General features: G+C 36.2%; 3 protein-coding genes and 1 long non-coding RNA gene across 5 annotated transcripts; 1 reads left to right on the top strand and 3 right to left on the bottom strand.

The window, feature by feature from the left end:
• Nucleotides 1–12669: 12669 nt before the first annotated feature.
• Nucleotides 12670–13563, bottom strand: LOC113294085. The gene has a single exon (XM_026542508.1). The coding sequence runs from the start codon at nt 13561–13563 to the stop codon at nt 12670–12672; it is 894 nt and encodes a 297-aa protein (XP_026398293.1).
• A 19369-nt stretch (nt 13564–32932) lies between these two features.
• On the bottom strand, nt 32933–36687 carry LOC113295476 (basic-leucine zipper transcription factor A-like). Of its 2 annotated transcripts, none has more exons than XM_026543809.1 (4): nt 36264–36687; nt 35788–36043; nt 34139–35019; nt 32933–33848 (listed from the first exon to the last, which is right to left on the bottom strand). In XM_026543809.1, exons 3-4 carry the CDS (start codon nt 35003–35005, stop codon nt 33066–33068), a joined length of 1650 nt encoding a protein of 549 aa, XP_026399594.1. In that variant the 5' UTR covers nt 35006–35019; nt 35788–36043; nt 36264–36687; the 3' UTR covers nt 32933–33065. The 2 variants fall into 2 exon arrangements, with proteins under 2 accessions (XP_026399594.1, XP_026399595.1); XM_026543810.1 differs by having other exon boundaries at nt 35788–36012.
• An 11901-nt stretch (nt 36688–48588) lies between these two features.
• On the top strand, nt 48589–49740 carry LOC113294084 (F-box protein At3g07870-like). The gene has a single exon (XM_026542507.1). It carries the CDS (start codon nt 48589–48591, stop codon nt 49738–49740), a length of 1152 nt encoding a protein of 383 aa, XP_026398292.1.
• Nucleotides 49741–52788: 3048 nt separating this feature from the next.
• On the bottom strand, nt 52789–54564 carry LOC113293824. Its single transcript, XR_003332594.1, has 3 exons — nt 54341–54564; nt 54050–54206; nt 52789–53243 (listed from the first exon to the last, which is right to left on the bottom strand). It is a non-coding gene; the product is annotated as an uncharacterized LOC113293824 (long non-coding RNA).
• Between the last annotated feature and the right edge of the window lie 17525 nt (nt 54565–72089).

Below are 72089 nucleotides of genomic sequence, written 5' to 3'. Positions count from 1 at the left end.
TTATTCTTGGTAGTGGATCTCTTTTTATGTTTGTTGCCAAGTTCTAGAGGGTGAGTATGAATCATGTGCCATTCAAAATGTGCAACAAACAGATACCCTGGATACACTTGCTCTGTGGGATCATTAGCAGCGTTATTTTGAGATGTCGCTGAGCAATATTGTACAATTTGTCGAACAAGTGACTCTGTAAAACGAATTGCATTACAGGAGAATTACCCTGCAATATAAACAACTAGGATAAACTTCAGTTACGCGGATACCTTATAAACAATAGTGGCAGTACCCAACACGTTGCTCCAACAATTTGGCTGATTTGGTGACTCTTTAATACCCGCCCTGCACCTTCATATAAGAGATCTTTTGAGTCTGCCAAGTTGTTGGAGCGGAGTGAAGGGACCACGGGTACTGCTACTACTTCTGATGACATAGTCGCAGTAGCTGCTGAATTTGATTTGTACTGCAGGTTATTTCTCCTGCGATGTAGTCTGTTTCCTATTAAGCCAAAAGAAGTTCAGATCCAAGATACTCTAACCGGCGAGAGAGGTTATGCACTATTCCTGTTTGCAGTTGCATGCACTGACAATTCGAGAAACAGCCTCAACATCTTCCCTTTTGTTTGGACGAGATTATGGTGCCAGAGGACATTGTGGTGAACGTCGTCTATTTTGATAAGTGCAGGATGCACAAGGTGTGTGGTTCTTTCCCATTTCCGATACAAATGCTACAAAACAAAAATAAGCGGTGAAAAATATTTTTTGATATTGTTTTCTTTGGCAACCGAAAAAAATTCCAACGAGGATACAAAATTAAAGGAGAGATTTATACAAAAGAAAAAGAAAAAGAAAAATGAGGAAATGAATATCATACATCAAAACAAAGAGAATCAATCTAAAATATAATGGGAAATTATTAAATGTAAAGATTCCGTGTAATCTTAATTTCTACCATTATAATAAACATCTTAACCAATTACGCTCACCTTAATTTCTACCATTATAATAAACATCTTAACCAATTACGCTCACCAGATAACTCCGCTATAATGATACATTAGTATTCCTAGACACCAACGTGGCAATGACAAAATTCTCTAAATTAAATTACTTTTCATATTTGAGAGGAATACAATACAATGTAATTGTTTATCGCATTTATGTTATTTCAACCAAAAATGACTAGATAACGCCGTCATCAGATAATCGACACCAAACTACTGCCGCCACTTGTCTCACCGTCATCAGATAATCGACACCAAACTTGCCAAAGTGGAGGGGTCGCCATGGATACACTAGCGCCGTTATTTAGGTTGGATATCTATCGGCACATAGATAGACTTCACTAGCGCTGTTATTTAGGTTCGATACCTATCAATACATAGATAGACTTTGAGTGCAAGTGAGGCGAGTGGCGGCAGTAGTTTGGTGTTGATTGTTTGATAACGGTGTTGCCTAACCATTTTTGGTTGAAATAACATAAATGTGATTAACAAAAGGTTCTGCATTGTTTTTTTTTCCCTCTCAAATAGAAATTTAATCCTCTTTTTGAGAGTTTAGAGACTTTTGTCATTACCACGTTGGTGTCAAGGAGTACCAATGCACCATTATAGTGGAGTTATCTAGTGAATGTTACTAGTTAAGATTTTTACTAAAATATTAAAATTTAGGATTACACAAAAATTTTACATTTAATAATTTCCCATTATATTCTAGATTCTATTTGTTTTGATGTACGATCATTCATTTCCTCTTCTTTTTTTTTTTATAAAAATCTCTACTTTAGTTTTGTATCCTCATTCGAATTTCTTTCGACTGCCAAAGAAAACGATATCAAAAAAAGATTTTTCTACCGCATATTTTTCGTAGCATTTGTATTGAAAATGGGAAAGAACCACACAACTTGTGCATGCGTGCACTAATGAAAAGAGACGATACTTGTCAGAATGTCCTCTGGCACCATTTATTCCTCCCGGAAGAATGGAAGATTTCGAGGCTGTTTCTAGAGTTTTCAGTGCATTTAACTTCAGAAGGTTAATCAAATAAACCTCATTAACAAGTTTTAGCGGCCAAGTCATTGATAACAGAAGCTAAGGCAAGAATAGCTGATCCTATTTTTGGCATTTCAGGAAACTGTTTGTAACCTTTCTTGCAGTGACCGAGGGAGGGGGTGGCTTACCCCGGCTGTAGCCCCCCTCCCTCCAAACCCCAGTAAAAGATTTATTGCTCCCTTGTAATTGATCCAGAAAAAAAGAAAAGCCCAGGTAGTATTTTGGATTAGCCTGTTAGTCATTAAAAGCCAAGCCAACTAGATGTAATCTTGAAAATGATCCAACGGCATATAATGGTTTATAAGGGATTGTATATGTGATACAAGTCAATGAAAAAGAGAATGGAGCGCGGAAAGTCAGGACACGTTATTCGATCAAACACGTTCGGGCAGGTTGAAATTACAACTTTTAGTACATGCACGCCCCAATGTCCTCAAGTTTGATTTTTGAATAATGAGCTAGCCCTTGAGTATATAACAACAACTTATTTTAAGCCATTGATGTGAAATGTCAATTCAATAGTATCAACTTTCTCCATCATTTTCGCGGGTAAAGTCGGAGGACTTTGGCAGCCTTATGAAAGCTTGACAATATATCCTTGCTGAAGCTAAAAAATTCTGGATATTATATCCAAACCTATATTTTTTCTAATGTAAGACCATATAAGTCCTAAAAAATTCTGGATATTATATCCATGGCTGGGCCTTCTGAAACTTTGAGATTGCCTTATATTTTATTGCATTTTTCTGTATGGCTTTTGAGGTGAATGAAATTGATAGTTCATAAAAAAAAAAATTAGCCCACCCAAGCTTAAACTCCTGGTCCCGTCGCTGCTTTCTTGCCACTTACAGAATCTTCATTCTGAACTGGTTTTGATGAAACAGCAAGAGGAATTGCCTTGGAGGAAAAATACATTGCAGTATAAAAAAGTAGGATCAAGTTCATCATCTAATGCAGATACCTTACCAGTTGCAGTGGTCGTACCTTCTTCCACCTAGCTCCAACAACTTTGGCGAATTGGCGATACTCTTGTTGGGTGAAATAATCAAAAACAAGGAAAAATCAAATAAGCAAAAGTTATTGATAGTTAGCTCCTTTATAATGGAAGTGATCGATTTGATGAAACGGACGAGCTTCCCAGATCTCCGCAACAGCAACAAGGCAAAACTTTGGAAAAACAGAGTGAGTCGCGTGTTCAACACGCTGTCCTTAAGACATTAGCGCCCGGATACACTCATGAGTGATGCTATAGCCCTCACAGGATGGATATCTCCAGGATAAAACACCCTACTACTAGCATATGTAGTAGATGCTCAACTTGAGCTTGGAAACTCCGAAAAAACCCTTAAGGAAAATCGTGAACGCATAAGAAAACAATATAAAATATTTTCCCTTGGGGGTCCCTCTAAAATATAGAGAAACTGCTTTCATATAGGTTTTACAAAAGTAGTGAATTTGTTTATATAATTGACAAATACAACTTAAGAAGAGGAACTCCCCGATGAGGGACTAAAAGGTTTATATAGTCTCTTAAAATTACTAAAAAATGGAAAATCCACAATGTGGGACTAAAAAGTTTCATTCACAAAGAAAACAATAAATTTAGTTAAAACCCTTAAAAAATAATTAATAAATATTGTTTCCAACAATCCCCCACATGAATGAAAACCTCGATAAAACATGAAAAACACAGATATATCTTGGTAAATCAATATCCCATTCTCATGACCCGAACTGACTGAACAGACAAACAAATTGTGCATTTTGAAGTCATACTAGTCATTCCAACGTCATCTCCCTCACACAACAGTGTGTTGACCCCAAGGTCATACTATGGATTCCAAAAATCATATAGTATAGAGAGCTTTCATCTTTAGTTCCTCACAAGTGAGACTAAAGGTTCCTTTCACCAAAGTGAAAAAACATGAACTAGTGAACCCTTAGTTACCCTTAGGTCCTAAGTTCCAGTAATACCAAAACCATCAAAACGAAAATCACATAAAAAGTGCAGAAAATACCATTTTAGGCATAGGTGTCCATGAGGTCTTGAACCTTTGCTTAGTGTGATATTACCGTAATTACTTGCTAGAGATAGTGAACTATGTCTTGAACTGCTAGCGTTTGATGTAATTCGCGATAACGAAGCGGCACCACTTCGTGCTTAGTGGGATATTACCGGAATTACTTGCTCGTGCCGTTTTGTCCAATCTGTCCCTAGACATATCTTGTTTCTCATAATGCTCTAGAGAATCAAAGATCATATTCTCATAGGAAGCGACCCCACTTCCTCATTCAGATAGGTGAGTTTCCATAAAGAGTGTTATTGCTACACCCCAATTCAATCTTAAACTGAAACTATAAAACTCATTAAGACTTCTTAAAAGTCATCGTTCACATGCAGTCACACTATCACGTCTACACCATACGGAAGGGACAGAGAATGAAATTCTCTGATAGTGTTTACCTTTACCCACCACAAATTAGTTGTCTCATTCGACACCTTGATATTGGGATCTCCAGTCAGCAAGGTTGAGTATCCTTCATGGCGAGTTTAATTTATGAGCTTAAGCCCCATCCCCCTCGATGCATTTTTAACCATCTCTTTGTATAAACCCTTTCGTCAAAGGTTGCGCGATATTCTCCTTGGACTTTATCCAATCAATGAAAATAACACCGATTTAGATTAGTTATTTTTAGCTTTAGTTATTATAGCTTAGCTAACAAAATGTGTAGATATAGTTGGCACAGGCCTATGCCAGAGAGGAATGTCTTCTAAAAAGCAGCTTGGGCACTCGGCCCCCTCTCTTTCTTTATCTAACGCAATACTCTCAGATTCCATAATGAATTGAGCAATATAAGTATCATTGGAAATCTTCCAAAAATAAACCCTCTTGTTAGAGTGAAAACATATCCACTCGTAGACTTAGACTCCTCTGAGTCAATTATCCAGTTTGCATCACAAAGTCCCTCAAGGACAACAAGATACCTTTCATAAATCAAACAAAAGGTAATACAGTATTTTAGGTACCATAATACTTTACTTAGTGCATACAAATGCTCTTTCTCTGGACTAAAAGTATATTTACTTGACTTACTCACAATATAGGCAATGTCTAGACTCTTACAATTCATTAATTTCATCATACATCCTATAACTCTTGAGTAATCAAGTTAAGATACTCCATTACCCTTATTTTTCTCGAGTCTACAAGAAGAATCGTATGAAGTACACGCAGGCTTACAATCAGACTGATTGTATCTCATAAGCACAAATTCAACATAATGAGAATGACTAAGACTATAAATGTTTGATTATCTTCTAATCCTCATCCCTAAAATTACATCAAAAGGGCCTAAGTCTTTCATGTCAACGTCCTTATTCAGTGCATGCTTTTAGTGAAATTAATCACATCAATGTTTGTATTAAGTATAAGCATATCATCAACATACAATCATACAATCACACACGCATCCTTAACAAGTTACTTGTAAATATACTTGCCAGATTCATTAACTTAAATCCACTAAACATTATCACATGATCAAATTTTTCATATCACTGTTTACGTGCTTATTTTAAAATCCATATAAAGATTTGTTCAACTTACAAACTTTGTCTTCATAACCTTTCACTACAAAGTCCTCATCAGGTTGGTTTATGTAAATTTCTTTATCTAATTCACGGTTTTAGAAAAGTTGTCTTAGCATCCATCTGATGTATCTCCAAATTTTCTTATGGCAGCAATATCAATTAGTATCTTGACAGAAGTAATTCTCTTCACAAGTGAATACAAATCAATAAAATCTACACTTTCTTTTAGTTTATAGCCTTTAGCTACCAACTTAGCCTAATATTTTTACACAGTTCCATCTACCTAACGCTTCCTCTTAGAAACTCATTTACATCCCATGGTCAAGTCTGGTTCCAATGGACTGAGTCTATTTCACTAAATGGAGCTTCTTACCATAATGGAGTTTCAGTAGATGTCAAGGATTCTTTACAAGTCTGGGCTCAGACTAAGCTACGTATATTATGAAGTCCGCTTCATAAGACGTCTCAAGTCTAATTGTTTTACTTCTCTTAGGATCAACCTCAGCTTCATCTTTCTTTAAGATAAGTTCTAACTATTTGAAAATAAATCTAGGGGGGTCAACATCACATCTCTAATGAGGTACATGATTAAGAATAAACATATTCAAAGAACTCAGCATCCCTAGATTCCGTAATAATATTCACATCAAAGTCAGAAAAAATCAGAACACACAACCAAAAATCTATATGTGTAAGTATACTCAACATACCCTATATGAAGACACAATCAACATTCTTGGTTTCTATCTAGTTCTTTTAGGAAGAGAAATGACAATCTTAGTTAAACACCGTGACACTTTAACACATTCATAAGAAGGTCATCTACCTTTCCATAAATTATATGGAGTTTCATCTAATCCATAATAGGGTACTCTATTCAAGATATACTAGTCAAGAGGACTGTCTCCCCCCACAAGGCCGCAGGTAATCCTGAACTAATCAACATGGAAAAAATCATCTCCTTAATAGTTTTGTTCTTACGTTCAACTATATCATTAGACTATGGTGAATAAGGGGGAGCGATCTCATGAATAATGTCATTTAACAAGTAAAGTTCTCCTATATTATTTTCATACTTGCCATCACGTTCAGACCTAACCCTTTTAGTGGTAACATATACTTCTCTTTCAATTTCAAGATTATACTCTTAAGGCTTCTAAGGCATCATCCTTACCCCTGAGTAAGTATACAAGATAATACCTCATACAATCATCTATGAAAGTTACAAACCACCTTTTACCACCTTAGTTTGGGTTGATTTCATGTCAACTAGGTCTAACTGAATTAATTATAAGGTCTTAGAATTACTATGAACAATTTTGCTAAAAGGTGTTGTAGCATATTTCGATTCTACGGAGATTGAACTTTTGTGTTTTCAATATCCAAACTAAATTTGGGTATGCAGCTAATGTAGTTTTGAAAGTGATAAGAAGAAGTTTGTTCAAAGACTTGTAAAGATTTGATTTCAGACTTAATTTTGGTATCACTTAATGTTACAAGAGACTGGGACTCAGGATTCCACCAATAAATCCATTCATGCGATTCATATAGTTATTCTAGACAATTATAACTCATATAGAATATAGTCTCTGTTTTTTTGCCAAGGTAGATTTTTGAAAAGCAACGACTGTAAACCTAAAGCATGGGATATCAAACGACTTAACCTAAGTATAACCCATCAATTGAAATCACAACCGTTCAATAAAAACCATAAAATAATTAATAATCCTTGCAAAAAGTCATGAAAGAATTAAATATAATTACCACACGCATGAAATATGGCTTCCTCCATCATCCCAGTGTTGGGGTTTAGCTCCTCATATTAATCATGGCCTCAAAATATGTGTTTATTGCTCAAAAGTTGATTAAAAGAGTGAAAGGTGTAAAGCAGCTGATTTGCAACACCGTAAAAATGTTACAGATCTCTGGTACAAAGAGGAACAATGATTACTGTTGTATATAAACGTTACTTATCTTCTGCCAACGACAGTTTTCTGCGACAGTTGCTTGTGCGTCAATGTTCTTCGTGTTCTTCCTCTTTAGCAGCAGCAGCAGCAGAAACAGAGTTTGATAAAACTCTGATTTCTTCTTCTCTGGGTCTCCTCAGGTCCCCAAAATCTCGACACCCCTTCTACATGACCCAAGCAATCTATTTATATCAAAAATACCGATTAAATCTCTCCCAAATCTTCCAAAATCTTTTTCCTTCTCTTCACGACAAAGTTGTGGCAATTTCTTGTTTTAGAATTTCTACGCGTTTCCGAGCTTTCCTTTTTGTTCTAAACTCTTCCTTAGATAGATACAAATCTTTGGGAAGGCTTACAACACTTTAATCTCTCTAAAATTCCCTAAAACAGGTCACACACGTGACTTTCCATATTTTCTGTTGTGATAAAAATCCGTCGATTGAGCCCAGTCTAATCGACTTCAACACCCATATCAGATTCCTAGACCCGTAAGGAGTCTATCCTATGAAAATCAGAGGTTTAATCGATCTCAAACTCCTCCAAATCAAGAACCCTAAATCTGCTAGACTGCACCTACTTTCCCGCCATTTTGAATTTCAAATGTAGAAGATGGTCGCTCCCTATCCAGCGTAGGGGTGCGATTAGCAGCTGCCTGTCAATGGGATGCCCCTTAGTAATTTGGTTACCCCTTATCCAAAGTGAGGGTCCGAATAACAAATGTCCTCCCATGAACGCAAAAAACACTTTTCGAGCCAATTTCGCCGCAAAATCTTATTTTTCCAAAAACACCTACAAAGACATAAAAAGCCAAAATAAATACAAAATCGAGCACTAACAATATATACAATTGAGATTATATCAGACACAAAAATGTGTCTATCAGCAGCCTACGCTGGCCAGTTGAAGCATTGACTTATAAGTTTACGGTTCCAAGTCTACCACGCAAAACATTCAATCATACACCACAAGAATCAATTATGTTCACTTCATCAGTTTCTCCGTTAAGCTTATATAGACCCAAAGTCCTATAACTCTTGCTTAAAAAATCACTGCCTAGTTACAACAAGTTTTCCACATTCAATTAAGATCTTAAATCTTTTACCATCTACAACAGAACAAGATGCAAGATTCTTGCATATGCTCGGAACATGAAAACTTCATTCAATGTGAGAATATTACAAATATGAGCTTCTGCTCGACCTTTTCCTTTTATGCAACCTCTGTCCCAGATGAGTTACTCATAAAGAGTTTTTCAACATCCCCTATCCTCTGATAGGAGGTAAACAGGTCTCTGTTTCAACAAACATTCTTGGTGGCTCCAAAGTCCATCTACTGGTCTCTCACATTGGTTATTAAAATAACTTCCGACATCATGCCACTGAACTCGATTTAGTTTGTTTCAACTAAATTAGCATTAACTTTCTACTTATTAAGTTTTTTACGTTGTCAACAATTTACTGTCATATGGCCAGGAATTTACAAACATAAAAAAATCACCCTTAATTAAAGTAATGCTAAATTCACGTTTACGAAACATACCTTTCTTATGAAGACTACGATTAGAGTTTCTTCCTATTTTCTCACCTTTGCCATCTTTGGAAGATTATTTTCAGCCATACGCGCCTATCAGCCATGTCCCTTACAGATGAAACCTTTATTCACAAACCACAATTCTGAATCGGAATGTAAAATATGAGTTTTGAAGAAAACAACAAGATATACAAACTTCGTTTGAATCACCATTTCAAAAAACTCATGGTTACCCCATAAAAGCTAATTTAGTCAACACAAATTTCTGCTCGTCAGAATTTTTTCAGAAACGTTTCTTTGTTTTGTAAAATATCAAAATACTTTTACAACTCCAAAAATTCCTAAATTTTATGTGAGTAACTATCAGGATATCTACTACATTAGGTTAAAAAGGTTCACCGAAATTCCTTCTAGGTTAAGAGATAAACTCGAAACTCTACAACTGACCAAAAATTCGTTTTTTGTTTTTCACTCCACAATTTTTCACTCATGATTATTACAAATTATAATGTCTTAAGATTATTGGGTGCAATAATCAAAAACAAGGAAAAATCAAATAAACAAAACTTATTGATACTTAGCTCCTTTATAATGGAAGTGATCGATTTGATGAAACGGATGAGCTTCCCAGATCTCCGCAACAGCAACAAGGCAAAACTTTGGAAAAACAGAGTGAGTCACGTGTTCAACACGCTTCCTGTAAGACATTAGCGCCCGGCTACCCTCATGAGTGATGCTATAGTCCTCACAGGACGGATATCTCCAGGATAAAACACCCTACTACATCTACTACTACCATATGTAGTAGATGCTCAACTTGAGCTTGGCAACTGTGAAAAAACCCTTAAGGAAAATCGTGAACGCATAAGAAAACAATATAAAATATTTTTCCTTGGGGGTCCCTCTAAAATATAGAGAAACCCCTTTCCCATAGGTTTTACAAAAATAGTGAATTTGTTTATATAATTGACAAATACAACTTAAGAAGACGAACTCCCCGATATGGGACTAAAAGGTTTATATCGTGTCTTAAAATTAATAAAAAGTGGAAAAATGGAAACTCCACGATGTGGGACTAAAAAGTTTCATTCACAAAGAAAACAATAAATTAATTATATTTAGTTAAAACCCCATAAAATAATAATTAATAAATATTGTTTCCAACAACTCTTGTACCAACACCATCGGTTAACAAATCTTGTGGAGCCTGCTGGTACAGAAAGAAAAAATGTCTACCGCAGTGTCCGTTTGCTCCATTTTTTCCTTTAAATACCATGGAAAATTTCGAGAATGTGGTGAAAGTTTTTAGTGCAGAAAAGTTTATAAAACTGATTAAATTGGCTGGCCCTCTACAACAAATTGCCGCTGACTCCATGATTTTTGAAGCTAATACCAGAATATCTTATCCTGTTCTTGGAGTAGTAGGTATTGTTGAGACCCTTTCTCAACATTTGGATGTCCTTATTTCTGAACTTGCTTCAATTGAACAACAGAACAGATTTCATCTCGAGAGGGGAGCTTCATCACCCGCATCCGCTGTAGTACCATCACCACTGCTACAAGATCTCCACAGTTCTTCTCCATCGCCCTTACCTTTAAACTCTGCAAGTTCATTTTTCTCAAACGTATTTAATTATATCAACAAAATCTTTTTCTCAAATTTTAAAATGTTGGTAAGATTTTTATATATACATATATATCTGTTTTGTTGTAGAAATTTCAAATTTCTCAACCTCCCAAATTGACGTAAAGCCTACTACTGTTACTTCGTTATCTGTTTGTACTGATCAGCCAGGAGAATTTACGGCCTCGCCGAGAAAGAGTAACATGGATGCTAAAGAGTTGATAGTAAGTTCAAATCAATGGAGCAGTGGAGCTATCTTCATGTCCTCCAACAATGCTTCTACTGACTTGATTCAAAGCTCCTTTCAGGAAAACAAGGACATCACTGGAAAACGCAACCCTCGTATTAAAAAAGAACCGAGGTTTATATGAAGTCTAAAGTTGCTGCAAGAGGAAGTACAATGGATGTCGAAAGTTGTTAATTGAGTAAAAGAGTTGAACAAATGTACCAAACAGTAACAGCGTACATAAAGGAGAAAATCATATATTGATATTTTTTGATTCTTCAGTCTAAACCATTGTTGTTTCTGTTTAAAGTGATTATATCACTAGATACAAATTATTAGTTTTGTTTTTTATTTTATTTTTGTAGTTAAATGGTTTATCACTGGTTATTACTTAAAATTATAACGTGAGATTATGAGAAACTTTGAAAGCCTCATTTCTCTGCTCATATTTTACTTTCATTTGCTTGCATAGGTTTTGCGCAATAGAGTTCTTTATTTTCTCAGGGATCCAGCGGATCAAACTATAACCCATTTCGTGATCTTATTGACGACCCTGTGTGCATAAGCACGCTCGTTGTGTTCTATTATCTGTCGCTATTTATTTGAGTTTAGTTGTGTTGCGGGTATTTTTACCAGCCAAACTGGCCACGAGATTGGCACCTTCAGTTTTCCCACTGGATGTTTCCTAAATCAATATGTGACAAGCTTGTATATTCACACTTCCATTTTTTAGTTATCATACGTTTTAATGGATTAATCCTTTTTCTTATTTGCAGTTTGACTGATGCGTCAACCGAGGACATGCTTCTATTCCAGATCTGTACGTATTACATTTGCAATCAAGCATTTCAAACTTAGGAAAATGCATCGCATCTTTCATGTTTAGGTTCATGGTTTACGCGAAAGACCTTATACTCACTGGTTATATTTTGTCGATCCATGAGATATATTCGTGCCCCCAAGTTTTTACCGTCTTCGCAGATTGGAACCTCAAAAAAATATTACACGGAATACAACCGAATGCAGTTAACCGGGAAGCAGTCGATTGCAATCGTTTGACCACAACTATAAAGTTGCCGTCTGAATAGGTTAGGTTCAGAAGATCTTAGCAGTATCATCCCTTGAATCTCTCAACTGATATGTTAGTTTTTCACGTAACTTTATACATCCAAAGTTCTTCTGAATCCTCCTCAGGGTTTTCAAGTGCAAAGAGATCTGATTAGAGAATGGAGAAGCTATTACCACGTGATATTACGTTACAGGTATTTATCCGATTACCTAATCAATCAATCTTAGATTGCAAGCTGGTTTGCAAAGCATGGTTAAATATTCTTAAAGATCCTTGTTTTCCGCTACAACGTGTCCTTTATCGTGTTCATGATGGTGATCATTATGTTCATGACCACGGATTCCTTCTGTCAGTTATGGCCATGTTCGATTATTGTACAGTCAGGAATTCAATTTTCTACCAAGAGTACGATGAAAATCGCACGGGGTTTTACATGCCGCCATTCAAGAGGATCAGTATCCCAACTGTCGACAATAATAACTATTACCATGACTATACCAAAATCATTATTGGTTCTTTTGTTTTTTTGAGAAAAGAAGGATATATTGAAAAGAAAAAGGTAGTTACAAGTTATTTACAAGTTCAAAGAACCAAAAAGAACAAAAAGGATTGAGTTGCTACAGACTCATAATATCCTCCCAATTTGTTATAACCTGATTCGCAGTATAGTTCTTAAAAGTTTCCGTAGAAGAACTCCACAGGAAAATCCATTGTTTAATGGCAATTTCCAATTCATACACTGACTTCGATCTTCCTCCATGCACCCTCCTGTTACGCTCGTTCCAAATCTCCCAACATATAGCAAAAGGAATTAATTGCCGTACCATCTTCACTCTTGCTGTGGTTCTTTCCATTCTCCAGCTCTGAATGCACATCATAAAGTTAAGAGGCATAACCCATTGTACCTTCAGAGAAGCTAAAAAGTATTCCCACAATTGATTAATCTCCCTGCAATGGATGAAGAGATGATCCATCGTCTCCACCGCTGTATTGCAGAATAAACATAAGCTGGATTGAATAGCCACTCCCCTGTATTGCAACATATACCTTGTTGGGATTGAATTGTGCAGCGAAGCCCAGAATAGGAAGATAACTTTCGGTGGAACATATTTGTTTGTTAAGAGACGATGTCCTTCCCAATCTGCGTCAGTCTCAGAGAGCTTCATGTAGATTACTCTAGCTGTCACTTCACCTTCCAAACCGTCTACCTCCCCTTGCGACAAGTTGATCATCCTAATCTCATGCTTTACTTCCAGCAAGTCGATACTTTCAGCTGGATCTAAACATCTGGTAAACTGAAAGTTCCATCTTTGTTCGAATATCGTTGCTACTGAAGCCGTCTTTTGCGTGCTGATTTTATATAGCCTAGGATACTTTTCCCTGAAAGAAACCTTAGCACACCAGCAGTCTTGCCAGAATCTGAGCGTTGTACCATCCTTTACGTGCACCCTTACAGTCTCTGCAAAAATCGAGCTTTCTCTTAAAATTCCAAACCACATGCTACGGCCCATTGGATCCTTAACTTGAAGCGGAAGTAAACAGTTTTCCTCAGCTTGCGTTTTTCACACATAATCCATCTCCAAAGAGCTGCATTTTCCCTGCAATACCTAACATGCCATTTTGCTAACAAGGATTTGTTCACGAGTCTCAGATTTTGAATACCTAGCCCGCCTTTCCTTTTTGGTTTGCAAATTCTTTTAAAAGAAACCCAGCTCATCTTCTTTCTTTCTTCATCTTCTCCCCACAAGAACCTTCTCATTATAGTGTTCAGTCGCTTCTCCACTGATACCGGAATGTGATGTAAAGACATGAAGTAGACAGCCAGACTTTCAAGGGAACTCCTAATCAGAACTCCTGATCAGAACTCCTAATCAGAAGTCAGAACCATTGGTTCTTGCAATGGGTTGATTTGTTGTGGCTTAAGAAATGATGGGAATCCCATTTATATATGTAACCCCATCACAAGAGAATACTTGTGGATTCCAAAATCGATGACAGATTCTTATCTGTGTGCGGATAGGGGATTTGGTTACGTTCATTCGACTAATGAATACAAGGTTGTTAGAATTTTGAGAAAATACGAGGTTGCCACACAGCGGGTCCAAGTATATACTCTTGGTGGTACAAGTGATGAAGGATGGAGAGACAAAGATAATATTAGCTATTAATTTATCTCAAAGGGTATCTTTGCAAAGGGGGAAATTTATTGGATATGTGATGATGACAATTATGGCCTTCAATGTAGCTGACGAAACATTCCGTGAATTTATCAGTTTGCCACCTTCTATCAAGAACGGCCGTATCAGGGTGTACCTGTTCGAGTTGGACGGATGCTTGTGTGCTGTGGAACCGTCATTGTATCGTAAGAAATGACATATGGTTATTAAGAAAGACAAGTGCAGGTAATCGTAGGAGTGAGATATCGCACATGTTAGTAAGTATGCGAAGTGAAGACTATATAACTTAAATGAGGGAGATCGCACACAACAAGGTTGAGATGACGTAATGGATGATGTTAGCAAAGTCACGAGTAAAGTGTGAAGATATGTGTGAAGTATGGTCTGTGCGAGAACGAGCGATTGTACATGAGCGAGTGCATCGCATAGAGATTCCGAAAATAAAGAATCTCTTAGCTGTCTTCCACTATGTAAGATTTTATATAAAGAGGACAAGTTATTACTTAATCAATGAAGAGTTTAATGATGATTACCTAATATTGATTATAGTTATAGTGGAATGTGGTTGTGAGGAAACTTGCAACTACATTTTTGGCGCTAGAAACAGGGAGTGATAAATCCTGTTAGTAAATCCATTGAATCTTGGAAAAAGTAAGATCTGAAAATTTTGGAGAAAACTTTTAATTCTTTGAAATTAAATATGATGACAATCGGATCTACTGTTGAGCAAGGAACAGCGGCTAGAAGGAGCAATAGAATCGCAGAAAGAAGAAGAATTACAAATATTGATCACCAAGAGGAAAGAATAGAAGAAACTAAAGAAAATGAACTCCAACATGAACCTCAGCCAGAACAAGAGCGGAACAACGATACTAATTATGATAGAGTGAGTGTTCATACTTCGCAAACAAGTTCTACTGGAGAAGAAACATAAAGGACTTGAATACCAGGAAGGATTGATGGAAATGAAGAAGATATGACAATTGCAGAACTTAGACAAAGATTGATTGCAGAACGGAGAAGAGATGACGAAGAGCGTGCGAATTTGAGTCGTCAAAATGATGTCTGAGAGAAGAAAATCTTAGGTTACATGAACAGAGATCAAGAAGTGCGACAAGTTCAAGATCAAGGTCAAGCAGAAGTTCATCATAAGAAAGTCAATCTAACCGTGAAAATGATAGGCAAAGACATCGCATGGAAGTTATTGAAGAAAATTCGCAAGAAAATAAAAATTCACAGGATCAACAGGAGAGAAGACGTACAATTCAAGATCGAGGAACTAAACGATTTGAACTTCCATGTGAGCTTCTTCGTCGCACACATCATAATCTTGAAAGTGAGGAAGATGATCCAAGACAAGAGTAGATGATGTTACATGGAAGAGAAATGGTGAGGAATCAGTATGAGTGCGAAGAGGAGATTACATGTGCGAGAGATGAAAGAAATAGACAGAGAAGAAGAGAAGAAATTGAAGAGAGAGAATTGCAGGAAGCGTTACGTCAAAACAATCATGACAATAGATTAAGACGACATGAACTTTATCGCATGGATGATACAGAAAAAAGAAGAGATGAAGAAGAGAGGCATGATAGAGTGCATAATGATATGAACATTGAGAGAGAAAGGCGTAGGCGAAGAAGAGAAGAAGCTGAAGAATGCGAAATACAAGAGGAAGTACGTCAGAATAATCATGAGAATAGACTGAGGAAAGGAAGATTAAAAAGACCAATGCGAGAAGATTTAGATCAAACCTTAAGTGAAGAAATTTTAAGAGAAATGGCAGAATTAAGAGAAATGATGACTACACGAAGAAATGGTGGAAGGAGACAATTAGAAGAAGCATTAGAAGAAGCTGGAAAAACTCCTTTTACAAGACAAATAAAAATGGAAGAAATACTGTCCAAGTGAAGCTTACCAGTGTTTACTAGTATATTTGATGGAAGTGCTTATGCAATACAGCATGTGAAAGCTTACACCTGATCTCTATTGCAATGGGAAAATAATGATGCAGTCATGTGTAAATATTTTGCTACGAGCTTGGCGGGAGAAGCTTTGAAATGGTTTGAAGGGCTACCATTAGAATCCATTGGGTTATTTCACCATTTACAGAACGTCTTTTTAGGACAATACATCAGCAATAATATGTCAAGATCAGGGATTGAGACAGCATTCGGACTTCGCAGAAGAACAAATGAGACTTTGCGTCATCTAACAACACGCTGGAGAACCATGTGTAGCGAAATGGGAAGACGAGTAGATGAGCGACACCTTATTCTTGCATTTATCAATGCTCTCTTTGCTACAGTTTTATTGTATACACAAATCTTTCAGATAAAGGATACGATAACAATGTCAGAATTACACGAATTTCAAGAAGAGTACATAGCACTTGAAGAGAAACAAAGAGATATGGAGTCGTACCCATTTGCATTACCAGATGCGAAGGGTGGAAATGCAAGTTTACTTCCAAGATTGACAAATATTGTTGCGAGTACATCGCAAGGGAATCAAGGAAGGAATGTTGCAGAAATGGAACAAAAACTGGTAGCCATGGGTACTGCAGATCAAGCAGAGTTTGAGAAGCAACATCAAAATCGCGAAGGTACTAATACGATTCAACCAGGAAGTTCTGGAGGTCCACAAACACATTATAATAAAAAAAACTGGAAGAATAGTGTGGGAGCAGATAAATTTTCCAAAGTTGAATACCACTGTGGATAAGATATGGGAAGCTGCCATCCTAATGGAAGATATTCCAGAACCACATAATGCAGGAGACGAACCACCACGGTAACTGCAGAAATGTAAGGAAAATCATATTAAGGATGATTGAACAGGGAAAATTGAACCTTTTCTTAGCACAACCAAAGAATTTGCCACCACCACCACCAAGGGGAAATGAGTATAAAGCGGATAATGGAAATAATGTACATATAATTGAAGTAGGTGCGAAAGCGAAGAACTTGTATTGTAATTCGATTATACATTCATTCAAGAATATAGAAGATTTCCATGATAATATCTTAACTCGGATGTATGCGAGAGATGTTGAAGGCAAAGAGATCCTAAATCTTTTGAAAGTATCACCATTAAAAGAGTGGCAAAAACAAGTTATCTCATTCGGTGCGGAAGAAACACCAGGCGGAGGAGAATCACATGAATGTCCATTGGTGGTAAGATTATGAATTAATCCAAATCCGAAAGTAGAGGATGAAGCAAATACATGGGCTATGAATAGAATACTAATAGATACTGGGAGTTCTATTGATATCCTTTTCTATCACACATACAAAACTATGGGCGGAAGAGATGACGAGTTAATTCCTTCAAAATACAAAATTTATGGATTTAATGGAGCTGCGAACAAGCCAAAAGGAGAAGTGACAATGCGAATTCGCCTACAAAACCTATCAACGGACATTGTTTTCTGTGTAGTGGATGTCGAATCACCTTATAATGCTTTAATTGGTAGACCATACAGTATACTGGGGGTGGCATCGACATTTCATCAATGCATAAAGTTCCCTTTGCCTAATGGCATTGGAATAATCAGAGGAGATACAATTGAAAGTAGGAACTGTCAAGAAATCGACACTGATAAGTGCGAAGAAAGAGAAAGTAAGTGAATGAATTGGAAACAGCGTATCACAGAGAGTCAAAGAGTTGAGAATTTAATTGTAGATGCAGTATATAAAGTTGAGGAATGCACAAACTTTTGCAGAAATTAAAGCTGAGAAGTTAATTGTAAACAAATAAGCAGAATAATGAAGCAGAATCTTCTGCGAATAACAGTGCTAAGCGAATCAGACATATTGCTTCTACAGAAGAAGGAAGCATGCAGAGGCAGAAGTTCTATTTTCAAGACAAAAACAAAGGATACTAAGAATCTCGCATAGAGAACTAATATTCTGCAAAACATTTGCAAGCTTAAGGAGAGAAAAAGAATAGTATGAGGAATGCACATGCTTTTCTTTATGTGAAACAAAAACAATAAAAAATCTTTGTACTAGAGTTGTGAAAACTCAAATATTGGAAATATGAAATGAAAAATTCAAATTTCATATAGTGATATTACGTCAAAGAAAAAAGAAAGAGTTAAATCTTTAAATAAGACCTTAAAATAAGGCAACATAAATGATATTTATTATCAGATAGACTAGGAATCCGAATATGGCGTGCAACCTAGTTCGCATACATGCAAGAGGTAGAAAAGTAAAACCTATCGCACGTTATAGTCGGAGAAACCTACAAAGCATGACTCAATGGAAAGAAACACCGACCCTGGAACTTGAGTTATGGAGATTTGGGGTGAGAATAAACGAAAATGCCCATCCGGGAGAGGTACCTTAAATTTTCAGTCTAAGATAATAATCTTAGATTGAGAGACTAAGGTAAGAAAGTCTCTCCCAAGGAGTGCAGAAACTCGATCAGGGCGCCGAGGTACACGGTTGAGTCAAGAGTGCCCTGGGCGTCTGGAGCGTACCTTGCCACTCTTGACAAGTCCTGACTATGATACACTGGGTCCGAAGATACCCCACCTAGGGTGCAGTCTCGCAACCATAAACCTCATTGGTAGTGTATGCGAGATTGTGAAATCAACTTGTTGTTGAATTACCGGATGGGAAGAGCCATAACCTTAACCCGGTAGAGGTAAGCTTACTTGAAGGGGCAATCAGAGGGGAAGATAAGGACGACACCCTCCATTAGGGAGCTGAATTGTGTCAAAAGACGTAAATGTCATGAGACTTTTTACTCAAGGGAGTATTAAGACTTGTCATATTTATGCGATAAAAACTGAAGAGGTAATAATACAAGAAAAAGGTAAGACGAGATCAATGGTTCGATACACTACGGTGTAAAGACTACCTGCGATCTCGTCGCACAGAAATAAGGAAACATAAGACCTTTACATAGAAAGGAAAAATAAGACCTTAGAAGAAAGATTACACATACTAATGATTATTTTAAATGAGAAAAAGAGAAAAAAATTATTGAAGCTAATGTGATAATGTTTGCACAAGAATAAGTTTATGATAAATGATATAAATCATACTTGGCCTATCAAGATGCGTCCATTGATGAGTGCTAAAAAGTGCATATTTCTATATATTTTTCTTGGCATTTAACTCATCTTTTGTGCATTAATTCTACATTTTATCCCATATTCTGTATTTTCTTTGTTTTCAAGAATAAATATTTTTATTAATAAATTTTGCATTTTTAGGTTGTAAATAAAGTTTGGATGAATTGCGGAGCGAAAAGAGAAGAAAAGTAATGAAAAGTCGGGAGGAGTTACACAAGGAAGCCGCGAAGAATGTCGTGCACAAGACCAAAAGGCTAGAAGTGGGCTTGACGAGGAAGAATTGTTCTTAAAGAAGATATGGGCTTGGCATACCCAAGGCCCAAAACCCTTACCCAAACCCATTTTCTATATCCAAGCCCGTCTCGGATTTCAGCCGTCAGATCGAAGCATTTCAGCATCCTACGGTCGCTCCATCATCGCACATCAAACTCCGAAGCCCCCGCTTTACATCGCAACGCCCATCTCCATCTTGGGTCGTCCGTTTTGCTACATCCCTTCATCTGACGGTCGCTCCACGCTTACCTCCGTATCGTCGTTGGATCCACCTACCATCTTCCCATCCATCGCTCCTTGTCGCAGATCATCAAACCTCGCTGAACCCGCCTAACACCCAAGTATCGAACACCCTATACCCAACCAAACGCACCTTTCTTCCCAAAACCATCGACTCCATCTTCTCCATTCCTCTACAGACGCCATACCACCACCATCTCCACCACCTGCTCCTCCACCTGCTCTCCCAACTGCTCCGCCATCACCACCATAATCACCACAACGTCAAACAATGATAACCCATCATTGTTCCCCTCTCCCTAGTCCCTCTACTTTACTTATTTCACACATTTTCAACCGACACCCTAAAGTGTGAAATAGGTAAATTAGGTCGATCTAGAGGCAAATTGACGGTATGGGAAGCAAGAGAAGACTAATTCTAAGCATGGGTCGAAGTTTGATTGGAGTCAGAGATTAGGTAAATTTCTAATTTTAATTTCTAAAACCCTAATTTTTCTGATTTGGGAACTTTTGGGGGGAAATCAATTGTACGTCTAATTGAAGCATGGGTTGGTTGATTGGGTTGTTATCAGTGTGTTAGGTGAGTGAATTTTGGATTTTTTTGGGAAGAACCCTAACTTGTAATTGGGTATAAATATGACTGTGGGTGTAATGTAAAAGCTTATGCTGGAATAGCCAGTGTCCAGAACTTTGATGTTCTGCATTTGTTCTATGTTTGGTTTTGTGTAATGTTCATGATGTTTTAATTCCATTTGCTAGGGATTTGATGAAACCTTAGTGTACTATTGAATGATGAATTGCTAGGAAGGCCTGTTTTGCTTGAGTAATGGGAAGAGGTTGGTGCTCTGATATGCCTGTGATTGACTGTGCTTTCAAAAGACAGTCAATGCTAGGGGGAAATCAGTGAGCAAGCTGATTTTCTTCCCATTCTAGTTGGATGCTTAAGATTTTAAACCTAGAATTGCATTGTTTAGCTAGGACACAAGGTGGATTCTAAGCCTTAGCTTAGCCACAGCTGCAATCTCCTCCCTGCCCTTGGCTAACAGCCTTGGTTTATTTGGCTTTGTTTCCTGTTAACTGCCACTGTTACCTTTGCTTCATTGTTTTTATTCTACTTCACTGTCACATTTACTTCACTGCCTTCACTAGTTCAGTTACAACCATTGTTCACTCTTACACATTTTGACATCTCACTGACCTCAGCTGAGTTGTGTCTCAACACAGCTCAAAGTTCTCAACTGCCACTGTTTTAGCTTAGGAAATCTTCAAACATACACCCAAGTCCCTGTGGAATGACCCGTATTTGCACACACATACTACAATCGACACCGTGCACTTGCGGTATAACCGCAGGCCCTTCCATATTTATCTTTGCTCTTCATTTTATACACCAATCCGGGCCTGCCAAGTTTTTGGCGCCGCTGCCGGGGACTTGGCTGCCGTGTTTTTGAAGTTTTTCTTGCTGTTCTTTGCATGCTCATACCTGCTGTGTAGTTCTGATAAGCATCTTAGTGTACTCATCTTGCATATTGCATCTGTAGCTGTAACTTAGTACCACCTCTAGTGCATCTGCATCATTTGCATAATCTCTTCTCCTTTGCTTCAACTGCATCATTCTGGGAACTGAACCTCTTCTCTGAGTTTCCAGGTGCTTGTGGTGCTGCTGTTGCAGCCTGTTGCTGCTGAATTGCTCCTGTTGCTGAAGCTGTTGCCCCTGTTGTTGTTGCTGTGACCTTGCTGTGAGGCTGAGAACAAACCTCTGGTGTTGTTGTGCTGCTGTGAAGCCCAAATAGAGCTGCTGCTGCCTCATGCTGGTGCCAGGCCAAGTCTGCTGCAACCCCTGCTGCCTGGTGTTAAATTGAGCCATCAAAGCCCAACTGGGCTGATTCCAAGCAGCTGAAAAAGAACAAAGCCCAACTGGGCTTTGTAACTGAAATACCCAACTGGGCCTCAGAAAAGCCAAAGCTTAGGATGATCCAAAGCCCAACTGGGCTTTTGCAACCTAACTGAGCAGCTGGGCTGTGCTTAAGCAAGTAAGCCTAAACCCATTAAGAGAACCCAACCTGTGGGCTTCCATTTTTAATTGTGGGCTTGTAATATTAAAGCCAATTTTTGGGCTTTTTATTTTTATTGGGTTTGTAATTAATTTTTGTGGGCTTGTTTGTTTAATTTGTGGGCTTGTATTTAATTTTTGTGAGCTTGTTTAATTTGGACTTGTATTCTGGGTTTTTAAACCCAGCTGAGCTTGTAACTGATCACGCTAGGTTAACTCGTTAGTGGGCCGAGTACCCAAATTCTAGGCCGAGATTTTGGACTCAGTTTCACCAAACGTTTTCAAACCAGCTGAGCCAAAGCAAACACAAAACCAACAGTGGGCTTGCTCCCATTCAAAAACCAAATTTTATTTTCTTTAAAAAAAAAAAAAAAAAAAAAAAAAAAAAAAAAATTACTTTTCTCCCATTCAAAAACCAAATTTTACTTGCTCCCATTTTAACAGCCAAATTTTTTCTTCTTTATCCCATTAAAACCAAACTTGCTCCCAAATTTTAAAAAAACCAAAAATTGCTCCCATTTAAACCAAATTCCCAAATAGGCTTTATCCTTAAAGTCTAAAACCAAAATTTTGAAACCCATTACTGAAAATTGTGGGCCTTATTCTCTTTTTAATTGTGTAATTGCTTGATAAACATAATATGTCTGGATTTTGGTCTGCTCCTGGGGATGGAAATAAAACTCTTAGAGAACTTGCTTATGGGCATGTGCCACATTATGAGCCCTCCATAGACCATGATGTCAATAGTTATAGGGATTGTTATGGACAATTTCATAGTCTGGAGCCTCAATACATATACCCTGATAACTATTCACACATGTATCAACCAACACAACCTGAAATCTATGCATGTACCTTATGTGGTGGTTTAGACCATCCTGTTGAGAACTGTTATATGTTGCATGATTTTAGACAATTTAGAGAGTCCCATGAAAATCCAAATTATGAAATGCCCACAAATTGTGAGGCTGGTAGTCATTGGGACCATAATCAATCCTTTGAGGGTTGCGATCAATCTTTTATAAACCCAAATGACCATGCACACATGTACCCATCACCACAATTCGAACATGAAGAATTTTGTTCCCCTATGAAGTACGAATCTATCATGGAAAATCTCAGACTCATTGATCAAAATAATGCTAGATTGGAATTGCGAATGCAGCCATGTTTAGATCGGATGTTGCTTATTAAACAAAATGAAAAAATTCATGATGAAATGTGTGTTGTTCCTAATGAAGTATCTAGTCCCATTCATGTAAATGATGTTGAATATGATCCTAACCTAGAGGAACATGAGTCGACTAAGGATACCACAACTGCTAATAGGGACCAATATGCATGTTACCATGATGATGATTATGATGATGATGTTATGTTAGAAGAACATGAAAACATTATGGAACCTTTTGGTTCAATAACATATGGCTTCTCGCCCTCGACCTTCATGAATGTTGTTTCTTCTAATTCTAATAATCATTGCAACTCATATGATTTTGAGATTGATTTGGGGCTTGTACAATTGTTCATTGAAGATGAGCATGATATAGGAAAAATTGAATCTTCTGTAGACACTAATGTTCCTATTATTGAAAATGAATTAGTTGTGTCTGATTCCATGCCTAAGTCACAAGATGTTGTCCCTTCAGATGTTGATGTGAGTACTTTGGACAATCATGATCCCGATTTAGGTCTTGATGTTTTGTTCCATGAATGTGTGCATGATTTACCTGTTTCTGATTTAGGGAAAGTATGTGCTAGTACTATTGATCGTACAAATGAAAATAACTTAGATGCACCTACTTTCTCGCCTAAATCACAGATTGAGATTTTTCCACCCAAGCTAGATTTGGTTTGTCACAAAAATTTTAAACCAACTATTCTGAGAGTCCCTAATCTAGGATTGGAACTGTGTGCCTCCGAAGTCCTTTTGGACCATTTTGCATCTAAATATAACATCTTTAAAGAAACACAGTTGGAATTAATTTCTCTGACCATCCCAAACACAGTCCATTTTGAGCTAGACCTTGTGCATGATGAACCCCCAAAACTGCGAGATTTTGTTTCCAAAATTTTATCCGTTGAAAAATCCAGGTTTGGGGGTAGCTCATTTTGTTTCACAGCTTCACTTGCATGCCTATCATATTATTATTGTGTGAAGCTGTTGAAACCTCTACACTTTGTCTTTTGGGTTGATCCTCAACTCTTTAGATTGTTAGTGTATGGTGAATTTTAGTATATAATCCAGTAGATAAAATTTCTTAAAACCCTTTTGTTCCTTTTGTATATATTTTGCTAATCCAATATGATCTCGGCTGAAATATGTTGGATTTTTTTTCCTTGAATAACGGAGTTTTAATTTGCTTTCGCCGAAATCGGGTATTCTCTCTCCTTTTACTCTACTCAGCATGTCCTTTCCATATGTTGCATTTTAATTCCTTCCATTTTTAAACATTGAGGACAATGTTTAGTTTAGGTTTGGGGGTATAGAGTAGATACCACGATAATATGCCATAATTGAAAACAAAACTCCATCTTTTTTGAAAAAATTGAAAAATTAAAAAAAAAAAAAAAATTGAAAAATCAAAATAAAAAATTAAAAAATTAAAAAAACATAAAAATGGAGCTCATTTACCTTGAAATGTTGACTCTTGTGCAAATATGTTTTTATTAGGAGTCTTAGTCTAGATATTTAGGCACCCTGATTCTAGCACAATTCACATAGTGATAAGAAATTTGCACGCGCACGATCTACCAATACATGTATGGCCTCGATCTTCAAGGTGTTTGATAGGAAGTCACGATTGCCAATCACTTTAGAATACTGAACGAAACTTGACTAGCTTGTTCTTTGGTTGGTTGGGATAGAAGGTGGAGGTTACATTAAGAAAGACAACCATCGAATTTAACTGGGTGCATCAAAAAGGGCTACCTCTTGCAAAGTGTCATGTAATCTTTTGTTTCCTTTTGTATATGTATCAAAAGTGTTTCCTTTTCAAAAAAAAAAAAAAAAAAAAAAAAAAAAAAAAAAATCAAAAAAAAAAAAAAAAATCAAGTATTTTCAATTCCATCTCTCTTGTTCCAAAATAAAAGAGAGTAGTCAATGTAAATAAGAGTCATTTGTTGTTTCATTGTAATAAGAAAGGAAGGGTGTATGCCATTGATGTACAACGCGAGTAATTGTGAAATACCTCCAACTCATTCACAATTCTCGTAAAGTCCGGACAGCTAGCTAGATTTCGACCTTGGTTCTTAGCCTGAGAAACTATCTCTTGGTGATTAGTAGTCATAACTTCAGATCTTTCTTTACACATGTGTAGATACACTTTACACTCTTATCACATGTCTGTTATCAGTGCTAGGATTGTGCCTTTGATAGCTAGATTGACATCTCCATTTTGCTGTGAGCTTAAACTGACTTGCACATGTCACATTTGATGGAATATGAGCTTATATTTTGACCTAGAACTTTGTAGGTACGTTCTAAGCAAACCTTCACGAGACTTAACTCGTCCACTAGGGACACTTAGTGGTTTAAAAGGCTTAGTGCATACGCTAAATGCATTCGAGAGACCAGCGACAGTGGTATAGTTAGGATTTCCTTAGTTTTGTTTTACTTGAGGACAAGTAAAATTCAGGTTTGGGGGTATTTGATGAGTGCTAAAAAGTGCATATTTCTATATATTTTTCTTGGCATTTAACTCATCTTTTGTGCATTAATTCTACATTTTATCCCATATTCTGTATTTTCTTTGTTTTCAAGAATAAATATTTTATTAATTAATTTTGCATTTTTAGGTTGTAAATAAAGTTTGGATGAATTGCGGAGCGGAAAAGAGAAGAAAAGTAATGAAAAGTCGGGAGGAGTTACACAAGGAAGCCGCGGAAGAATGTCGTGCACAAGACCAAAAGGCTAGAAGTGGGCTTGAGAGGAAGAATTGTTCTTAAAGAAGATATGGGCTGGCATACCCAAGGCCCAAAACCCTTACCCAAACCCATTTTCTATATCCAAGCCCGTCTCGGATTTCAGCCGTCAGATCGAAGCATTTCAGCATCCTACGGTCGCTCCATCATCGCACATCAAACTCCGAAGCCCCCGCTTTACATCGCAACGCCCATCTCCATCTTGGGTCGTCCGTTTTGCTACATCCCTTCATCCGACGGTCGCTCCACGCTTACCTCCGTATCGCCGTTGGATCCACCTACCATCTTCCCATCCATCGCTCCTTGTCGCAGATCATCAAACCTCGCTGAACCCGCCTAACACCCAAGTATCGAACACCCTATACCCAACCAAACGCACCTTTCTTCCCAAAACCATCGACTCCATCTTCTCCATTCCTCTACAGACGCCATACCACCACCATCTCCACCACCTGCTCCTCCACCTGCTCTCCCAACTGCTCCGCCATCACCACCATAATCACCACAGCGTCAAACAATGATAACCCATCATTGTTCCCCTCTCCCTAGTCCCTCTACTTTACTTATTTCACACATTTTCAACCGAAACCCTAAAGTGTGAAATAGGTAAATTAGGTCGATCTAGAGGCAAATTGACGGTATGGGAAGCAAGAGAAGATTAATTCTAAGCATGGGTCGAAGTTTGATTGGAGTCAGAGATTAGGTAAATTTCTAATTTTAATTTCTAAAACCCTAATTTTTCTGATTTGGGAACTTTTGGGGGGAAATCAATTGTACGTCTAATTGAAGCATGGGTTGGTTGATTGGGTTGTATCAGTGTGTTAGGTGAGTGAATTTTGGATTTTTTTGGGAAGAACCCTAACTTGTAATTGGGTATAAATATGACTGTGGGTGTAATGTAAAAGCTTATGCTGGAATAGCCAGTGTCAAGAACTTTGATGTTCTGCATTTGTTCTATGTTTGGTTTTGTGTAATGTTCATGATGTTTTAATTCCATTTGCTAGGGATTTGATGAAACCTTAGTGTACTATTGAATGATGAATTGCTAGGAAGGCCTGTTTTGCTTGAGTAATGGGAAGAGGTTGGTGCTCTGATATGCCTGTGATTGACTGTGCTTTCAAAAGACAGTCAATGCTAGGGGCAAATCAGTGAGCAAGCTGATTTTCTTCCCATTCTAGTTGGATGCTTAAGATTTTAAACCTAGAATTGCATTTTTTAGCTAGGACACAAGGTGGATTCTAAGCCTTAGCTTAGCCACAGCTGCAATCTCCTCCCTGCCCTTGGCTAACAGCCTTGGTTTATTTGGCTTTGTTTCCTGTTAACTGCCACTGTTACCTTTGCTTCATTGTTTTTATTCTACTTCACTGTCACATTTACTTCACTGCCTTCACTAGTTCAGTTACAACCATTGTTCACTCTTACACATTTTGACATCTCACTGACCTCAGCTGAGTTGTGTCTCAACACAGCTCAAAGTTCTCAACTGCCACTGTTTTAGCTTAGGAAATCTTCAAACATACACCCAAGTCCCTGTGGAATGACCCGTATTTGCACACACATACTACAATCGACACCGTGCACTTGCGGTATAACCGCAGGCCCTGCCATCTTTATCTTTGCTCTTCATTTTATACACCAATCCGGGCCTGCCATCCATTAACAAGAGGCAAGAATGGGAATTCAAAGGAAATGTTAATTTCCCCATTTAATAGTCTTATATACATGCGAAAAATAATATTTTCAGCATGAACACGAAGAAAAGAAGATTTACAAAAAGAAAGTTAATATCTTCAAGATATACAAAAAGAAAGAAGAATTTACAACAAAGGAATTTGTAACAAAGAAAAAAAAAATGAAGGATTAATCTTCATTTCCTTCATCTTCTCGCTCAACATCGAAATCACTAACTTCTTCTTTAGAATCTTCATCCTCTCCATCACTGATTATAATATCAGGAATAGGTACATTTTCAGGAATCTATGGAAACTTATACTTCGAGACAGGGATATTATTCTCTAGACAGACTCGTTTAACAGCAGCCATACGAGCGTGATTAGCGTCATTGTTGTTGTTTGAAACCATACGGTCCAATTTTCCTTTAATTGCTGGTACCTGAAGTTGCGATTAGAAGATTCTTCTTCTTTAGCAGTTAAGAGAGTTTCTAAATCTCTAATTCTCTTAAGATAATCATTCTCCTTCACTACGAAATATGAGCAAGCAATTTAAAACGACGTAATATGTTATTTTTGAAGTATGAACAAGCGTTAAAGAACAACAACTGACCTTCATAATTGGAAACAATGTCTGCGACCAATGCGGAATGCTCAGTCTGAAGGCTCACATTTACACCTAAATTATTCCTAGCATCATTCAGAACTCTAGCAGCCCAACTAAATTCAGCTTCACTCTCTATAAGCAGTTTAGATCGAATTGAATTTATTTCTTTAATGAGTGTGTTCCTTTCGCTCAAAGCTGAATCACGTTCTTTCTTAACTTCAATAAGGGATTCTTGGAACTTTTCTAGTGCTTTCGCACCATTAAGAGTGATCTCATCTTTTTCAGCAATAAGTTTATTCCTCTTCGCTTCCAATACTCGAATTGTTTCTCTACTTTCATAAAGACGATGTTTAAAGCTATTGAATGAGGTTAATACATTTCTATGGCTTTGCCTAAGGGTAGTGTATTTCAACCTTAATTCTTTCAAGCTAAGGTTCTCAAATCCTTGAGTGGGATAATTATTTAGGGAAGAATTGAGATGCTCTAAGTAGGCCTGTCAATGGAAGAATATCCGTCGGATATTTAGAAATCCGATATCCGACATGTTAAGCACTACCGGATATTCGATATCCGATAATATCCTACAGGATATCAAAATCAGATATCGATTCCGATAGGCTAAGCTGTCGGATATCCGATAAATATCCGATAGTATCCGGTTATAACAAAAAAGCTTAAAAACCCCTGTAAAACATTTTCATAATTGACACTTATGGGATATTTATCCGACAATATCCGATAATATCCGATACTAGACTCGAAATTAGGATAAATTACAAATAAGTTCCTATACTATCAAATATCGGATATTAACATTTCGGATGGGGTCTAATCCATTTCCGATATGTTAAGGAAGAAATATCCGATAAAATATCCGATATCCGATAAAACGGATAAAATCCTATAGGATCTCGAATACTCGGAAACGGATACCGGATATCGGACAAATATTGACAGGCCTAGCTCTAAGAGAATTTCAGCATCCGGGAGATTAGCTGCTTCATCTGAAAGGTTATACAAGTCTGCGAACATAATAAAGTAAGAAGTGCGAATTATCGCATAAAAGAAGAAGAATGAAGAAAATGATAATTACATACCAATAAGTTCATTATTTATTTCTCGAGCCTGGCGAATCAGTTCAGAATTAGTTGAGTTCTCATCTTTAAGTTTGGCATTCTCATTTTTCAGCTTGAGAAGCTTCCTTTCATAATCCACAGAAATTGCATAAGATAAACGAGCTCCCTGCGAGAGTGTAAAAGAAGCATTATGAGTAAAGGGAGGGGATACTAAAAAAAAGTTAAAAATAAAGTTGCGAATATTACCATAGCGTTAAGTGTAAATTGGATATCTGGGTTTATCACAGAGCCAATTCTACGAAGAGATGGATCCTCCAAGTTAGGACTGATACATACATTTGAGACCATCTTAAAGGCATGATCCAACCCTTCATGATCAACAGTAGTCAGCATATCTCTAGAAAAAAGGTTTGATAATTCTTTCGCATAAGAATCAATTAATGAATCTTCTTCAGGAGCGAGAATGTCATCATTAGTAGATTACGAACTTGAGTAAGAACCATATCTTTTGCGCTTCCTAGAGAGATCATCCATGGACGAAGTCATTTTGGATGAAGACTTAGACTTAGACACGGTTTTCTTCGGAATATTCTTACCTTGCCCGAAGTCTTATCACCCAAAGATTTCACCTTCGCGAATAACCAAGTTAAGAAACAGAGGCAACAATATTGTTAAAATTAAAAAGGATGTTTTTTACTTTCTTATTCTGCGAAGGTGATGCATTGTGTGAAATTTTGGCCTTCTTAGTAGCCTGCAAAGGAAAAATACAGGAAAATAAGAAATTAGAAGAAAGATTATGCGAGATTGAGAATACTTATGCGAAAATTACATACCACTTTCTTTGTCTCACTCTCGGACAATGCGAACTTCCAAGGTTGATAAGAAGAAAGATTATCGGGAAGCCAAAGATCAGAACCATCCTCAGCTTTACCAGAAATGTGGGGACCTTCTAAAATAGTGGAACAATTAAACCAACTTGAATCATTAGATCTGCGAGCACTGTTAATGGATTTAGCATTCCACTCAACGTCTCGCATGATTCTGTTATCTTCAGCAATGTCGTCTTTTCTTCTTAAGCGAACGGCCCATTTGGTTGAATTACTTTTCATAAGCCCAACATAATAATGATTGAAGAAATTATCAAGAGTATATTAAGTGGGATCAATAACTTTATCGCGATACAATTTGTTTCGGACCTCATAAGGGTAAGAGGACTCTAATCCAGCTGCGCGACGAGAATATTCTAATGCTATTCTAATCGCATCACCACTCAGTTGAAATATTCTCCATGCGAATATCTCATCAGCAAGAATTTTATAGAAAAGAGGAATTTCAGAGTTGATCAAATCAAAATTAAGTTTGGAGGAATAATCAGTTGATGGAGGAAGAGAAAGTGTATAACCTTTTGAATGATGTTTGTCCTTTGATTTGGTAAATTCTGTCTCCATCTTTTTACCAGCAGAAGCCATTAAAGAATGGGAATGGAGGTTATTTGATAAAGAACAGTAGCAGAGAAGACGAAGAAGAGTAAAAGAAATAAAAAGAATGAAGAAGAAGATATATAGGGAAAGTGTGTCCCATTTTTCAAAATTTCTTCTCATTAATGCGAGAAAATGAATGGATAGAAACAAGCGATTAAAAAGACGTGTCAAAAAATGAATGGTTAAAAAGATACGCGTAAACAAGGGAAGACGAAATTCCGTAAAATTGTTGGCAAAGGAAAATGTGGAAAGACAAGCATATGCGATAATATAGGGTGGGAGTTTCTCATATCGCTCACCCTGTAGAATAAGCGAAATGAGAAGAGGCAGAATGTAGGAGTGAGAAATCGCACATGTTAGTAAGTATGCGAAGTGAAAACTATATAACTTAAACGAGGGAGATCGCACACAACAAGGTTGAGATGACATAATGGATGATGTCAGCAAAGTCACGAGTAAAGTGTGAAGATCTGTGCGAAGTATGGTCTGTGCGAGAACGAGCGATTGTACATGAGCGAGTGTATCGCATAGAGATTCCGAAAATAAAGGATCTCTTAGCTGTCATCCACTATGTAAGATCTTATATAAAGAGGAGAGGCGGGGGGAGGGGTTCTTTTAGTGAGTATTAGACAAGAAATAAGGAGAGAGAAAGTAAATCTAGGAGCAAGTAAGATCGTTGTAATACTTGTTTCCATCTTGTAAACCGACTTAAATCTTGATAATCAATGAAGAGTTTAATAATGATTACTTAATATTGATTATAGTTATAGTGGTTGTGAGGAAACTTGCAACTACAGTAATGATGTGAACGGGCAGGAATGCCATCAAACTTGGAGTTGGATCAAGGAGTTCAGTGTTCCAATAAATGTTCCCAATCATCCATCCATTCATTACTCCACTCATTATTACAAAGAGTGGTGGACTTTTATTGTGGCATGATAATGAGTATCTTTGTTTTTATGATCCAAAAAATGGAATTATGCAACACAAGGGACACAGTATTAATATTAGATCATGGACAGATCGAGCAATTCCACATGTAAACAGTTTAGTTTCTTTGAAAGCTTTGGTTGGTGAAAGGCCTGATTGGAAAAACAGAAAACTGTTCGTAAGAAAGCCAAATCAAGGATCAAACATAGTTTCTCAGCTCTTACGTGTTGTTATGACCAAGTTGTCCCAGACTATGGATCTACAGATCATATCGGTAAATGATAGAGAAAAGCAGGCTGACCAACTAGCATCCCTCTGCCATGTACTCCAAGAGTTCATCTATACGTTGATTGCTTCAGATGATATCAAAGTTCATATTATTCAGTCTCTGGATGAAATTATGATGTTGTTACTCAGGGTGTTTGGTTACGGAAGCTCTATAGCACGTCAAAAAGTCATGCTCTCTATCAGGGCACTAGTTTATGCCACGGGTCCAATTCGGCAAGTGCATGCCAATATTGGACAAGTATTTGGGGATGGATTTGCACAATGTGAGAGATTACCAGGTTTTAGCCGTATCTGTCGAGGTTGTTGGTGATATTTGCCGTGCATTGGATGAAAAGATCCTACCCTTCTGCGATGGCATCATGTCCCACCTGGTCACTGACTTGTCCAGTGGTGTAATGCATCCATCTGCGACGCCCCTAATATTTTCCTGTTTTGGAGATATTGGGATTGCAATTGGTAAACACTTTGAAAAGTATCTCCCCTATGTAATGCCAATGATTCAGGTGGCTTCTGAGATTTGTGCTGAGATGGACACTGCTAATGATGCGATGATGAATTATAGAAACCAGCTTAGGCGTGGTATTTTTGATGCATACTCCGGTATCCTCCAGGGGTTAAAGAATTCAAGGTCAGAGCTTATGTTGCCCTATGCTGGCCATCTCTTGCAAGTTATTAAATTGGTGGTCGGAGAAAAAACGAGGGAACAAAGTGTTTCAAAAGCTGCAGTAGCCGCAATGGGCGACCTAGCTCATGCATTAGGTCCGAATGTGAAGATATTGTTCAAGGACAGAGCCTTCCATGCTGATTTTTTGCGGGAGTGTCTTGATTCGGATGATTATAAAATGAAGGAAATAGCAACTTGGACACAGAATGATAAATCGAGGCCTGATACTAAAAGAAGGAAAAATGCTGGTAAAGCAATCTAATAACATCTCTCCTGGCAATATCGGCAACAAATTTAGCTAACGGTTTAGCATATGCAACCACATTTAGTTGTCCTTTTTTTTTTTTTTTTTTTTTTTTTTGTAAATTTTCAGTGATAATGAAGTTTTTCTATATTTAGTTGCTTGTCACAAAATATCCCGAAATGAGAAACCTTGAATATTTCTAAGTTTACAACAAGAAATATTCTGTAAGTTTTTTCTATTAGCACGTAAACAACAGCGATATCCGACTGAAATGAGATATTTCTTAACAATTATTCCCAAGGATTACTGCTGTCCCTCATCGGGTGGATCTGGTGGCGCTTGATGCTGTGGGTGTGGCTGTCCCACCAGTGCAGCTGATGAGGAACTGCTGGTACTAACATAATGATGTTGGTGAGACTGCAACTGAGACTGAGATGATGATGCTGATGAGGAGTTGTTACCAGCAAAAACTGGCTGAGATTGAGATGGCACTGCTTGTGGCTGTGATTGAAGCACTGGCCGTATTTGATATCCCTGCCTTTGTATTCGGTACGGTGGGAATCTTTGATGGAGCTGTTCCTGCTCTGTGTCCCAACCAGAGTTCTCTCCATCACCCGTAAATCGTATAGTTGAAAAATCATATGGATCCTGTGGCGCTCGATGTTGTGGGTGTGGCTGTCCCACCAGTGCAGCTGATGAGGAACTGATGGAACTATGATAATGATGTTGGTGAGACTGCAACTGAGAGTGAGATGATGATGCTGATGAGGAGCTGTTCATACCAGCAAAAAGTGGCTGAAATTGAGATGGCACTGCTGATAGCTGTGATCGAGGCGCTGGTCGTGTTTGATGTACCTGCATTCGTACACGGTATGGTGGTTGCTGAAATGCTGCTGGTGGATATGGTTGCTGAAATGGTGCTGGTTTCTGTAATCGAGGCGGTGCTCCATATGTCTGAAGTGGTTGATTTGGTGGTCCTTGCAGTCGTTGCCGTTGTATGCGCATTTGTGATTCACCTTGTTCCAGAGATCTCTTGGCAACACCAAGCTGAAGCTGTCGTTGTTGCTGCTGTTGTGGCTGACCTCCCTGATTCCAACGTGGGGGATAATTGTTATCATTCAGCAACAATACAAAAATATAATTTAGAAATATGTCCAGAAAAAACAAAATCTTCCTTTATTCAGAGAGATCAAGACTTAAAGCTCATAGAGAACTACGACAGCACAGGCAAAGAAATTCAGATTCTCGATGATTCACACAACGGAAATGCTGCTAAATGATATGTGCATGTATCACAGTAAGGCTAAAGAACTAACTTTCAAACACATGATATCAAGTTAAACCTGCAAATCCATGGTAAATGATATATATCTTACCGTATTCAAATTTGCTGGATATTGTGGTTGTCCAACCACTGGTGCTGACGGGTATTGTCGAGGTACTTGTTGATGGTGCTGACCATGTTGTAGTACCAATTGTCTCCAATGATTATCAATGTTACTGTTAACTTCAAGCAAACGTCTGACCAGTGATAGCATAATGCCGGTCGTCCCATACATGAGACATGATTTTAAAATTTCATTATCAAAACGTCTCGTATTGTCCCCTATGTGTTTCACCTCAGAACTTTTTAGTTTCTGCTGACTAGTATTATTATAAACTAGGGATGGTCGTGTAAAAAGAGAACGACACACATTTCTGAAATCTTCCACATTTCTGAGATCTTCCCGAAAAAGTGACTCAAAGTATTGACCTAACTGACAATTCTCTGGGCAAATTCTCGCCAGATAGATGCATGCTGGACATGGTTGACGCTGTGGTTGCTGTGCACTACTTATCGAGACAAATGAATAATTGAAACTTGCATTTTGTTGTGGAGGTCGCACTGGATAATCTGGTCTAATGTGTACTGCTGTTGGAGGATTCGGTCCGTAATTACGTATGAGACTCTCGTAGTGAGCAGTATTTACAGCCAAGATAAACTCGAGTAGTAAAATAATTCCAGCTAACCCATAGATTTCATCTCGGAATCCAACAATATTTTGAAATCTGTTCACGATGACTTGTATTCGGTTTTTGGTCTCCTTGCTGACTGGTAGATTAAAAGGCTGGGCATTATAATACCTAAAAGTAGCACCAACATCGTCCGGTCTAAACAAACGATGATGTCGTTCATCTGAACGTTGCAAACAGGCAGACTCCCCTCTGTACTTGCAAAATACGCATATTTGATGTACATGCATATTGAACCAAATTCCTGCAAACAGGATTAAGAATAAGAAAAATACATAACAACTGTGCATAGTAAGAACAGGTTAAACCACAAGCATATGAACATGTGTACACTAAATTCATTTACTTAAACAAATGTATCTACTTTAACCATACATTTCATAGACACAAAGGCCAATTACCAATCATGCAAATACAGATTCAAATCAAAACACAAGTACATGAACAGAATGCAAAATACCTACTAATGTTGGTAACTGGAAAACCACAGACTCATATATAACATTATAAAGAAACAGAGCTTAACAGAAAATCCAACTTCAACTCTCATTTTACAGAAAGAATCCTATTTGAAGAACCAAGGAAAAGGGAGAAAAGGTTTGAGTTGTAATGAATGTAAAAGGATTTCATAAGATTTTCACGTACAAAGACTCTTGTGATGTCAAACCGCAATCAAATGAATTCAGGACTTAAATCACAGAGATGTTCAAGAAATTTTCACTTAACACAAAGGCATATCTACTACTTAAGAACGATTTGATTCAAGGAAAGAATCCAAAATGTGAGTAAAAGAATCAACTCAGTGATCCATACAATAAACCAAATCAAATTTACTTACTAAACCCAAAACTGTAATAGGGTTTCATGAAATCATCACGTACACAGAATCATGTGATATCAAACAACAATCAAAAGAGAATTCATGAATTAAATAACGGAGGAATCTAACCAATTCTTTGGATTTAAATTCAAGAAAAGAATCCAAAATATAAGCAAGACCAGGAAACCTTACCAATTTCTTGATATTCTGGTTTGAAGAACGGTGGAAGTGACAGAAGCAGAAGATGAATCAACACTCGCAGAAGAAATCTTGAGCAACTCCAACTTGAACACTCCCTTTACTAATGAAATCTTGTGAAATTCCTTCTTCAAATCTCGTTTCCAGTAAGAATCTTACTAAAATCCTACTTCAATTTTCTTTATCCAGTAACAATCTTGAGAAATTCCTTCTTTAAATCTGGTTTCCAGTTAGAATGTTGTTTGAAGAACTAAGTAAGGAAAAGGGAGAAAAGGTTTGAGTGGTAATGAATAAAAGATTGAATTATTTTTGAGTAAGAAGCATTTCTTGATCACAAGGACTAAAAGTTTTCATTAGAATTTGTGAAAAACAACTCAAGAAATTCCCTCTGTTTTAACTAGAACTAGAAGACGAGCTTTAAAACGGTTTAATAGATGGTGATTAACACGTGCGGTTGGCGGATGACATACCTGGTGACTGGATGGAGGACTGGACTGCGCTCCCCATTGAAATGTCCAAATTGCAATTTCCCCCCTCAATAAGGAAACATTGCACTTGAACCCCTAACCCTTGATCGCCACTGTTTCGATCAGATCTGAAATCCGTTTCAAAAACCAAATCTCCTCGTCTATGCAGTTGCATCTACTTATCACTTCTGCAGATAGCACCACCATTTTCACCCGCAATCTCACCACCACCGCCGACATCACCGCCATCTATATTGAGATGTTGAGAACCAAACACCTTGAATTTCTTCTTCGACAATGGAATAATCAGAGACTTCCAATTCTGGAATTGATTATCATCATCATCCTTGACGTTGGTTGGATTGGTGATTTCTGCGATTTGGTGAGAGATGTGTGATTCCATGATGAAATTGAAGCAAAAAGAAGAAAGAAGATTGAGGCAAAAAGAGAATATATTGAGATCAGATTTTAGTGACATTTTGCTTTACATATCTCACAGATACAGACAAATGACACCGCAGATGCAAAGGAGGTACGTGTCGAATAGTAATAGGTTTCAGCTCATTGAGTGTAAATGAGGTGTATGTATAGTTTTGTGTGTGATTACGCTGGTGAGGGAAACAAAGATAAAAAAGTTTTCGTAGGTTTTGAATTATGAGCTAAAATGGTAAATTCCTTTACATTTGAAAAAAATCAAGTCAAACAAAATTCCTACCGGTCAACTATTGGTCTAGGTATGCGGTACCAACTCTTAATATCTGGAATGACAGGATACTAAAATCCGGTGCATGCGTACGAAGATATAAATAGCCTTAACATGAATTCTAGTGAATCCAAATGGAGCTATTTTCAAGTGCAAGATTGTTAATAGGGTACCTGATAGCTTGAGGGTGTACCGATATGTATATAGGACAAAATACATACTGGTAAGAGATTGTCAGACACCAAGCAATTTGATACCCCTATTTTAGGTCTCTTTTCGGTTGTTGTTTATCATTTTTTTATTAATAAAAAATTATTTTAATTCCTTTGAAAGAAAGTGAATGATAAATTGTGACCTAGATTGTAAGAAATAGAGGAAGAAAGAAAAAATGACATAAAGAAAGAAAAAAGAGAGAACGAAGGTTTTAGGTGCATTTTTTGTACAAAAAAGGGAGTGTCAAAGACTACGATGCTCTCTATGTCAGTGTGTATTCCGAAAATAAATCCTCCTTACATTTAATTAACTGTCAGGGCCTTCTTATGAGGTAGGCTGTCGCCCCAAATCTTTGGGGCCCAAAATTCTCGTTTTTTCTTTTCTCAATCAGTAGTCAATTTGTGACGCTCATAACTGTTAGTAAAGAATATTGTTATGATTGTCTATTTTAAAGAAAATTGTGGCTTTTATTATTTTTCCAAATTTATTTTGTGACGGCTGTTATGTCGCTATTTTTTTAAAATTTAAATGTTTTTACCGTATTTTATGCCAAATCACAAGTTTAAAACCAAAAATGTAATATAAAAACTCAAAAATTGAGCGTCGCTATCCAAATACAAGTTGCTGCATTCAAAATATAAATTTATCCCCCTTGAAACTAAAACAATGATTCTGACCCTAACCTAATAGTATAATCCCTTCATGTTTAAAAAAGCGATATTATAACCTTTTCCATTTGATCTATTTTAAAGAGTTACGAGGAACCCTTTACCATCTGGTCCTTTGACATGCAGTTAATTAGTCAACTCGTTTTCATGATTTAAGTTAAATACATGGAAATATAGTGACGTAACAGTGGATTCCTAAGTTTATACTCTCCAAGTCTTCATTAGATATTAGTAAGCTGAAAACTTATCATGAGAAATTGAGCAGATGAAGCCGAAACGCAAACATGTAATCGTAAAGAGGTGCCAACAAAAACTCAAATCATTTTTTTTTCTAACATCTGACTAGTTTTATGCTCAAATTTGAGCAAACGTTCTTCTCTATCTAAGTTTTATTAGGCAGATTTTGAATAAAACTAAATTTTCTATTATTTTTTATGTCTTTCGACATATTTCTTCGCTATTTGATATGATTTTTTTTCCATTTGGGGCGATTTTTTCTTCTCTTTGAGGGCAATTTATTCAAACCTTGATCGTTGGTTCGTGGATTGCTATTCTCGATTCAAAAACATCGATGTTTCAACACGGTATTGCTTTGAATCCATATTCAAACAAAGGGATTTAGGGTATCCAGGTATGTTTTAATCTACGAGATTATGGGAAAATTATTCATTTCTTTTAGGAGCATCTCTTATTGAAGACGAAGAAAATCAGATTAAATGTTCACAATCGATTCTGGGTTATACCATCATTCTTCCCTATTACATATACAGAAATTGGATATCGTTGTGGTTTATAAACTCTTTCTCTTTGCGATTTACTTGTAATTGATATCTTTATTTGTATTAGGGTTTTGGCTGTCTTGTATTTTTATGTTTTTGTTAATCTTGTAAGCGATCATGTAGTCACAATTTTGGTATGAATAAATTGAAATTATTGATTGAAAAAAAAAAACAACAACAACAACTAAGTTTATGCATGTGTGTCATTATATTTGACTCCACGATGGAGCCAATACATCCTCCCTATATGGGGTCAAACTAAATTTTTCCGCGTTCATGGTATTTTTTGTGTTATTATTGAAATTGAAATTGAAGCTGAATTGTAAGGTAATACATAAGCTTTTATGGTATAAATGTTTGTTATTTTCTCCATCTAGAAGTAAATTTGTAGTAATTGAAAAAAAAAATTCATGAACCAATAAAAAAACACTAGTAACAAATTTATTAGAAAAACTATTGCTAAATTTTTTAGATGGAATTTGAAAACTACAGCTAATCAATTAAAATACTAAAGAAAAAAACTTCAATTTTCGTACAAAATTCATAATAACCAACAATCTGTTTAAGTTTAGAATAGGCTAATTATCAAGTAATCTATTATATACTTCGAAAATAAATAAATAATCTATTACATAAAATAACCCAATTCGAGATAATCTTCGCCAAATTGAAAGATCTAACATCGTTATGGATTATTCTTACCTTGTTTAGTTACGTAAATTTTGATTGCCAATTAATGGATCACAGAGAAATTATTTTAAGATTAAATAAAAAACAACCATTTTTTATTTTGATAACATTAGTTTATGATGCAAATTGTAATTACCTATGAAAAACCGGGGGTCTAACAACCACACTCAATATTTTATTTGGCAATCTGTATGCAACAAATTCCAATATAATTTCAAGAGAATCTAATAGACAGTCAAACTCAATCAAGGAAATATATCCAAGAATTTCTTTCTCAAATCAATCAGAAACTCAACAGGATGGAGTCCGTGAACTGATTAATATGAGAATAACTGTACCAACGACCAATGTTCAAGTCCCAATCAATTTATGTCCAACAAACAAGGTTAGATTTCTCAATTTATTGAACTACGCACAACCTGTGATATTTTAATTATATAAACTATAATGCGGAAAAGAAATAACACAGACGGCAAAAATTTTGTTGATGAGGAAACCACAAACGCGAAAAAACCTCGGGACCGAGTCCAGATTGAACACCACATTGTATTAAGATGCTACAGACTCTAGCCTACTACAAATTAACTTCGGACTGAAATGTAGTTGATCCCTAACCAATCTTACACTGATTAAGCTACAATCACGTTCCTTACGCCTCTTGAACCACGCTGGATTCTACGCACTTGATTCTTTTAGCTGATCTCATCCACAACTATGAGTTGCTACGACCCAAAGATGAAAACTTAATAATAAATCGGTCTCCTCCAGAAAAGTATATTCTGATAGATAAATCTGTCTCCCACAGAAATACCGATGAAGTTTTCATTCCTTCTTATGATAAATCAAGGTGCACAGGAACCAACTAATTATCCGGTCTTATACTCCCGAAAAACAACCTAGAAATATTAGTTATCTCACAATAACCCAACTGATTAACAGAAAAAGTTATTGTGGAATCACAAAGTTTGAGACGAAAGACTTTGTGACTACTTTTTATATCTTACCTATCAGAGATAAACTCGAGCAAGTCTTAGAGAAGATAGTACTCAATACGATAGAAGAAGTAAGATCAGAATACGCGATTACAAAGAAAATAGTTGGATCTGGCTTCAGAATCCCAATGAAGTCTTTAATCCGTTAACCTAATGGTTTTGGAAAAACTAGGCTAAAGGAGAATCGACTCTAGTACGTAACTAGGAGCACACAAAAGTGTGGGTATTAGTTTTCCTAAGTGCTAGAGTTCTCCTTATATACTCTTTCAAATTAGATTTGATTTCAATTAAAGCTAAGATAGCTTAGTAACAAAGCAAATAATGTCGACCGTTATGTGAAACCCTAATTCAAGATTCAAGCTAAGTCTACTTAGAAATAAAGCAATTAATCTCCATGTTTGATGGTCTTAGGTTGTTACACACAAATGAAATATACTTATATTTAGATGTTGATGAACCGTACCCAAACGTGTATACTATGTTGTCTCAAAAATAGTTAATCGAAGTTAGCCACATGAACATTTCTTGCTTAGCCATATTCATCTAGCACATTTAGATCAAATATGAAGACCAATCAATCATGAATGGAAATCAAATGAATCTATGTGCTTCAATAGGATTGATCAATTGTTCATCATTTCATAGAAATATTTATGAACCAATTGAATCGGAATCGGTTTGGTTAATGATCCAACAAAGTACTTATACACGATTTAATTCATGAACATTAAGCCAAGGTTTGCAAAGATTTCATTCCTTATATCATAGATGTTTTAGTTCATGAGTATGAAGATCATACATGACCAATTCTAGAACATTACCACTGAGTTCACAAACTGGGTACGTGAACAACAGTTCCAGACTTTGGTCTTGACCAGCCGTGCGCAAACTAGGTACGAACTGTTCCAAACCCAACTCAGGTTAACTCGTTCGCATAATGGGTATGCCTACAAGAGTTCTGAACCTTTCCAAGTAAATCAATTCGCATACTAGGTATGCAAACAAGAGTTCCAGACCTGAATCATGTTGTTAGAGCATTGCTCGGTCGAACTCGCAAGCGTTCCTAGCTATCTCAAGATTGTTTGTCAAATTTAGTTGATAAAAACTATAGTCTTGATTTCTAGTTTACCAATAGGTGTTTCGGACTAGAATAAATTATGTAGTTGAGTTTTAGAATTCACAAGGCTTACAACTGAAGACGAGGATTTAGTGAAGAACTCGGAAGAACTAATATGCATAGAGATCTTTAAGCATCTTACAATTGTGTAAGTGCGATTATCTATAGTGTGGATACCAAGGCCACCATCTTTGATGGGCAAAGTAGCCAGCCTGCGTTACAAAGGCCCATTAAATCCAACTCCGTAGAGATTTTTTAGACTGCAACTATTATATATATATATTTTTGGATTGCTGGTATCGTCTACGGTTTTTCATTAGAGTGCATCTATTTTCCCATAATGTTCTTTTCTAGCGCATATCTATTATCAACAATGTTTATTAACCTTCCATAACCGTTTATTATAGGGTTAATCCAATATTAAATACCATGACATACGTTAAGGGACATTAAATACTCTACTTTTTACCTTGGATTTAGGAATCATTTATAGAAAATGCAACAATCGTTAATCCAATACTAAATACCAATGAAATGTAGATACCTACTCTACCCTTATTGATTAATGTTTATTTTATCCTGATAGGAAATGAAAAGGTGGATTGAATCGTTTATTACAGTGGGACCTAGTCTTATGTTTAGCAAATAACTCCTAATTAATGCTGAATAAGTTATGTCTGCATATCTGTGTAGGATGTGTCTAATCTGATGGTGAACATTGTTTTGCATAAACCAAATATTTTATTCTTCTCCATTTTATCTTTTAAGTTTGATGCGATTTTTTCCCATTTCCGCATATTAGTTTTTAAATTGGTAATTATCAAAATTCCGGATATCTAAAAATATTACAGTAAAGATTTCTATAGAGTATTTTAGGAGACCTTAACTTTAGTTGTTTATATGTCTCGTCAGTATTTTTTTGGAGAAAAATAATTATAAAAACAATAGGACTTTGTATCCAGTTAAGTTAATAATTTAAAGAAAACCCATAATCTTCACTAATTTATTTAGCCAAAGACCTTAGTCATCATGTGGGGCATACGTCAAAACGCGGATTCACCAAATTTTCTTTCTGATAAATCTTCTAAAGTATTAGTGTATTACTATAAAAAATAAATAAGGCTAAAAACGGAATAGATGTTTTCTAATTAACATGAAAACATTTCCCCACGATAACTATCTTTCCAATAAAAGTAATCAAATTGCAACATAAAAAAAAAAAACGTTATTAACGAGGCTTCACCAAATTCTAAGACAAAAAGAAAATAATAATTGAATCCTTAACCTGTATACTAGTATACAAGTTAACAAGATTCTTTATTATATAGTATGTTCATTATCATACGAGCTCTCTTTTGATTTTTGAAATATTTTATATGGGTGTTTAAAAAAACTTACCATTATTTGTACACCATAAATGACCATATGAAAAACCTGTACATAACAGTCGCACTCAAAAATGTTGGTTTAGATAATACATGCATTAGAAAGTGATATTGAGAGAGGTAAACTATGTTTTAAGAATTTATTGAAGTGTAATTAGTAAGGGTTGCCTCCAAAATGTTTCAAGATTATGGGTATCATTTACGTATTTATTTCAATGACCTTGTCCATGGGAACAAGAATCTAATTTTCTAGCGGGTTAGTTTACTGTGTTGTTATAATTATGATTGTTTTCAAAATATGTTAGGATTATGAAGATAACTACGTATATTTATTTATATGATTATGGGGCTAAGAAAGCAACACCATAATTGTTTGGAAAATTGGCACCCCGAGCGCAGCGGAAATCAGGATCACAAAGGGAAATTGGTCTTTTGAACCAAATAGGGAGAAATAATAAGAGAGACAAAACATAAAGAAGCACACACACAACCACAACACAAGATATATGTGGTTCACCTTTACAGGCTACATCCACGACCAACACCACCAGAAAAACTTTCATTAAATCAAAGACCATTACATGCTCTTTCCACAACTTAAAACAGGAACCAAAGAGTTAACAAGACATACCCGAGAACACCATCGAAGAAAATAATAGAAACCAATTCTCTAAACATTCTTCAAACCAACCTCATGTCATCTCTTCTCAGGGCCGGCCCTGAAACGTACATGCCCCGAAGTTAATATATGAAATGATGCCCCCATACAAGCATATATAATTTTTTTTTGATAATTTTCTTTACCTTGTAAGTAAACTAAGTGACTGCTTATTTTTTAGATTAAGATTATACGCATACTAGAGTAGAAAAAAATGAACTCGAACGATATATTAAATTTATTGATAAGGTATAAACACTCCTCGTTCGACATTTTCTAAAGAAATATCTCTGATAATAGTTTTATCATCAAGTTTAAGGGTGCACAGGAACCGAGCCGGACCGATGGAACGAACCGGAACCGGTGGAACCGTACCTGGTTTTGGACCGAACCGAGGTACAAGGTACAGGTACCGGTCCAAAAAATAGGAACCGAGGTCTGGGGGTACAGGTACACGGTCCTGTACAAGTACCGTGCCGTACCGGACCGAATGTCCCGAATGATTAGAGCCGTTATATTTAGGGGATAAGGGATCAGTATTAGCCGTTAGATTAGAGGGGGGTATATAAGCGAACATTATAGGGTTTCCGTTTCTCTTTTCATTTTCTTCTTCTTGTTTTTTCCGTCTCCTCTCTGTCTGAGAAGGGACGAGCGACAATCTTCTCCATTACAAATGTTGATTAACAGAGACGAGCGACAATCTTCTCTTCTCCATTACAAGTGTTGATTGAAAGGGTAAGTGTTGATTCAAACGGTAAGTAATTAAGATTTGTAAGCGAACTGAACCTACTTTGAATCTCAAGTGTTGATTCAAAGGGTAAGCGAACTGAACCTAGGGTTTTGTAATTGAGATTTGTAATAATTCTGAATCTTCTGAGAATCTGAATCTAATAATTCTACCTTTAATCTTTTGATTTTTCAGATTTGTAATTAAGACTTGTTCATCAGATTTGCAAGAGTTGATTGATTTGGCTTGGATTTGGTAAGAATTCTATCTTCTTAATCTTTTCTTTTGATTTTTCATTACTTTTTTTAATGAAATTAGGGTGTTAAATAAAATCTGGGTTTTGCTTTAATTTTGTTGTTTAATGTTTGAAAGATTGAGATCTTATCTAATTGATGTGTGTTTCATTGAATTGTGATGCTATGCTCTGTTTTATGTTACTGAATTTGTGATTTTAGGGTTAGGGTTTTGTTTTTGGATTTGTTTGGATGAGAATTGATCAATTGAATGATGTTGAGAAGATCCAGATGTTATCTTGATTTTGAGTATGAGCTGCAAAATCTTTGGATTGAAAGTTTAGCTGAATTGCTAATAACAAGCTAGTACTTGTCTTAATTCAGGGTTCATGTTTTGTTATTGATATGGTACTGTGTATCTTGATGTGTGTAGTTAATTTGAGAAATTAGGGTGTTAGAAATTAAGGTGTTAATTTGTTTTGGTGGTGGTTTTGTAGTTCTCATCTTAATTATGAATTGAAGTTTGGTCTTGTGGATGTTGATCATTCTAGGATGTTTAGCTGATTAATGAATTGAGTCTAATGAAGAGTTGTTATGTATGTTGATGGGTTAAATGAGTTGTGATGCAAGCTGAGATGATATTGAGTTACTAACTACTATTATTTGTTTGGCAGCGTTACTTGGTCCTATCAACACTGATGACACCACAAGTGCTGCTGATATGGATTAGAAGATCAAGATTCAAGACTACTGCATCACTAGCTGCACTGCTAGTTGTTCTTTTTTTTCAGATTTTCTCATTTTCAAGACTTAGTGTGTGTGTCTATGGCTACTTCCTACTGCTAATTGTTGTTTTTTCGGATTTCCCAGACTTTAGTGTGTGTGATTGTGAGATTGTCAGTTCGTGTGCTACACTGCTAATGCCTACTGCTACTCAGGTTTTCAAGACTTTGTTTGTTTGGTTTTCTAGTAATATAGCTACTTATTAATTGTTGCTTTGTTCTAAGTATGAGTTATTACTTAATATATTGAAAAACAGGTAAAAACATGTACTTAGATTGTCAGAGAAAAAGACATATTTCTGTCTGGAAAAGAACCGATTGGAACCGGTATCGTACCTGGTACCGTACCTGGTACCGAATGCAACCGGAACCGAGGTACAAGGTACAGGTCCAAAATTTTGGAACCGAGGCTAGGGAGGTACAGGTACTCGGTCTCGTCAAGAACCGAGCCGAACCGTACCCTGTGCACCCTTAATCAAGTTATTCATTATTAAAGACCCAAAAAGAGATTTTATTAACTCACAATTTTTTGGCTTTGCTCTCCTTTTTCTAGTTCGAGATCCAGACCGGTGCTTTCTTTTTAAACCCGCATGCATACCTACAAATCAACGAAATTATTAAGATAAATACTATAGTTTATTAAAATATAAAATAATAACATGTAAAATAGTAAATTTCCTAAAATTATCGTTATAATCAATGATTTAATTTATGCCCTAAATTTTAATTTTAACAAATAACAAAACAAAATGATTAGTCAAAACAAGATGGTCACTAAATTAATAATTAGTTAGAAAAAATGATGATTACCTTGTATAGTTTTAAAGAACCCTAATTCTTTATTTTCCCTTATATTCTTAGTTCTCCCCTAGATTAAAGATTAAAGAGGAGAAAGGAGAGAAAACTTAAATAGGCTCTATTTTTAATTTGATAATCAAAGACACATTAAAGAAAAAAGGGTTTTGTTATCTTTTGCATCCATGCACAAGATAAGAGCCAATCATTGGCATGGGAAAGTGTAAAACACAATAAAATATATGAGAGAGGATGATTCTTCGCATTGGAGAAGGTAAACATGCATGGATTTTTGAACTTCTCTCTCCACAAATGCATTCTCCAATGCAAAGAATCATCCTCTCTCAAATATTTTATTGTCTTTTACACTTTTTCATACTAATGATTGGCTCTTAGTACCATAGCTCTTGTATAGAGTACCAACTCTAACTCCACGAGCTAATACCATAGCTCCTTTCTTCACTTTGCAATTGTGTTTGGTAAGCACAACTTCACAGTCATCATCACAAACTTGGCCCACATACGCCAAGTTTTTCTTCAAATTCGGAACGTGTCGTACATCCTTCAATTTCCATAAATCTCTCAACATGAGATTTTTTTTATTTTGTTGACCTTGCAGCGGATTGGTATTACAAATTATACCTAGTTTAACGTTGACTTTTTTACTCAAAATCGGAAGAAGGAAATAAATTTGATGCCCCACAATTTTATCGCCCGAAGTCAGACTTCGGGTGCTTCGGCTCAGGGCCGGCCCTGTCTCTTCTACACCGTCTTCATAGCTGCCGGTAACCGAGGAGAAACATGGAAACACTAGAAATAAGGTGTAGGGAAAATCCCCAAATCCTAAACACTAGAACACCAAAATCCTCTACAAGTTTTTCTATCACATCGATATTGACCTTCACGGTATCACACGATCTTTCCTACCAAAGAGACAAAAAATCCTAAAGCATACTAGTCTTCTACGTTGGATTATATAAACCTACAATTCTAGTCCTTTATATAGAGGAACAAACTTGACCCTTAAGAAAATTTCTCTGGAAATAAGTTTCCCCCTAAATTCCTAAAATTTAGGAACAAGTTGACACAAGACAAAGTTTGACTCAACTTTACACCACCAACTAACAATAATTTATATAATCCTTAGAATATGTAACTTTATGCAAAATCAATTACAAATATTTGAAATCCTTTATTAAATTTTTTATCACCAAAATATAAATCGGTAGTGCTATTTGGCTCCCTAATCCCCACCTCCATATTCTCCTCCCTACAATCTAAACCCCACATAAGGGGAATGGTGAACCCCACCTGAACGTGAATACGGATTTCGATATGGATGTGAGGCTTAAATTATATGGAGGTGGAAAATAGGGAGCGAAATAGCATTTTCGAATATAAATATAGCTCAGAATTAAAAGAACGAAAATAATTTGTGACTCTCAAATTCCGTGCTCCCAATGCTCCCAACATGAGGTGGCAATCCATATAAGCAACCAGTTTCCATTTTTTTCTAGTCTTGCTTTTTTTCTTCGCATATTTCTTCTTTTTTTTCCTCTTCAAGGACTTCTTTGAGTTCTTTCTTTGTTATCTCATCCACACAGCTGACGACTGAAATTTCAATCTCATAAATATTTCCAATCTATATTAATAGTAATCACCAGCATTTCATAAATATACTTACTACCCAAGAGTCAATATTCATCAGCGCTTCACTTGATCACTGAGATAAAATTACTCTAAATTTTTTTTATCAAATTTTTTTGATCAAATTCAGCCCAATGAAATCGGTATTTTGAATTCCTAATAAGGTATAGTATGTGAGACGATCATAATCATACTCCCCATTATACCATGTATTCATTAGCATAACTTTAACATGTCTGTATCATCTCCTAATATTCCCCTTAGTTGAGAAAGGATTTTAATAGCATATATCATTAGTTCATCATCATCATCACCATCACATATTAATACCCTCGAAATTCTGGAAACGTCAATCACTATCTCCATTTCCACTTGCATCTCTAGTTTTCGGTACTGCACTACTGCTTTTTCTTTTAATTGATTATTTTTTTTCTTTTGTGAAAGTTATAACCACATACATAAGTTAGAAAATAAAAAGGATTCAATGGATGCCACCTCATGTTGGGAGTATTTGGAGCACAGAATTTGGAAGTCACGAATCATTTTCGTTAAAAAAATCCAAAACAGAATCATTAGAATTGATTAAGAATTCACATTTACCGGAACTGCTAATATAGTTACCTATTTATTAGTAAGGGTACCAAGTCTTCTCATATAAGGCAAAATATTTTTTTTGTTTGTCCATTGTCCTATACGGGATTTGATAACTTCTCCAGTAAACCGGTATTCCATTAGCGTTATAACATGTCACACGTAAGCCCAATCCCTTCTTTTCTGTTAGGGCTTGTTTTGTGCGAGGCAGTTTTGAAGTGACTTTCTTGTTTCCCCATGATTCTCTCAACAAACGATATATATCCAAAGCGCTTACATGTACTGTATATATCTAGGTGTTCTTCAAAATCGTCATCAGAGGTTTGAAAAGGCATGAGCCATTGAGGAATGGAGAAGGTATTGCCATATGATGTTGTCCTACAGGTATTTTGCCGATTACCTATTCAATCGATCTTTAATTGTAAACTAGTTTGCAAAGCATGGTTAGGTATTCTTAAGGATCCCTTTTTCGCACTACAGCATGTCATATATCGCCAGCTTATTAATGGTGGTGATCATTATGCTTATGACCACGGCTTCCTTATGTTAATTATAGATTTTTCAATCTTCAGCGGTTTTTCACTTTGGTATCACGATTATGTTAAGACTAACGAAGAGGAGGTCGGATTGTACATGCCACCAATCAAGAGGATCAGTCATCCTACTATTCGGAGATACGATCACTATTGCTACAAATCTATTATTGGTTCTTGCAATGGTTTAATTTGTTGTTCTTTAAGTATTGACGGCGATCCTATCTATATTTGTAACCCTGTCACCAAAGAGTACTTGTGTCTTCCCAAATTGATGGATTCTCAGGAGTACGAGTCTGGAGGATTTGGCTACCATCATTCAACTAATGAATACAAGGTCGTTAGAATTTTAAGCAGAAGAAGCACCTCTGTGAAACGACAGGTCCAAGTATATACTCTTGGTGGTACTAGTGATCATGGATGGAGAAACAAAGATGATATTAGGTATGTATTTTCCCGTCGAGGGGGCATCTTTGTGAATGGAGAAATTTATTGGTTGTCTTATGACAGCACAATTGTGGCCTTCAATATAGCTGACGAAAAATTTCATGAAGTTATCAGTTTGCCACCTTCTATAACGGATGATTTCGGCCTTCCCCTTTTTGAAGTGGACGGATGCTTGTGTGTTGTAGAATATTTGAGGGATGATAAGAAAAATGACGTGTGGTTGTTAAGAAAGAGAACTGGTAATGATTTGAGCGGGAAAGAATTCCATACTTTGAGTTGGAGGAAGGAGTTCAGTATCTCAACTAGTATGTTCATTTTTCCACTCTCTATTACAAAAGGCGGTGGACTCTTGATCTGGCAAGATGGTGAGTGTCTTTGTTATGATCCAAAACATGGGATTGCGCAACACATTGGACACAGTAATAACGAATACATATTTGAGGTAATTCCACATACAAACAGTTTAGTTTCGTTGAAAGCTCTAGTTGATGAAAGGCCTGACAGGATAAGAAGAGAATAACTCGTAAGTAATCTTTAGTTGTTTGAATGGTTTCTTAATTTTATGCTTTTTAGGCGTAATTTGAAAACAGAGTAATTTTTCTGCAATTTATCGTGCAAATTTTTTTAGATGGGCATTTCGAATTTTTTATAGATGGGCATTTCGAATTTGATTTATATCGCAGTGGGTCAAACTTGAATGATAATAACTTTGAGAAAGCTTGCGTAGGAAACCAAGAAGAAGCACAAGCTTTAGGATTCTACAAGCGTCAGTGGCCTAAGGAGAAAGAATTGAACCAAGAGAAATGGCAATGCGGTGGCTATACCTTAGTCAAGCAATATTATACGAGAAATTTGTTATTTAGTCCATAAAACCCGATCCGGGTTAATATGTAGTCCAGCGAGATAAAACATTTGCTTGCTGGTCCAACAAAATTTCAAAAAGCATAAAATTATCAAGGTAACCCTAACAACACGCGTGTCACTAGCAGAGAAGAAAACACGCGTACAAAAAAACAATTTTCACTTTTCTTCTTGTTTTCATCGATATTTCATTCTTCTTCTTCATCAGAGAAAAGAAAATCAAAACCCTAGATTCAAAAAAAAAAGACAATCAAAAATCAAACAAGTTACAGAAAATTCGAAAAATCGTGTGAATCTCAGATACTCTTGAAGAAACTAATGTTAACGAAGAAGATTTTATTGATGCTGATGATGATATGGGTTTACATATAATTAAGGTATGTATTAAGTTTTTCAATTTCAATTTTATATCAAAACTGGGGTTTTTTCAGTTTCAAGTTTTTCTTGAAGAAATTGATGTTAATCGAAAAATTAATGTTTTCAATCTCCTATTAACATCAATTCGTTGGTGCAATACATATCAATATACACTGTAATTAGCATAACAGATTTTGAAGCTATTTAACAGGTATTTGTTGTAATTTTTTTGATCTTCTTCAATTTTTATTTCTTAGGTTCGTATTTTTTTGAGAATTTTTGTTACAAAATTACTAATTTCATAGTTACTGCTATGAATTTGGGGTTTTTGTATGTGTAGTGGAATATTGAAAGTTTCACAATTTTTTTCAAGTTCTGGATATATAAAAGTTTTCAGATTTTTGCTAAACCCTTAGTTCATGCTTGAATACATTTAAATATGTAGTAAGGGAAAGAGTGATTAGTTGATGATATATATTGTATAAAATCCTAGCATAGTTTATGCTTGAACATATCGATATGTACTTAAGAAAAAGTGATTCGTTGATGTAATACATGTCAGTATGTATCATTGAATACCAAAAAAATAATATGCAGTATGTGTTAATACAATACATAGCAATATGTTTTGTATTGTTGAATATAAGTAGAATTCATCAGCGCTATATATCAATTTGTATTATTTGTATTATTGAATACTTGGATTGCATATGCATCAGGTACATATCAATATGTATTGTCGAATACTGATGGATATTTGGTTGTACCGTGAATAACTGGATAGTTTTTGATTGTGTCAACTGCCAGTACGTATTTGCCTGTAGTTTTTGATAGTGTCAACTGCCAGTACGTATTTGTCTGTATTGCGAAAAATGAAGTACATATCACCATGTACTTGTTGATGTATCGTTATTACTTTGTTTTCTTATGAATACCCTTGTTGATTATGCATGTGATATGAAAGAAAAATCCATATGTACTGGTAAAAATTGCAGTACATATTTGGTTGTACCATGAAAAACTGGATGGTTTTTGATAGTGTCACTTACAATACGCATTTGCCTACTATATCCTCCGCCTCCTAGAAGCACCTGTAGATGAGCCATATAATTTCAATACGATCAGAAGTCCAACTATCCAATCAGAATCTTAAATACTTACCATTGTTATAAACACTACGAATGGGATAAAGCAATTATGAAATGAGAAGTTTGTAGTGTATTACATGAAGAACATTTGCAAATGAATATAATCTTACAATACATATAGATATGCACTTAGGGAAAAAGTATTGTAGATGCAGCGTATAAACCGTCTGGTCTTCACTACATTCCTATAATACATATTGGTATTTACTTAAGAGAAAATTGTTTTGTAGATGCAGTGCATATCATTATGTATTGTAAATCCTACAGTACACATTGATATGTACTTAGGGAAAAAGTCCTAGCCTAGTCTATGTTTGAATACCAACAAGAATGACATGTAGTATGTATTTATACATTCCATATTGTAGATGTGGTACATATTGATATATACGAGAAAGCTAGTTTATGTTTGAATATACATCCACTGTAAACAGAAACAAATAAGTACATGGCTATGTTCAATAATATGTTTTACTACTATGGAGATTATTTCTATCATCGTAGTTCACTATGTTTTAACACAATGTTAGCATTTTATCCTTTTAATATCGCTTATAGCCTTAGAATCATAATAAACACAAATGATATTGTAAGGACTGTTAATAGAGAAGAATCTGTGATATTCTGGATTCCATTTGAATTTGCAGTATTCTGGGTGGTGTTGGCTAGGTGAGGTTGCTGATGAGGAACTTAAAAAATTGAAAGTCAAAAAAAAAAGGGCCAAGAAAGTTGTAGGCTTGTAGCTGCTGCTAATGGTCGGTATGCTTGCTAAAATTGCTGAACCCGAAGCCTAAGAAAAATCTCTCAGAGTGACAAGCCATTTAATGACATTGGTGCAATGATGCTCACGAACAACTAGTTAAGAATAACCATATTACAATCTGAAGGTCTAGAGTCTTGGATAGTTGAAATCCTTTTTAGGATCTCTGACGGTGTTTTAATGGTAGCAATTTTCAAGCCCTTCATTGTTTGGTTCCAGTTCTCATCAAGCTAGACATACCGAGAAAAAAGAATAAGCACTCATATTACAAAATGTGAAAATAGTATATAATTTAATCATTGTCTAGTGGCTTTGTCGATTGTAGCTGCAACTTCATTTTATTTGAGTCATAAATATTGAATTTTTTTCGGAAACGTGTTTTCCCGAAAAATATACATTGAATTCATTATTGGTACAAAAAATATTGAACTAAATCTCAAAATCAGTGCATAAACTTTGATGTGCTCAAAAGGAGGACTACTTTTACAAGGTACATAACTGTAACCACACCATGTCACCATATGTCTTGTGTCCGCACCTGGATCTCTTCATTCATGTACTCGATATACCCGCACCCCATGCTTAGTTCATATCATTATGTACTAAGTATCATACTATTCAAGTTGATGAGATAATTCTTCATGTCTCTCCTATCCTTGATGCCTGCAAATTCTCTAACCTCAATGACTTGTCTGTTGTATCTCCAACGGCCATAGCTACAGTTGTTGTTTCTTTATTGAATTTGAGCTTTTTTAGACTACAATTTGAAATCTAAGATGGTTTTTACCCTTATCTCATTCACTTTGATGCAATTATTCTTCGCCTTCCTGGTTGAGGCATGACTCAGATGGGTGGAAGAACAGTATCTTCCTCGGTACTCATCAATCCTGTGGCAAACTAAAAAATGAATTATGAGATGTTGAACTAATAGTATGCAACAATACATAAATTGGGATATATGTGCATTGTTGTGTATGATTCTCATAGTGCATATTAATATGTATTGGTAAAACCCTAGTGTATGCCTAAATATGAAGAAAGTTTTTACAAGGTACATATTAATACGTACTCATTCTTGTTTCTGATACCAATAATAGATATTGATATGTACTCATTATTGGATGATCCCAATAGTGCATACTAAAGGGATTCTATACTTTTCTCATAGTTTGCAGACTCACTGTCTGAATGGGGGACATCTTGGTAATACTGACTTGAATAAATTGCCTTACTAATGGGATATGATGATCACAAATTTTAAAAAGAATATACCACCCATCAAAACAGATGTATATAGGTATCATATACAACATAAAGTTGGTGAAAATTAGTTAACTAACGTCTTGGATGCCAGTACACGATTCAAAAACGTGCATATCCTACCAACCACAAAATGTAATGAACGCTAAATTTGAGCAGCTGGTTTGCTCACCTACTGTAACCTAAAAGCGCAAATAACAACCATTAAATCACTTTAAGATGTTCAAAAGTGTTAATAAAACACAGGTTCATAGCATTCTAACATAATCACCAGGGTCAAGCTCTTTTCTTGTACTTACAAGTTACAACCCAAATCAGTTTGAAAAATCAGCTTTCGCAGAAACAAAATTAGAAATCATTAACATAAACAAAAAACATAAAGCAAATGGTCAAGAGGAACTCCTTTAGTTGCATATTTCAAAATCAAATGAATGAAACAATACCTGCATGGATCGTAAAATCCTTCTCCCACTGCTTGGCTCTAGGCAAACAATACATTCATTTACTGAAGAACTCGGAACAACTCTGTCAAGAACCAAATGTCTTCGTAACTCTTTAGGAGGTCTCATAATATTTAGGAGTGTCTACTTGGTTTCGAACCTACTCAAAACATACCGAAAAAACAATCAAGACAAGGATGTATATGTTAAGAACTGATTTACTAGAAAATAGAAAACTGGAATCCAATAAATGTTAAAGAAAAAATAAAGAACAACAAGCGAATACATACTTACATGTACCCGAGTGCAAACCATTACACATAGACGTGTACAAAGTGAAAATACAATACACATCGATATGTATAGAGTAAGAACCCAGTACGTATTTCTATGTACCACCACCAAATCAGCCTCATATGTAGGCTAATTTAGTTCCAACCACCGGTGACTTTCCCATACTATAACTTTGCTTCATTTCCTCATGACTTCCGCGGTAGACTTATTTCATCCAGAATTAACTTCATATATTAGGTTCACATAATGTTTTGCACTCGGATTTCAAAAAAAAAAACTTTCATCCATTCCATTAACCATTTTCTAGCACATTTGTAATTAAATGCATTCATGAGAAACCTACGAAAACGCATGCATTGGAAGTTATTAAAACTGAAACTAATCATTTTTTGTAAAATTTCACAAACTATGGAAAGGTACTGAATGAAATGTGCTACCTGCGTAACATTTCCCTCGCTTCTAACTTCTTTGATTACATTCATCAATGTTTTCAATGATAATCTCAGCCATCTTGAGAATAATCAATTGATTCTTAAGTTTGCTTTGGGACAAAATTCACATCATTATTTTAATTCTCCATCTATCCACCATTAGGAGTTGGATTTCCTACTTAATCATCAGAAATAGAATTAATAAAGAACTAAGATATCCCCTAAACAGCAATAATATGAATCATTGTGATGTCCCCTAAGATGTCCTCACGAACAGATGAAAACAACGAACTGGCATCATATCCATGAACATATATAATGTTACAAATATTAAAAATAAAAAACTAAAATTGAAATTATCGAATTAGTCTTATAAGCAAGTATTCTATCCTCACTAACATCTTTACATTCATTGCCGACTGTAAATCCATTAGATAACTAAGAAGTAAAACTAAAAAACATTAAGAAATAAAAACCAAAAATCGATCAAAATAACAAAAAAATAAAATGAAATCCAACTAACCGGAAACAGGAAGACCGGTAATCATCACTTTAGTCGACTAAATCATATCGTTTGAATAGACAACCTTCGTTTTCCACCATTAAAGATTGAAATCCAGATGAATAATAAGATAAAAAAGTTTAGAAAAAATCCCAATTTGATGAATCTATATATTTGTCTTATTTTTTTCACTAATCCATTACTGGATCTTCTTCTTCCTTATTATCACTTGCTTCTCCTCTTCTTTTCTCCATCATATAGATTCATTCGAGAGAAAAAAAATAAAAATCTCTGCCAAAGCTTAGATCCAGAAATTAAAAACGAGTGAAAGGAGAATTTTGGGCATTTATAAAATGCACTTAAATGACACGCAGTGCTTTGGACCTGGGGATAAATTTTTTGGTCAAAAAATATATTTTTGGACCAGCGAGTAAAACTAATTGGTGGGTGGACTACACACCAAACGAATTCTTCAGGGATGGATTAACCAGTAATTCCTAGATATTATATTCGTAATTTTGATCGGGATGTTGCTCCCCGTCTTTGCATTAAGCGAAAACTTCAACTAGGTAAATCTAATACCAGGAGTGGTTGGATCCCCAACCAATCTAGTACTTATCTTGTACTTGTTACAGCCAATTCTTCGAGTTAATTTTTTTAATGAATTCTTTTACTGCATTCCATGCATTCCATATATATGTCTTATACAACGAGAAAACTTCATTGTTTTTCTTTAAGGCCAAAAGGCTCAAAGTTATTATGCTCGTTAATGTTGTCATCATCTCACATGTTTCAGAGTTAATCTAAAGTTCAGAAAATCAGTTTTTGAGAGAAAAGAAAATTATACCTTTGAAAAGAAGACTACATGAGTTAATCAAAATATCCTCTTATTACATAAAACTGTTACATGAACTACCACTTGGAAAATACAAATCGAGAGATTTTTTTTTTCTTTAAAAAAAACAGAAACTTTTCCTCAACAACTTTAAGGTTCATGTAACCGTTTGATTCAATGTTTTGGATATTCCTCAAGATTTATCTGGATTCAGGATGTTTGATCACTGTAAGTTTTGTAAAAACATTTTATCATGTTCTTTAAACCATACTACCCAGAACTGATCATTAATTAATCAAGGTTTTGGATGAGGGCATGAGTACTGAATTTGATGGAATGCCACACTTGAATACTCTTGTTCACTGAAAGCTGTCGGAGTAGATTCTAAGATAATTGAATTTGCAATACCGCATAAATTAAGGTTACCAGACTTGCAGAAGATTGCGCAGAGTAAATTCTATTTTGCTGGTACAACAAAGCACGAGTTCATGGGCATCGGAATGATCATCCAAAGGCTTTACAACTATATTACGGTAATAGACCGGAAAATTAAACACTTAAATTTATTCCTTGCATGTGTGCTAGGATTTTCTATTTTACTCTGAGAACAACTCTCTCGGTTTGCATGTGTGGCATGGAAGTCAAAGAAAACCGAAAGATAACTTCAGAATCGTACCATTCTAGTCAATTTCAGTAATTTCAGCAATATGATCCTTAATTTTTGGTTGAGGTTGACTGCATCAGATATGTAAATAGATCTATTGTAGAGGATAATATAGGGGTTTTCGACTTTAGTAGGGTTTTGTTAGGGTTTTTGGGCACAGTATAAAATGATAAGAAACCTAAACATTTTGAAGAATATATGAGATTAGTGTTTCAGAGATGCAGGATAGAACACCATACCGTTGAGGAAGAAGAAGTTCAAGTATATCCTCACCATTCAGTCAATATCCTAAATCCATCACAATATTGATAACCCAGATAATTTTTGCGTATCCAAAACATTGATCAAACCATTACTAGATCCTAAAAGTTGTTGGGAAAAAGGATGTTTATAAATCTCTCTCCCAATATTTATACTTTTAGGTCAAGTAAAGGTTTGATTTTATGTAACAAGAGGATATTTGATTAATAAATTCAAGTTGTCTCAAAGAAGCCACATCCTGAACAATCCCCATCCCGAAAACATTGAATCAACTCATTACACGAAGTCACGAACCAAAAAGTTACTGTTCAACGGGTTTTTTAAATTTCTCCATTTATATCTTTTAGGTTCATGTAATGGGTTTGAACACACTGATTTGTTATGTACTTTTGGATTGAGTTCAGCTGCACCATGTTATTTATTAATCTTTATGGAACCCACAAAAGATTGGACCAATTGATGAATCTGTAACTATGTAGACTAGATTTCTGAATACAAGGTTGTCCGAATTTTGGCAGTGTACACTGTAAAACGGGTCCAAGTGTATCTCTTGGTGGTACTATTGATGAGGGATGGAGAGACAAATATGAAATTAGCTATCCATTTTCCACTCTAAAGGGTATCTTTTTGAATGGAGAAGTTTATTGGTTGTGTTATGATAGGAAAATTGTGTCTTTCAATGTTGCTGATGAAAGATTCCATGAAGTTATCAGTTTACCACCTGATATAAAGGATTGGGTTCTCTATCTCGCTTTTTTTGCACGGGACGGATGCTTATGTGTTGTTGAACGGTTGCTGCATCATCATAAAGATGATGTATGGTTATTAAGAAAGAGTAGTGTGAATGGGAAAGAATGTCATACTTGGAGTTGGATCAAGGAGTTCAGTGTTCCTACAACTATGTCAATTACCCCGCTCTCTATTACAAAAGGTGGTAGACTTTTAATGTGGCAAGGTGGTGAATGTGTTTTTTATGATCCAAACCATGGAATTAAGCAACACATTGGATACAGTAATAATGGAAATATTGTAGATGCAATTCCACATATAAACAGTTTAGTTTCGGTGAAAGCTCTAGTTGGTGAAAGGCCTGCTGATAGGAAAAAAAGAAAATTGTGGGTAACTAATCTAGTATCTGCAAGTAGTTTGAGTTCAACTGGTGTTTCTGCTAAATTCAGATGATATCGAGCAATACCTTCCCTCAACTCCGAGACTCTTAGTCTTAGCAAAATCCGTAGACAACCCATGTTGAATCCCAACTGCCATCTTTTGCCTACACCACACAGGCAGAACTAATTGAAGACTAAGCAACTATGTAAGAGTTCATAGCAAAGGGGGTAAGGGGACCGCATAGCTACAACCCAGAGTCTGGAGTGGGCTTTTCATCTCAATTGCAACTTGCTGGGGAACAATGCTAAGGTTAGAAGAAGAATGCAAGGTCAAAGAAGAACTACAAAATGGAGGTCCAATCAGGCTAAACTTTTACTTATATTTCATAGTTTCAGTAATATTTTTGTAAGGATTATATTTCCAAGTATGCAACACAGCGGTAATCATAGTGCTCATTGTTATCACAATACCTTGTCTATGGAGACCCTCCAGTTGATTATTATTAATACATGTGATTTTTTTTGTACGTGACCAAAGTTATGAGAATTCCAGTTACCAAGAGCATGTCTGACCTGTTCTAGGGATTGTTTATGCTTGAAGGTTTTAGAGCCTTGAATATTACATTCCCAGAATTCCTCAACAACAGTCTTAATTACATACTGAGTCTCCTAGGTCTCCTAACCGGATTAATATCCCTAACCCGCGCAATGATAAACATGAGAGTTAGGAAATAAATTAAACCAAATATCATTCCCTAACTAAAGTCTATGTAGATTGTCTAAATTCCAAACCATGTCTCCTCTTAGACCAAGTAAACGGGTTTCCAGAAAAAGTATCCACAAAATCCCTTGCATTATCTAGAACAGATTGAGTGACAGGAACCCCATCATCCTATAAGGATTTTAGGAAAAAGCACATTCTGACGAGATTGTTTAATGAAATCCCACTCAAGATCTCTATTTCCGCTAGGAAGAGCACCAAAAACACATGAAAGCAGAGGACCTTTAGGCCTAGCATCAATCTTTAATTCACAGTTAATGACATTATAAGAAGAATTCAAGACTCTATAATGTAGACAATCAATAAAATGCATAAACCACCTGAAATTAAGGTTAGAATGAAAGTTACCTCAAGTAATTTGCTCTGCTCTTATAACTAGAGAAGACGAGCTTTAAAACGGTTAAGAGATGGTGACGTGGCTTAGTAACACGTGGGATTGAAGGATGACATGGCAGAGAGCGTACCTGGTGACTGGATGGATGACAGGGAGGGACATAACAAAGAAATATGCATTTTATTGGACTGCGTCCCCATCCAAATGTCCCAATTGCAATTTCCCAATTGAATTCGTTTCAAAAACCAAATCTCATCGTCTCTACTTATGACTTGTGCAGATATCACCACCATTTTCACCCGCAATCTCACCACCACCATCTATATTGAGAACCAAACACCTTGAATTTCTTCTTCGACAATGGAAGAATCAGAGACTTCCAATTCTGGAATTGATTATCATCATCATCCTTGAGGTTGATTGGATTGGTGATCTCTGCGATTTGGAGAGACATGTGTGATTCCATTATGAAATTCAAGCAAAAGAAAGAAGATTGAGATAAAAACAAATAAATGAGAAACTGATTATATTTTAGTGACATAGAGAAAACAGCTACCCCTATACATGTCTCACAGACTGAGGGAGGTGACACGACAGATGAAAAAGAGTTACGTGTCAAATATTGATAGGTTACACCTCAGCGAGTGTAAACGAGGTGTAGGTAAAGCTGTGTGCGATCATGGAATTATGGGCCAAAATTGTAAATTCGGTAATATTTGTTTATAACTAGGTGGGACGCCCGTGCTTTGCACGGGCCCTGATATTTTGCAGAGAATACGCATGTTTTTGTTGGTGTGATTGTTAGGATTCAAAAAATGAAATTTGGAACAAAAAAATATATAATTAACATAGCAAAATGGTAAAAATGATGATATTAAAGTTTGCAAAAATATATCTAAAAATTATCAAATTCCTTACATTCATTGCAATAATATTTTCAGCTGATTAAACTGTTGCAATATATACAACATCCTCTATGCCTTTTTTTTTTTTCCTGACACAATGAATCCTCCAGGTCACCCTTCACTGTTTAGGCAGAGTTATTATTAGGCTTGATATATAGGTATAACCCCAACAAATGGTGGAGTTGCTTCAATTATGCTGTTACAGAAGTCTATAAATTTACCTGCAGCTTCCCATAACCACAATTGCAAAATAACGGCGCGCCAGTGCTTAACAACAATTTAAATTTTAGAGATTCTCATTTGGTTCTTACCATTCATTCAAACCCTTCATTTGAAGTTTATATATATGACCATGCCTTTTATTTGCCGGATCAAATCTTCATGATGCAGTTTAAGCATTGCATCACTTCATAGATCCATTCATTAGTATCGGATCTGGTCTCCCACTCTCAGAAGCAATCCACTCTTTATATATTTGCTTTCTCCACTGTCCCCCCATGGTTGACAATCATTCTCAGCAGCAAGCCACTTTATTGTCAAACTGAACAGACAATAAAAAAAAATTAATTAATTAATCTTATGGATTGCGGATGGAAGATGAAATACATGGTCATCTAATTGAATATGTGTGACTAATACATCAGAATAGGCACATTTTTGTGCTTCTAAAGTAGTTGCCTGCTAATGCCGTAAACAATTAAATACATTTGCACAATTAAAAGACTTTCTGATAAACAAAGTATATACATGTTTTGCCCCTAAGAAATGAGTGTAACGTTTTGGGATGGATGCTACTTTGAGTTGATAATATACGGCCTCAACATCCTCAATAATCTGATCTTTAGATGGGAGTGAAATGCGACCGGATAAAACACCAGCTATTTAGAAAGAACTGTCCAAGGTTTCCCGTTAAATATTTAAGCCCTGGAGCCGATACGGGTAGTAATTGCTATCTTAGAAATATAGGTGATCACAAAATTTTTGTTTAGAAATTGAATATGAAAATTTGGATACAACAAAATTTTATTTATTTGGAGATCTTTTTAAGATAGTTAAAAATTAGGAATATCAATTCATACCTTGATATCTCTGAATATACACAAACATCTGCAAAAATAAATAAAAATCAAATCAAAACCTAGAAAAAATATTTAATCAAATTAATGAGATCATAAAATTATTAAGAATAAGACGATGGAAATTTACCTAATTGTTATTTCCAGCAGCAAACCCACATTTTTCTGTTTTAAACCATACAAATTCTTCTTTAGCCTGCATACCATCTCTTCCTTGCCTTTTACTATGAATCCTTCTGGCTGCTTCATGTAAATTTATTCATCAAGGTCACCATGAAGAAAAGATGTCTTCACATCCAACTGTTCAAGGTAGAGATCTTCCGAAGCCTCCAAGCTTAACACTAGTCGAATAGTAGTCATCTTCACAACTGGAGAAAATATCTCATTGTAGTCGATACCCGGTTTCTGCTGGAAACCTTTTTCAACCAACCTCGCCTTGTAGTGAATTTATCCATCTGCTTCAGACTTCATCCGATAAACTTACTTGTTATGCAACGCCTTCTTACTTCTTGGTAATTTTGCTAACACACATGTTCCATTCTCCTCAAGTGAATCCATCTCATCTTCCACAGCAAGTTGCCACTTGCATGAATCATCAACCGCTAGTGCTTCTTTAATATCCTCAGGTTCACCTCCATCCGTAAGTAATAGATAGTTCAGAGCATACCTTGGGTTTGGTTTTGGAGTTCTTGATGATCTTCGTACTTCTTGTGGAACTATAGGAGTAACTCCCACTGCAGCAGAAGTCTCTTCACCTTGTACTTCTCTGCCATCAGCAACACCATGTCGTTCTTGTACCACACTTTTTTCAGAAACATCATCAATATCGATATACAACTCCTAATCGACGTTGCTTGATCCGACATCTTTAACTTGTGTTTTATTCCTGTCTTTGTACAGCTCATTCTCATTAAAAATGACGTCTCTACTTCTAATAACCTTGTGACCCTCGTAGTCCCAAAGTTTATACCCAAAAGCGTCATTTTCGTAACCAAGAAATATACACTTCTTTGCTTGAGAACCTATCTTAGACCTCCCACCGGGACTAAGATGAACATAACCAACACAACCAAAAACTTTCAAATATGAAAGATTTACCTTTTTATCGGTCCAAGCCTCCTCTGCAACCTCATGCACCTATCACCTAGCACGTGCATTCAACATCCAATTCATATCTAATGGACTACTAGGTGTCCTATTGATTAAATAAGCAGCCATTTATGTTGCATGTGCCCAGAAGGTCTCGGGCAAATCAGACTGCAACCTCATGCACCTAGCACGTGCATTCAACATCCAATTCATATGTTCTGCTACTCCATTCTCTTGTGGCGTCCATGGAACTTTCCCCTCCAAACGAATTCCATTTGTAGCACATAACTGTAAGAATTCTGTTTTGTCATACTCACCACCGTCGTCTGACCTTAGACACTTCAACTTCAGAACAGTTTCTGTTTCAACCAAAGCTTTCCACTTCTTAAACACTTCATACACCTCGAATTTATTCTTCATGAAGTAAACCCACACCTTCCTTTAGTGATCATCAATAAAGGTGACATAATATTAGAACCCGCTGTGAGATGCAACATCAATTGGTCCCCATACATAAGTATGAACCAAATCAAGTTTCTCAGTTTTCAAGGATCTGCCGCCTCTGCTGAAACTAACCCGTTTTTGTTTTCCAAGAACACAGTCTTCACAAAAACTCATATCAACAGACTTCACCTTAGGTAGATATCCTCCCGAACATAGAATATTCATGTTCTTCTCACTCATGTGCCCTAATCTTCTATGCCATAAGTTAGCGTCTGCACCACTACTAGCCACTGCTAAAGTAGTTCCATTTGAAGTCCGGTATAGAGTATCAACTCTAACTCCACGAGCTAATACCATATCTCCTTTCTTCACTTTGCAATTGTGTTTGGTAAGCACAACTTCACAGTCATCATCACAAACTTGGCCCACATACGCCAAGTTTTTCTTCAAATTTGGAACGTGTCGTACATCCTTCAATTTCCATGTCGAACCGTCGACTTTCAAAATCACATCACCCAAACCAATGATGTCGCATGCTGCACCGTCACCTAAGAATACTTGGGCATAGTATCCTTTTCTATAAGAGATCATAATACTCTTATCACCCGTTGCATAGAAAGAAGCTCCCGAGTCTATAATCCAAGACTCATCTTTCTTGTCCTCAGAGAGTAGTAGAAAACCTTCCGTAATCACCTTCTTGTTATCAACAAGGACCTTCACCGGTTCCGCAGCTGCAACTACGTTGACCTCTTCTTGATTACCTTTGTTTCCAGCATTATTAGCCCCTTTGTTTTCCGGACAATCGCGCTTGAAGTGTCTTACTTTCTTACACGCCCAACACTCAACAACACCTCAAGTCCGGGATTGAGATCTCCCCATTAGACTTTCCTCTAGACTTTCATCTAGATTTTTTGTTGTTGTTCCGATTTGAACTCATTCCTCTATCTTCTTCCTGCAAACTTAAGGCCGAGCTTTAAGTACTAGAACCATAACCTTGTTCTATTCTTATTTCCTCTTCAGCGATCAACCTTTGCGGCACATCATCAAGCTTCAACTTTTCGCTCCCTGCAGAATTACTAATAGTTGTTCTTGCGGTTTCTCAACTCTTTGGTAATGACGAAAACAACCTTAAAGCTTGAACTTCATCATCAAAAGTAATACTAACTTTTGAAAGCTGAGAAATAATTGATTTAAACTTTCCAAGATGTGCTGAAATCGCTTCGCCTTCTTGGATCTTCAGATTAAATAATTGTTCACACAACATAATCTTCCCCAAGGATGATGACTTTTAATACAACTTTTCAAGTTTATCCATAAGATCCTTCGTACTAGTTTCCTCTTGTACGTTAATGTAGACTTCCTCCGTTAGACTTCTACGGATCACGGCTACACACTTGCGATCAAGAGTTGTCCATTCATCGTCTTTGAGTGCTCTTTTTTCGCAACTCCACCCAATGGATCAACAAGGTCTATCTCATATAGGTAGTCTTCCATCTGAGACTTACAAAACCCAAAGTTCTTCCCATTAAAAACTTTAACCCTAGCTACCATACTTTCGTTATTATCACCCATAACTCCCACTCCAATCGTACTAACCCTAAAGCTCTAAGCCGAGCTCTGATTCCAGTTGTCAGGATTTTTTGTGGAATCACTGACAACCACGGAATAAAGGATCTTGAGATATTATGGTGAATAATAAGTAAACCAAGCACAAGCAATAATAATAATACGAGAAAGATAAATCAACTCACAAGACACAAGATTTATAGTGGTTCGACCAATACATACAATGTGTATATATTTCTACATCTACTTTGAGCCGCACCAACTCAAATACACTATGAACAAAAACGATTACAACGTCGTGTGGGTCCCAACAAACCCTTGGTTACACCGCAATAATTACTCGAGACGATAACCTTGTCTCTTGTTCCTCACCAATATGCTCTCACAACGAAACCCTAGCTTTTTACCCTAAAAGCTAAACAATTTTCTCCACACACAAATTCTATAAAGCCTAGTTACCTATTCATATAGGTTACAAACTTGGCCACCAAGAATTCTATAAAGCCTAGTTACCAAGGTATATCTAACTATTAAAGTTCAGTTAATGGTTTTTGGTCCTTAATCTTTGGCTGTCAGAGAAACTAATTCCCATATTTTGCTTTTCTTTATATGATTTGATTAGGTAAACTTCAAATTAGGTTTCTTTCAAATTGGGTATTTTTCAAATTGGTTAGAAATTAATACAATGTTAGAGACTTATAGTTAGAGATTCGAGAATACCCATACATCCATCTTGAAATCAGATCTTCAAGTGGTTAGGGAAATTCAAGTTTGGGTTTTTTTAATTGGGTATTTTTGCAAAAAAAAATATTTGTAGATTTTGGGGTTTTTAATTTATCTGGCTTGTGTTTTCTTGAATTTTCAATTGGGAATGATTTTTGATTTGTTGGGTTGCAGGAATTTAGCTTCATGGATTATAATCCAATGTGTTTTAAATTTTAGATTTCAAATTCCATTAACGTTTTTATCAATGCTTTTCTTGTAATGCTAGTTATTGGTAAGGGAATGTAGTCACTTATTTCTGTTAATTTGAAAAGGATTTAATTTGAGTACTTCTAATTTTCTTGTACTTGAAATCTCATAGTATGGAGAGATACTTCAAAAAGAAGGAAAGATTTGCCGATACATCATCAAATTCATCACCTTCAAAACGGCATAGTACTAGAGATGGGAATGCATCATCTTCTCAACCTAATATACCATGTTCACAAACAAATACTGCCAGATCAGAAGAAAGTGATGTAAGTGATCAAGTTCCGCAATCAGACCCTTCCAAGTCCAGTGGTAGCAATTCAATTGTTTTGAGTGACGCTGAGTTGGCAAGTCTTCCTTCTGACCCAGGATTGCGGAAACAAATCATAGAGTATCACCCAAATGTCAGAGATCAAGTTTTAAGGGCATATCTTCAGAGGGGACCTTGTCATCCTAGGAATCATTCATACCCTTACAATCTTAAAGATAGAAGGTTCAATCCTTCTTGGTTCAAGGATCATGAATCTGTGTAGTTACTTACTTAAAACCAGTGGTGCTACTAACTTTGTTGATGAAGGATTTTGTACTTGGAAAAAGAAAAATAGACTGCAGGTTCATGTAGGAAATAGCAGTAATAGTGCTCACAATACGGCTCGGAAATGTTGCGAAGACCTGTTAGATGTAGGAGATAGCAGTAAGAGTACATCTTTTATATCTTTGTTTACATATTCACTGGATTGCATTAATGACATACACTGCATTATTATTTTGCACTTCTGTTAATTACAATGATGTGTCAATGTATTGGTATATAAACCGAACTTCACTATATCCTGTTTTTTGTTCACAGGAGGTGACGAGAGGATGGATTTCAAGACACTCCAGGTGCTGACACTAAATTTGGGGTAGTTTTTGTATCAACATGTAAATACTCTAAATGATTTACGTATGGTTCAAAAAAAAATTTGGTGAATGTTAAGAGTATTGATTTCGACCCCAGGACTGAAAAGTCCTGGCTCCGTCGCTGACTGCTGTTGCTTATTTTTCAGGTGTTATGAGAGATTGTGAAGGAGTTTGATTGATTTTGGTATCGGTGGATATATGATATCCAACTGAGGGTGGACATTCACACCTCTTTTTTTTCTTTCTTGCTTTCTTTCTTCCTCCATTTCTTCTTAGAATCTAGGTCAAAATCATATCATCTCTTCTCTTTTGATGAAAGTTTTTCTGCCAGATTTCAACTGAAAACGAGAATTCAAGAAGAAATTCCACAAGATTTCTGATTAAACAAAAATCTAAGGAGGATTTTTACAAGATTTCTACTGAAAACGAGAATTGAAGAAGGAATTTCACAAGATTTCTACTGAAAACGAAGATGAATTTTCACGAGATTTGAAGAAAGAATTTCACAGGATTTCTACTGAAAACAAGAATTGAAGTAGGATTTTAACAAGATTCTTACTGGAAACGAGATTTGAAGAAGGAATTTCACAAATACTGTAAAACGAGAGTTCCAGTTGGAGTTGCTCAAGATTTCTTCTGCGAGTGTTGATTCATCTTCTGCTTCTGTCACTTTCACCGTTCCTCAAACCAGATTATCAAGAAATTGGTAAGGATTTCGTCTTACTATCCTTTTGGATTCTTTCTTGAATTTAAATCATGAATTCATTTGATTGCAGTTTGACATCACATGAGTATGTGTACGTGAAGATTTCATGAAACCCTGTTTCACTGAGTTGATTCTTTTACTCACATTTTGGATTCTTTTCTTGAATTAAATCGTTCTGAAGTAGTAGATATGCCTTTGTGTTTAGTGAAAATTTCATGAAAATCTCTGTGATTTAAGTCCTGAATACATTTGATTGCGGTTTGACATCACAAGAGCCTTTGTACGTGAAAATCTTATGAAGTCCTTTTACATTGTTTTTTTTGTTTGTAGGATTTTGATTACATATGGCGCCCAGTTGGCAACACAAAGATTGTCCAGGATGCAATTATCATGTCAAAGGTTGTCCAGAAACTTGTGTTTATGCTGGACTTTTTCTCGCAGATGCAAACGCTGTGACACTATTGTCACACTTCTGTTTGCAAGCATTTAAACAAACGCCTTCTCTTCATCTCACTTTCTCTTCTCCTCTCAAGGTTGTTGCAACAATGACAACAACAGTTTCTTTTATTCATATCGACAACCAGCAGAACCCATCATCTTCCAGGCCATCATCTCATCATGATCACAGAGATCATTACCATGAACTGCCGTTGGCAGCAACTTTTTCTCCCTGTTCTACTGCCAATCATCTCCTCCATATGATCTTCTTCCAAGTTCCATCTTCATCTTTCATCAATAGCAGAAGATATCATCATCACTGCCATGCTCGAGTAACTTCCATCAGCAGCATGACTTCTTAGCTCCTCTCTTCCATCACTGTCAACAACCAACAACATAACTCACCAATTCAATCACTTCCATTCGAGTCCCACAAGAACCCTAAGTACCACCACAGATCACGATGATCAGCACTGCCATTCTTCTCGTCACCACTGCCAACACCTACTACCGATATTGGCAGCAACAGTCGTCCTTGTTAATGGTTAATACCTCTCGGCTTCAATCATTATCACTGCCATTAATGGAAACAATGGCAGCAACCCGTTATCCTCCATCCATAGTAAACTCCATGAACCCATTCTTTAAAGCCATCAATCAATGGCAGTAAGATTTTCTTATCTGATTACGGCAGCAATCCATATTTCCCGGCGATTAGCATTCATCAGTAACTGGCACTCAAACAGCACCAGTAACAGCCACTTCCTTGACTTCTTTGTAGGTTTGAAACTCACCTTCCATTCAGAATCCCTAAGTTCTCCATGACCACAAATCAAGCCACAAATGCACGTCTTTGGACTACTGTCATATCATGGCCTAACCTAACCTTCTTTAACCCTTGTTCTTCTTCATCTGCGGCAGAGACGAACCTTTAAGTCCTTCTTTTCACGAACAAACCCACACGAACACGATTTGACAGGCATTAAATCACGGAACAACGATTCATTGATTTCTCCAACTTTGTATCTTCACCAAACACGAGAACTCATGTTCTTCTCTTCAATACCAACCCAAACTTGAGTCACAGCCAATGTTTCAGAGTCTGCCCTATCCCTCGGCAAACATCAACAACTCTTTTCCACCTATATTCATGCCAGCACCCAACTTCTCTCTTTCTTTAACGTTTTTCTATATGTAAAAACCTCCAATCACAACAGCAACCCAGATTTTTAGATGCCAGCTACGTTCTTCAACCTTGCTCCTTCCCCAGCTTCAAACTCCTTTTTTTTTTTACTCGGACCCTGATGAACACCAACACAGCAAAACAATTCTCGAACTTCTTTCTCCCTTCGACTTTGCAATCTCTTTACCAAAACATGTCACTTTTCTTCCTCTCCTCTCTCCCTCTCACCTTGCTCTGATACCATGTTAAGGATCGAGCAAGAGAGAGGAGAACATAAACGACGCGGAAACAATAGACTACATTGATAATAATCTTGGTGTATCCCTTTCTCATTAATTCTCTAGCTATTTATACAATCACAAGACTTGGCTCTCAAGACACATGATTTGGTTCTCAAGATATTCTATTCCTAATATAACTCACACAATTCTCCTAAATATAGACTCTCATATATTATTTCCTAATACACTGCATAACATCTTATGCATACTATGTATCTCCTAATACATATCATAACATAAATTTAATTGGCGAGTACCTTTACGGTAATTTACCAACCAGTTAATGGGGAATGGAGCATATTTAGAGTCATCTAACAACATTACTCATGGTAACATACGACAACAGCATTAGGTGACATTGTAAGTTTTGGGTTATGGGATAGATTTTGCATTATTGTTGAAGGTTGGGTACATAATGTTTCGCTTTATACGGGATGATACCTACCTCGCTAGTGCTGGCACGTGCCTTTAGCAATCATGAATCTTGGACACAAAGCTAATTCTGAACAATGATGCTGATTTTTTGCCAAGCGGATGCATTTTGGAGATTTAAGTAAAATTTTAGATCATAGGACAGCGGATTTTGTTTCACGAGGAAGTGTGAGAGTGCCGATACAAATTTTACATAATATAGAAATTTCTAATACACAAGGATGATAATTGATAAATACTATAGTTTATTAAAATCTAAAGATAATAACATGTAAAATAGTAAATTCCTTAGAATTATCATTATAATCAATGATTTAATTTATGTCCTAAATTTTAATTTTAAACAAATAACAAAACAAAATGATTAGTCAAAACTGGATCGTCACTAAATTAATAATTAGTTAAAAAAATGATGATTACCTTGTATAGTTTTAAAGAACCCTAATTCTTTATTTTCCCTTATATTCTTAGTTCTCCGATAGATTAAAGAGGAGAAAGGAGAGAACTTAAATAGGCGCTCTTTTTAATTTGATAATCAAAGACGCATTAAAGAAAAAAGGATTCTGTTATCTTGTGCATCCATGTACAAGATAAGAGCTAATCATTGGCATAGGAAAGTGTAAAGCACAATAAAATATATGAGAGAGGATGATTCTTTGCATTGAAGAAGGTAAACATGCATGGATTTTTGAACTTCTCTCTCCACAAATGCATTCTCCAATGATTTTTTTCTAATGTGTTCTTTATATCAGAAAGTTTTTTTTTGGTGGAACAAAATTATAGGTTTTATAGAACCTTCCAGAAGTGTAGTCAACTACATTTCTAGAGTCCAAAAAAGATTCTTATATTCCACCTCCAACAATACATGGTATTCCAAACACTAACGACAACTTTTTAGGTGATGATCTTAGCACATATGTTTCATCCTCTACGTTGAAAATAAACGTATGATCATTTATTTCAGAAATGAACTGGTGTGCATTGCAGACAATTTGGACAACAGGTAATGACTTATTCCATCCAGTAGCAATAATGTCCTGTTCCAAAAATACTTTGGATACCCTCCCCAACGGACTCCTATATAAAGCATGTCTATGTTCTTCATTCAAAGCCTCATGTTTTGGAAGAGCTTTAATCTTTTCAGCAAGAGCAATGGCTCCAACAAAGCTACACTTTATCTTCTTATCTACAATTTTTTTTTAAAAAGAAGAAAAGAAGATTAATGGTTACTTTATATAAATATTAGCTGATAAAAGAAGATAAAGTGTGGCGGTTAACGTGTTTTCAGGAGAAGATTAATGTTTTCTCTGAAAATGAAACTGAAAAATGAAAAAAAGGAGAGACGGTTAACGTGTTTTCAGGAGATCGTGGGCGGTAACAGTTAAGGTAAAGGATATTATTGTCTGTGTGGTATTTTTTTTTAATTATGGACCAAATGGAAAAGGTAGATTCAAAGGACCAAATGGTTGTGGGCCCGGGTATAAAATGACAAAATGATATTTTTCCCACAAGAAAAAGCATGATTAGCATAGATGGGTACAAGGGTTGGCATGATGCCCTTTCATACGGGAAAAAAAAGTTAAAACTGATAGCAGAATCACTAAATGGTATTATGCTAATCCTGGTATGCGCCTTTGGCAATCCTCAGCTAAAGGTCACCCCAAATTTGAAGATGAAAATATATAAAAAGACTACTATTTTATGCAAAACAGTCGCAGACTCGCAGTCGCATAAGCTAGAAATTCTTAACAAACATATAAACCAGGATTAAAAGTGACAAAAGGAAAAGTAAAAGTAAAAGAAAAAAACAGTGACTCATTTTAGGCGAGCATTAATCCATCAGACACGAGCGATAGACCCCGTATAGTGGAAAAGACGAACAGATAGCGCTCCACGCGTTTCCGGGAACGTGCATATGCATGGTTGTTCCAGGTTTTGAATTCTTTTGAAATGCGTATCCTTTATATCGTACGTGATAACCCCATGAACAAGGGGGGAATTTTTTATCAGCAGCAATAGCTTTGGCGAACCTTCCCCTTCCGGGTCTACTTCATCATAAAGCATTACGCTACATTTGAGAAAGTCTACAACCAGCATGGGGTATGAGACTTTTAGACCCGATTCCAAATCCATGCGATATTTCAGATTCCACCCAGTGTACGCGGTATCCATCTCAAAGACGTCAAAACAGCTTCCTACACCTGTGCCATCTTGCACAATCATTTGCAAGTGACCCCTGCAAACATCAAAGTGACGAACCCTTTTTCTTACTCTGTCAATTACGTATAGCGTCACTGCAAGATGCTTGATTACTTCTTGATCAACTTCAAAATAAACTAAAGTGCCGTGAGAGCTCATCCAGTTTAAAGAACCATTCCAGTAGACACCTGATTCAGATGAAACATACGCCTGTAATTGAAAATTTTCTCCGCAATTCTTCGAAGAGGATGTCTGGGAAGAGTAAATATCAATTTGATAGCCACTTCGTCTTTCCCATAAACTTATTACTTTAAAATAAGGTGATTTTGATGGATCGAAAGCTAAACTTACTGAAGCAAGCGAGCAATAACCGCATCTGCGAGGTATGAGTCTATACTTTCCTGTGTATGGGTTATAAACGTAGTACGCACGACCCCAACAATTCCTCGGTTTCTCGCTACTACACAGAAGAAGGCCGTTGCACGACTGTTCTATTTTTATTCCTTTTTTATTCTTACCAAAAACCCAAGGCTTTACAGGGACACTACTAGTAGCATCTTTATCAATAAAGTTATATTCTGTTTCTTTAAATCTATCCGTCAAACACAATGATTTGCGAATAAACGTTCCAGAATACC

This window comes from Papaver somniferum, chromosome 7 (genome assembly GCF_003573695.1).
Source record: "Papaver somniferum cultivar HN1 chromosome 7, ASM357369v1, whole genome shotgun sequence".
Classification (NCBI taxonomy): Eukaryota; Viridiplantae; Streptophyta; class Magnoliopsida; order Ranunculales; family Papaveraceae; genus Papaver; species Papaver somniferum.
Note: the sequence above shows the minus strand (reverse complement) of the source record. Positions and strands in the feature narration are given on the sequence as shown.

What these genes read in the sequence shown, in the direction of transcription:
- LOC113294084 (XM_026542507.1), top strand. Translation starts at nt 48,589, where the DNA reads ATGGAGAAGGTATTGCCATATGATGTTGTCCTACAGGTATTTTGCCGA.
- LOC113294085 (XM_026542508.1), bottom strand. Translation starts at nt 13,563, where the DNA reads ATGGGCCGTAGCATGTGGTTTGGAATTTTAAGAGAAAGCTCGATTTTT.
- LOC113295476 (XM_026543809.1), bottom strand. Translation starts at nt 35,005, where the DNA reads ATGCATGTACATCAAATATGCGTATTTTGCAAGTACAGAGGGGAGTCT. An exon ending in ATCCAGCAAATTTGAATACG is followed by an intron (nt 33,849 to 34,138) that starts GTAAGATATATA and finishes CGTTGGAATCAG; the next exon opens with GGAGGTCAGCCACAACAGCA.